Source organism: Eleutherodactylus coqui, chromosome 12, assembly GCF_035609145.1.
Source record: "Eleutherodactylus coqui strain aEleCoq1 chromosome 12, aEleCoq1.hap1, whole genome shotgun sequence".
Lineage (NCBI taxonomy): Eukaryota > Metazoa > Chordata > Amphibia > Anura > Eleutherodactylidae > Eleutherodactylus > Eleutherodactylus coqui.
The window spans coordinates 74,917,998-74,990,086 of record NC_089848.1 but is presented as its reverse complement, the minus strand read 5'-3'; the positions used below and the strand labels follow the sequence as shown (position 1 = coordinate 74,990,086).

At 44.2% G+C, this 72,089-nt stretch overlaps 1 protein-coding gene across 2 annotated transcripts; it reads left to right on the top strand.

Moving 5' to 3' along the window:
* Positions 1 to 15,576: 15,576 nt before the first annotated feature.
* PITRM1 (pitrilysin metallopeptidase 1) lies at positions 15,577 to 71,845 on the top strand. 2 transcript variants are annotated; one of them, XM_066585597.1, is made up of 27 exons: positions 15,577 to 15,746; positions 18,613 to 18,715; positions 23,784 to 23,890; positions 28,848 to 28,999; positions 30,635 to 30,749; positions 30,832 to 30,928; positions 32,095 to 32,255; positions 34,115 to 34,241; positions 35,544 to 35,632; positions 36,681 to 36,809; positions 39,550 to 39,663; positions 43,690 to 43,786; positions 44,733 to 44,867; positions 48,193 to 48,331; positions 49,597 to 49,713; positions 50,715 to 50,844; positions 53,083 to 53,203; positions 56,453 to 56,529; positions 58,130 to 58,295; positions 58,403 to 58,503; positions 59,716 to 59,836; positions 60,232 to 60,294; positions 62,412 to 62,524; positions 66,592 to 66,717; positions 66,790 to 66,935; positions 69,319 to 69,421; positions 71,593 to 71,845. In XM_066585597.1, the coding sequence occupies exons 1-27, from the start codon at positions 15,709 to 15,711 to the stop codon at positions 71,684 to 71,686; spliced, it is 3,081 nt and encodes a 1,026-aa protein (XP_066441694.1). In that variant the 5' UTR covers positions 15,577 to 15,708; the 3' UTR covers positions 71,687 to 71,845. The 2 variants fall into 2 exon arrangements, with proteins under 2 accessions (XP_066441694.1, XP_066441695.1); XM_066585598.1 differs by lacking the exon at positions 15,577 to 15,746 and having other exon boundaries at positions 23,818 to 23,890.
* Positions 71,846 to 72,089: the final 244 nt, after the last annotated feature.

The window sequence follows — 72,089 nt, the reverse complement described above, 5'->3', positions numbered from 1 at the left end:
GGTGTTACTTTGGTTGTTTGCCTGTACTTCCTCAATGTTTCCCCGTCACTGGTTTTGTTCTGCTTCGTATGTGGGTTTTACCCTCGGTCTGCTTGTTACTCATTATTTTCGCAGTCTTGGCGGACGGAGGACGTGTCCGTGGCAGTAAACATTTTGGTGTAAAGCTAAGAGGTGTTTTTGTTTGCTCATTTGTGTTTTCCTTCTTTCAGTTGCTAGAATTAGTGGGCGATAACCTCGCTTTTAGGCAAGGTGGTTCTTGTTTTACTAGTCAGGGTGGGGTTGTCCTTCCTCCTCTTGTTTAGATTATATAATTTACTCCGTTCAGCAGTCTGCCTCCTGTGTGAACTCAGCCTTACGTTTGCCCTAAGCATGGTGCTCAGGGGGAATGTAACAGGATAATCAGCCTTTCATTTCCCTCTGTAGGGTGCAATTTATCATGGATCCCATAGAGCAGGGGTGTCAAACTCATTTTCACCGAGGGCCACATCAGGCTTATGGTGACCTTCAAAGGGCCGATTGCCTGGCCGCCTGCAGGGACCAGCGTGACACTCACCTGCTCCAGCGGCTCCGGCTCTGTGATGTGGCATTTCTGTGCGGGCCTCTGCGAGCCCCACACCGTAATAGAGCATGCCGCACTTTGTTTTTCGCGCGAGATTTTGCATGGACAAACCACGGCCATCTGCATAGGATTGCGTTTTCTAACGCAATCCTATGGCAGCTTCCATGGGCAAAAATTCTGCGGGAAATCCCGCCACGGAATTTCCGCCCGTGGACAGCGGAACTAAGACAGTATAGTAAGGGCCTGTTCACACAAGCGTATTTGCGTACAGAATAAGCAGTGAATAGAAGCCATTGATTTCAGTGAGTTCATTCACATGATGTATATTTTGACACAGCATGATCTATTTTGTTGCGTACTACGCACCCAGATAGGCGATTAAAAGTGAATGGGCCGCGCAAATACGTGGTGAATGCACAGGAAACCTATGTATTTACTGCATATTTGCGCACCATTTCAGTGGGCCCATCTGCATTCCTTTTTTGTGTACGCAAATATACAGGCATAAGCGATTTTCGATTGCGCAAATACGCAGCGTATTTGTGCGACTAAAATACAATTACACCCATGTGAACGAGCCCTAATAGTGACTCTGATAGTGGCCCCAGTAAAAATAACGACCCCACAGTGGGCCAATTAGTAATATTAACCCCCTCAGTAGTAATACCCCCATAGCAACATTAACCCCCCTCAGTAATAATAATAAGCCCCCCTCAGTAATAATAATAAGCCCACCTCAGTAATAATAATTCCCCCTCAGTAATAAGCCCACCCTCAATAATAATAATAAGCCCCCCCCCCTCAGTAATAGTAATAAGCCCCCCCTCAGAAATAATAATAAGCCCTCCTCAGTAGTAATAGCCCCCCCCCCTCAGTAATAAGCCCCCTCCGTCAGTAATAATAACCCCCCCCCCTCAGTAATAATAGTTCCCCCCCCAACCAATATACTTACCTCTTTCTTGCTGTCAACGCCGCTCCCCCTCTACTCACGCTGAGCCCGGATGCACACTGACATCAGTGTGTAGCCCAGCACGCTTCCTCCCCAAGTCCTGTCCTGCGGAACTGAAGAGCAAGGGACTCAGGGAAGGAGGATCCCGGCTGAACACTGACGTCAGTGTACGCCGGGATCAGCAGTAACAGCGCGACTACCAGAGAGGAGCTGCGGCAAGCCAGCTGGTAATCGCTGCAGTGGTGAGCGGCGTCGGCACGCCGCGGGCCACATAACATGAGGCAGCGGGCCGGATTTGGCCCGCGGGCCTTGTGTTTGACACATGTGCCATAGAGGGATTATTTAATTAGTTTAGGGCCCTTTCCTTAGAGGTAGCTGGGATCAGACATCAGTATTCTGGTGGAAGGAGTGCAGTGAAGGAGCCTAAGTTGGATCTACACAATTTCTTTTTTCAGGCAAGATGCAGGAGTTTGTTTCCTTTCGGAAGTTCTGAAGGCTTTATTTTAAATTGCGCCCCACCTCTTCTAGTGGCAAGTCTCAGTGGGTGGGGATTGTAATCTCTAGATTGCAGGGACACACACAGGCTTGGGCTTTCTCCTTGCCACCCACCTCTGAGGCTCTGTTGTCGGTTGATAATTTTTTTCTCAGCTTTGGGACTATTATGTGCTGACCCCAATAGAACCTCTCTGGCCGAAAGTAAAATTAGAATCCTGCAGCAGGGGAAGTCATCTACTCAAGACTTCTGCGCTGAGTTTCGTTGAAGGGCCTTGGAGACTCAATAGAATGAGCCAGCTCTACAAAATTAATTTAATTTTGTTTTGTGCAATGACATTGAGGATTTGATGCATTCACATTCGGTCCATTAGACATTGCACAAAACGATGTCCTTGGCCATCGGTATTGGTTGGTGGGTGAGAGCGTGGACTTTCGAGCATACTATAGTAGCCCCTGTTGAATTCCCTGCTATTGGGTTCGTTATCTAAAAGACATGGTTGCAGAGGTAAGCGGTGGTTGCTGTTTTTCTGTGGCCATGTCTGTCATTTTGTTCAGAGGAAGGAGGGTTCCTCCGGGTTTGCAGGTTGTCGGACTGTCATCTTGAAAGGCTCATTCTTCTCACTGAGATTGTCCTTACCACAGGTTATTTTCCGGTGACAGTGTTCTAAGATAGTGGAGCTGGGATTAATTTGATTCAACTTGATATGGCTAAAGGTTTGGAGCTATGCTTAAGGGCTAATGCCCACGGACGGATTTATACCACGTTCCTCGCGGCCTAAATCCGCAGTGGAATAACGCAGCTATTAGGTTCTATTGAACCTAATAGCTTAGTCCTCACATGCGGTATACTGTCGCGGATTTACACCATGGGAAAAAAATCGTGCCATATTCTATTTTACCGCGGCGAGAGGTCTCCATTAATATAGTATTAATGTAGACCGTGGAAAAACGCGGTAGAAAGAACATTTTTCGCGATCGCTTGCAGGGACTTTTTGTTTATTGTAAAACTGCGAGCGTATTCCACTCCGTCCGTGACCATGAGCCCTAAAGCCTTTGGCCTGTCCCATTCCCATATCCACTATTGATTCCGCTCCACTCTCTCAAAAATGTTTAAATTTTGTGTTCTGGAGGTTTAAAGATTGGGTTAACACTGAAAAGGTTTGTTTATTTGTCATGGAGTCTCTCCCTGGCCAAGGTACACAATCCTGTGATTGATTGGGGTAGAGGGGATATTATTAAGTGGAATTCAGAGTGCTGGCAAAACTCTATGTCGATGAATGTTTCTTCTATGCAGATGAAAGAATTGCTCAAGTTCATTAGCGACTTCTCGAATGTCTTCACTGAAGAAGGGGCTGATAAATTACCTCCCCATAGGGAAGGTGATTGTGCTATTGATCTTGTCCCAGATTGTAAATTACCCAAGAGACGTATGTACAACCTCTCTGGTCCAGAGTGACAGGCCCTCAAAAATTATATTACTGGTAGCTTCAAGAACAGGCACATACGTCCTTCAAAGTCGCCTTTAGCCGCAAGGTTTTTTTTTTGGTAAAGTCTTCGACCTTGTTTGGATTTCAGAGAATTTAATAAGATTGCAAAAAGAAATCTGTACCCATTACTGCTTGTGTCCGACTTATTCAACCAGTTAAGGGGTGCTAGTTGGTTCTCCAAGTTAGATTTGCGCGGAACATATATTTGAATACAAATCAAGGAGGGAAAGGAGTGTAAAACAGTCTTCAATACCCAGGAAGACATTTTGAAAATTTAGTGGTGCCTTTTGGTTTGACCAATGCTCTTATTCAGGCTTTCATTAATAAGGTGCTTCAAAATTTCATTGGACATTTTGTATTGGTGTACCTGGATAATAGCCTTATTTATTCTCCTGATTAGTCTTCTTTTGTTGTGAGTGTGGTTATATTTCTGGGTCAAATCATTACTCCACAGTGTTTTAAAATGAACCCGGACAAGGTATAAGCACTCTTTAGGAGTTTTGTTCCGGTAGTCTCTGACAAACCTCCTGCACCTATTTTGTCTGAAGGGGTTGTTGTGTCTTAAGTTTCTTTGGATCAGGAGAAGCAGATCCATATGGCAGAAAATTTTACCCCTCCGAACCTTCCAGAGGGATAGCTTTTTGTTCTAATAAATCTAAGATTCTAGTTACTGTCTGAAATGCATAGTTCTGTTCTAGCAGGTTATCCGGGTATCAACAATACTAGGAGGTTAATATCCACAATCTTCTGGTGGCCGTCCATTAGATGGGATGTTTTTAGTTTTGCCTTTCCCTGCGGTGTTTGTGCCACATCCAAGGCTCCCTGTAATCTTCCATCTGGAAAGTTATTACCTTTGCATGTACTAGAGAAACCTTGGATTCACTTGTCCATGGATTTCCTTACTGATCTGCCGTTCTCTGAGAGCAACACTATGGTTTGAGTAATGGTGGACCTATTTATCAAGATGTGGCATTTGACTGCTCTGCCTAGTCTTTCTGATGCTAAAACGTTGGCTAAACTGTTCTTGACTCGTGTGGTCAGATTAAACGGGTTGTCATCTGGTATTGTCTCAGATACAAGGTATCCAGTTTAACACAACGAGTGGTAGGATAGCGCCTGGGGACTGGGGGAGGTACAATAGTGACCAGGGGAGGTAAATACCAAAACCCGGTTCAAAGAAACTGACACGAACAGTTACTTGAATTTTAATAGTTGTCACGTCAAACCATGGCGCACTAACATCCCATATGGCCAATTTTACCGCATAAGACGGAACTGCTCTACTGTAGCGTTATATGAGGAACAAGCCAAGATTTTGAAAACAAGATTTATCGAGAAAGAATATCCTACAACCCTGGTCGAGTCTGCCTATCAGAAGGCTCTACACGGTCATCTCCTAATACTAATACAACACGAGCCCACAACTCGGATTTTAAGATTCCTCTGAAAACTAAATATAGCTGCCAGCACCAATCTATTAGGAGTATTTTAACTAAACACTGGGAGATTTTAAAGAATGATCTCTTTTTAAAAAATCATTTACGAGAAACTCCAACATTAATTTTTCAAAAAAATATATCTCTCAAGAATATCCTCGCACCATCATGCCCAGGGAATGGGGAGAACAATATACTCCAGTGATAAAAATTTCCTGCATCCAACAATAGGAGTTTTTAAATGTGGCCATATTCATTGTAAATGTTGTCAGGTGATACAGAATGGGAGAAAGACAGTAGAAACTGACGATGGGACTTTTAAGATAAAATAATTTTTGAATTGCGGTTCGGAATTTTTAATATATTTATTGGAGTGCAGAAGTGGTTTACAATATATAGGGCATACAATAAATAACCATTGGTTCAATACTCAAAAAGAGTACACTAAACATAGTGTGTCTAGACATTTTCTAAAAAAACATTCTTGCCACACCAAACATCTGAACGTTACACAATTAGAACGTATACACTCCAAATCTTTTTCTCATCTCAAAAAACGTGAGATGTTCTGGATTTATAGATTGAACACTTTAATGCCTTGCGGTCTCAATGAAGTATTGGGAAAAATGTAATAACACTAGAATGTTCATTGTCAACTGATGATTTTATGCTCCTTGATTCCCCCCCCCTTTTTTTCTTTTTTCTTCTCTCTTCAATAATAAATAAGTGTTATTATTTTCCTTTAGATAAAAATGAAACCATAGAAATAACTAGGATATAAAAAGGAGGGTGAATAAAATCTTTTAATAAGAGAAACAAAGAACACAACGTCAGATCATCTAGAGGTATTTGATACGCTAATGAATTTTAATATCCTGCATAAGCCCCGCCCCTTTTTTCTCCCCTCTACATTGTCGCCACACGTCTTTTATGATACAGTATTTTTAAATGTACAGAATCATCTTAGAGTTTTTTATTTAACTGTGTTCTATGGATAGATATCTATTCTTCTACTCACGTTTATTTATTCATTCAGTTGTCGCCATATGTGTTTTATGATACAGTATTCTGAAATGTCCATAATTATCTTGTGTTCTATGGATAGGATATTTATTTATAATTTTTTAATCATGTTTATCTAATCATTTATTTAATTAGTTGTGTTCATATATACATGAATGTATTTATTTAAGATGTTGTTGGACAATGAATAGGTCTCTCCTTAAGTATCATCAATGTTTCACCAACTTATGAGTGGAGATCAATAGCTATTGACAAAGGCTATTGTAGCCGAAACGCGTCCAGCGCGGACCTTTGAGCTGTATGCTTTTTATTCAATAAAGAATATAATTTTTTTTAACGGTAGCAGCTCCTTTCCACTGCTATTTTTTTCACATGGAATTTAGCCACCTGCCATCGGCTGCTTGAGGACGGAGCTCCCGTTGAAATTCTGATTTCCCTGCAATATTGGAGGATACTGCTGGCGAGGTGAGCCCATACTTCTTTTTTGGCTTATTTATATTCCTCAAGGGTCATGTGACAGAATCGTCACTAGCGGCAATATATAAAAATTTTATCCTGTCTTCTCCCGATGGCTAAACAGTCCGATTCACCTCCATCACCTGCTTTTTTTCTATTTGGAACGCAATGTGTTCCATTCCCACGTGAATCTTTCTCTGCCCCAGATCAGGTGATCACCCACATCATCGGCTGACGCGGGCATAATTACAGTCACGTGTTTTATGTGGAACGCACCCTGCATCCCACCTATTGTCAATTCCCTGATGCCGGCCCCCGGATTACGTCATGTGGAACGTTCTTTCTTTTCCACACACAGCCGGGCAATCTTTGACACGGGTCTACACACGGCATCCCGCTAGGTCAGGAACGTCATCCCCCAGCGCGGATGCACTCTTCGGACCAAGTAAGTTCTCTCTATATATTTGGTTGTACTATAATCTATATTTTGTATGTGCTTGAAAAGGGCTGCCGCTGTTAGCCGTAATGTGTTGCACTTCTACTGGAGTTTATCTAGTGGGTCATCTGGTTGAGACCCACAATGTAGTTCTTCTATTAACAATAAAACAAAACCTTTCAAATCTACACTCTGGGCGTGGATCCTATGTGATTTAGCATACAAGGTCTTCCTGGACATCCAGAGGGGAGAGAGTTTCTCCGGGAACCACCGATCTCCTTTCCTTCTGCCGTTTGAGTTCATCTTCTTTCTCCTTGACTTCGTGTTGGAGCGCAGTTATTTCATTTACTCAAGGTATCCAGTTTGCGACTAGATTCTGGGGCTTCCTGTGCCATCGATTGAAAGTACAACTGCCTTTTTCTTCTGCTTATTATCCTGCTACTAATGATCAAACTGAAAGATGTAATCAGAGTCTTGAGCGATATTTGCGTTGTTTGTCTCCGACAATCAGGAGGATTAGTCATATTTTTTAACCCAGTTTTGGGGGCAATTTGCGTTGAATAGGTCTTTGGAGTCAACAGGCTCTTTTTTGAAATTATGCATATCATCCGTGTTTTGATTCTTTTTCATGGCACTAAAAGAGAATGAATTTTTATCTCCTCTCATCTTAAGAATGCTTGTGTGGAAGTATGGAGAAACTTTAGAAGATTCGTAACAGACTACAGGAAAGGGGCTGATAGCAGTCAGTCAGAAGAGTTTACTTTTGAGCTGGTGATTCGGTGTGGTTATCTACTGAAAATATTAAGTTGAAAATACCCCCCCTTTAAACTGGGCCCACATTTTATTGGTCCTTATAAGATCAAAGAGATCATTAACCCTGTTTTGTTTAGACTGGAAGTTTTTCACAAATCACTGATTAAAAAGTGCGTTAATCTAGTGAATGGAGAGTTCCCCCCTCCCTCCAGTTCTTGTGGATGCGAATTTTCAATTTGAAGTCAGTCAAGGAACTCCTTGCAATTAAAAATGAGCGAGCGTACTCACTAAGGCAAACTATGCGAGCAGTGCCTTATGCGAGTACCTGCCCGCTCGTCTCTAAAGATTCGGGTGCCGGTGGGGGGGCGGGGAGCGTCGGGGGAGAGCGGGTAGGAACGGGGGGGGGGGGGGCAGATCTCTCTCTCCCCCCCGCTCCTCCCTGCTCACTCCCGCAACTCACCGCTCTCCCCCGCTGGCACCTGAATCTTTAGAGACGAGCGGGCAGGTACTTGCATAAGGCACTACTCGCTCGAATAGTTTGCCTTAGCGAGTACGCTTGCTCATCTCTACTTGCAATCTTTGGTGTACTGGTGGGGGATTGGATCTGAGGAAAGGACGTGGGTCATCTTGTTAAGACTTTTAATCGTTGGAATTGGAATAAACTGGGTCCTGTAGCCCCTCTGTAGAGGAGAGGTGCTATCACAGTTCGTTGGCTGCGACAGGGTTGTGCCAAGGTGGTCTCTACACATAGACAGACTGGCTGCACTGTTCCAGTTTGCTCAACCGAAAGCTTGATGCATATGTTTTTGTGGTTTGTCATTTCTTTAGGTGTTGAAAAAGAACCACACTTTAACACATCCCACAAAAAATAAGCCCTCGTATGGTTACGTTGACTGTTACTGCCCTCAGAATTGGGGGTCATAAAAATGCCATTATTTCCAAAAATACATGTTTTCATTGTGCAAAAGTACTAATCCATAAAAAACACTAAACTTATCTGGTATTGCCATATTTGAACTGACTCCTAGGAACATTGATTTAAGATTCCCCATTGTTGTGCCGCGGGTAGAATCTAAAGGAAGCGTTAATTTAATCTGTTTTCCCTTAGTCCTATTAGGCATCTAGCCAGTTGCCAGTCTAACACCATTGATTCTAAGTATCAAGAGGCTTTAATTTTGTTTGGTAACCTAAACTATTTGATACCACTAACTTAATTCTGGCACAAACGGTCAGCTTTATAGTGTGGCTTCTGATCAAACGGCCAGCTTTATATTGTGGCTTCTGATCAAACGGCCAGCTTTATATTGTGGCTTCTGTTCAAACGGCCAGCTTTATATTGTGGCTCCTGATGAACCTCTCCCAAGGGAGTGGGGGAACGCATTGAGCCTGAACCTCAACGATTTGTGTGACTTATCATCTGTCACTAGTCGTTATTTAAATACGTGAGCCTGAGCCGTGTGACTTTTTGCACATTACTGTGACTAGTCACTAAGTGCATCACTATATTATATGCACTTGATACTGACCTCCGTTATTATATATATGGAGCTTGTACCTCGATTTTTGTGACGTGCCATTTGTCACTAGTCTTTACTTAAATACATGAGCCTGAGCCGTGTGACTCTTTGCACATCACTGTGACGAGTCACTAAGTGCATCACTATATCATATATACCTCATGTATCGCCTGATACTGACCTTTGCTATTATATAAATTGGATGTACTCCGTGCACACCTCAACGGTTACAAGGTGCACTTTTACATCCTTCCTCTTTCTTTTGGTGTGTTTTTCTTTGTTGGTCTGTATTGTTGGTCAGCCCGTGTGTTTTTAAAGAGTTTCTAATAAAATTTATTTTTTTTAGGCTATATCTGTGAAGGGCTTCTTATACACACTATATATAGGCTTTCCCGTCTCTCTGACTACCCTTAGACCTATTAGTGGTAAAACCATGGAGTATTCCTGCCCCTGTGTACTGGTAGGATAGTTCGGGGACAGCAATAAAAATAATGTAAATTGCTTCCTGTGCCACCAGAACATACCCGCTCTATGTAAATGATAAAGTATAGATTACTTTCTAAATTAGCGCTTCCCTTACGTTCTACCAGCAGAACAACCATGAATTAGCTAGAAGACCCCCATTGGGAGGGCCCTCCTGCTCTGTAGCATTTAAAACCGAGCGACTGAATGTTGTTCTCTTTGTTAACCAAAATTGTAGCCTGCTATGACTAATACATGTATTGTGGGAGCTCCATGAGGCTGTCTCACAAATATGTTCTAATGGTATGGACCTTCTCTCTGCCCATGAAGTTTCTACAGCTCTAGTAGAGTGTGTTTTTTTATAAAGCCAGAAGAATCCCTATTTGGGGATAAATATGATTTTCTAATTGCGTCTTTTATCCGCCTGCTCAAGGTGGGCTTGGATACCTTTCATGTTAATTCAGAATAGAATACATACATTTTCTGATTTCCTAATATCTGCTGATCTCTCTAGGTAGATTTCGAGACATGTAGAGATGTCTAATATATTCAATCTAACTTCCTCATCTGATGAAAGCTGAGGATCACAGCTCAGCAGTGAGATCATTGGGTTCACATTTTGAAAGGAAGGAACTTTAAGCATAAAGCTTGGGAGATATATCAGCAAGACTCTATCACAAAGAAAGGTGATATATGACTCAACTGTCGCCAATACCTGAAGCTGCCCTATCCTCTTTGCCAACTGTTGCTGATAGGGAGTGTAAGGCCTCTTAGTACAATGGATAATTCCCAATGAAAAACTGGCTTTAAGGGCTTATATCGGCCGTGTATTCACGCCGACCGGTATACAGCGTCCCTCTCTGCAGGGGGAGGAGGCTGGAAGAGCCAGGAGCAGTGCTCTGAGCTCCGCCCCCTCTCCACCAACTCTCCACCCCCTCTCTGGCCCTCTGCACTATTTGCAATGAGGGGAGGCGGGGTGGTGGCGGGGCTAATGTCTGAAACTTAGCCCCGCCCCATCCCGCCTCCTCTCATTGCAAATAGTGCAGAGGGGCGGAGAGGGGTGGAGAGGAGGCAAAGAGGGGGCGGGAGCTCAGTGCACTGCTTTCGGCTCTTCCAGCCTCCTCCCCCTGTAGATAGGGACGCCGTATATCGGCCGGCGTGAATCCCGGCTGATATACGGTCGTCTGAATAAGCCCTAAGACTGTTGGCCTTAGACAAGAGGCTCCTTTTAGAAAGTTGGAAGTGATATGAAGCTGGGCTCTCAGTATTTCCTGAGAGCTGGTTGTCAGTAACAAATCGTCCCGATATGCCACTATTGTAACCCCTTGTATTCTGAGGGCAGTTGCCACAGCCCAGATGACCTTTGTAAATGAATAGGGAATAAAGGAGATCTTGAATGGGAGAGCTGTTACCTGAAAGTGCTGTTCTTTTCCTTTTACGGATACTGACATTCTTTAAATCTAACGTAATCATAAAATATCCTTGTTTTAGTATGGCACATACCAATTTTATTGATTCTATCCGGAACCTTCTTTTGCTTATGCTTATAATAACCCTTAAATCTCTTGAGGCTTTTTAAATTAGGAATATGGGTGAATACATCCCTTTTCCGACCCTGTTTCCCTGAAAATAAGACAGTGTCTTATATTAGTTTCTGCTCCCAAAGATGCGCTAGGTCTTATTTTCAGGGGATGTCTTATTTTTCCATGAAGAATTCACATTTATTGTTGAACAAAAAAATTGCACATTTATTACATACTGTGCAGCAGTTGTCATCACAAACCAGCAGAACCAGACAAACTGTGATTCCTATCAAGCATCTCTTGTTACTTCCATTATTTCCATGTACACACTGTCTGGAGATTGTAACGATCACCCCTTTAAGAATCAAAGTGACACACTGGTTGCCTGAATCACACACAGGGCCACAAAAAATAAGGGCTGTAAAGTACCTGCTCCCACACACCGTCTGGAGACTGTAACGATCACCCACAGCAGTTCCTGGACCACTTGTACAGCAGTGCAGCTTCTGGCCACCAGGGCGAGCTCATCACAGCAGACTCACAGAGCAGGGACAGAGCTAGGTCTTACTTTTGAGGAGGCCTTATATTAAGCACTTCAGCAAAAACTGTACTAGGTCTTATTTTGAGGGGAAGTCTTATTTAGGGGAAACACTGTATTTCTGTTGACGGTACGAGCTCTAGTTTTTTCCTTTTCTACATACTGTGTAATGGAGCTTTCTGCAATTCCTTGCGTCCCATCTGGATCATAAGTGATCTCCCGCTATCCCCAGGACGTAAGTTTACGCCCTGTTGCGGGAAGGGGTTAATGAGCAATCCCCTCTCTAATTCATTGGATACTGTAAATGTGACCAATCTTCAGTGGGTGTGCTTTGAAATTTCAACAATAGCCATACCCACTTTTGGGGGTAACCCCCATGTATTGAATTGGTCCTCTTTATTAGGGAACATATTACAAAATCTTCTGGCTAGTACATGACCCTTTAGAAGGTATTTCTAGTCAGCCATCATGGTCCTACACAAGGCCTTGTCCGCTTTAAGGCCTCATGTCCACAGGCAAAAGAAGAATTAAAATCCGCAGCGGATTTTAACTCTTCTCCTGCCCGCGGATCTGCATCCCATAGGGATGCATTGACCACCCGCGGGTAGATATATACCCGCGGATGGTCAATAAAAGTGATTTTTTTAAAAATGGAGCATAAAAAAATCTGGACCATGCTCCATTTCGTGCGGGTCTCCCGCGGGGACGGCTCCTGCAGGCTTATATTGAAGCCTATGGAAGCCATCCGGATCCGCGTGAGACCAAAATCGGAATTTACTCACCTGCTCCGGATCTTCCCTTCGCCGTGGCGCCATTTTCTCTCCGTCGCGGCCGGATCTTTTTTCTTCGGGCCGGCGCATGTGAAGAAAATTAATTCTTATTTTTATGCCTCATGTCCGCCGGGCAGGAGGGACCCGCTACGGATTCTACATGGAGAATCAGTAGTGGGCCTGATTTTCCCCGTGGACATGAGGCCTAACCACTTAAGGACTAGGCTGTTTTGTACCTTAAGGACCAGACACATTTTAGGAATTTTACCCATGTGGTGGTTTAACTGCCCTACTTTTTTTCCTTCAGTCACCAAAATTATTTTTGCTGTGATTCTTTTCTGTGACATATAGGACTATTTTTTATATCTTTTTCACTGACTTTTTTTCTGTTTTTCTACTTTTATTGGGCGTAAAAAGCTGAAAAAAAGATTTTTTTTAGCATTTATAGTTTTTTTTAATTAGTGCATTTACGCTAAAATAAAGTATGGGAACGGGTTCTTCATTTTATTTCGGACGTTGTGATTAGAGATGAGCGAGCACCAAAATGCTCGGATCCTCGTTATTTGAGCTTTTCCTAAAATTCGAGAGCTGTACTCGAGTAACGAACCCCATTGACTTCAACAGGAGACTCTTTTTTGTATGGGACCTGCCGGTTGCCGAGTTTTTTTTTTTTTCCTGTGTTCTCTCTCTCTTTCTCCTCCGCCAAGCCAGCCACAAACTACCGTTGACGTGCGCAGCGTCGCAGCGGGGAGGGGTCAAATCTGACACGTCAGCGCCAGGGAGGCGCCAAAACTGGGAAAGAACCAATCCTCCGCCGCGGCAGCAGAGGATCGCAGAGTTTCTTCCATTGAAAACAATAGGTGCTGCAATGCTAGAGCACGCAGGGAGATAAAGCGTGCCGCAATTGGCTTCCCGCATCGCAGTACCATGCAGGAAAACATCGCTCATGTGCATGACCCCGTTCAAAAGAATGAGGTTCACATCTGTGTGATATTTCTGCTTCTTGCAACGCACAAATCACGCACGATTTTGATACCCGCGGTCGTAAGGGTGAACGAGCCTAAAGGCCCCTTTAGACACAATGATTATCGCTCAAAAGCAGTCTTTTGAGCGATAATCGTTGCATCTAAATGCGCGGCCATCGTGCACTGTTCGTTCATCACTCATTTCTAGCCAGCTAGATATGAACGATGAGCCTTATCAGCTCTGCACGCTGATTTTCTCAGCGGGCGGTGCTGATAGTATTCTTTCAGCTGGTATCCCGCTGGCAGTTCTCAGCAGGACACCAGCTGAAAGCACTGAGAACAAAGCAGCTGTTTGCATATACAAAACAGCTGCATTGTTATCCAAGCTATCGCGGTGGTGCCCCGCTCCGCCTGCATAACTCGTAAGTAGCTAATTAGCTACTTAGAGTTATGCAAAGATGACCACTCAACTGTCGTTGAGCAATCACCGCTCCGTGTAAATGGGCCTTTAGGCCTCATGTCCACAGGCAAAACTGAATTGCAGAATTCCTGCGGGTAACCCACGCGGATGAGCCACAGTTCAATATGCCCATAGAGAATCACTGGGCATCCGCGGGTAATAAAATACCTGCGGATGTCTTTTTATCCCAGCATGCGGATCGCACGAGCGGGATAAAAATCGCAGCAAGCTCCGTTTTCTGCAGATTCCTGCATGGACGCCTTCCATGGAAGTCAGTGGAAGCCATCTGATCTGTGGCACCCCCGCAGCTGACATGCCACGGGAAAGCAGATTTGAAAAAAAAAGAACTCCACGCCTGCACACTCCACAGTGCAGAAAAAAAAATATCCGTCCGGGACGAGGAAGACCCGCACCGCATCTGGATAGGTGAGAAAAGGTCCATGGCTGCGGGCACGGGTGGCATCCGCTCGTGCCCGTGGTCATGGGGCCTCATGTGGATTCACACTGAAACTGATAGATGAAAACTCGTCACGTGATTTTGCTCTGTGCTTCGGGGTCAGGGAGAGAATTACCTTACAAGGAAGCTCCAGTTGTGACAAAAGCGCTGTCGCTAATGAAGTGGACATTTGGTGTATCTGCGTCAGACTTCAGGGTGGGCCACAGAAAAGTAGCCCAGCGTAATGGTGCATTCCGGTCTGTGAATACACAGCGTATTTATGGGCCAAAATCTACTGTTCCTTCCTTTTTTTCTGCCTATCAGCAGTCCTTTGACCCGTGTGACTATGTGGCGTATTGACACAAAAATGAGTTAAATCGCATTGGATTCAGGTGCAAATGCACAGTTTTTCAGCGTATTTCCGTACCAAGATGGGACATGCTGCCGTGTATTCACGCCATCGCATTGTGAAAAAATACGCTCATGTGAACAAGGCCAGTGAAATAAATGGATTTTATTCAGTGCGTATCACGTGCGCCATACGCCGCACAGATATGTTTGTGTGAATAAGCCCTAACACACTTATGAAAAGCTAAGAGAAAAATCTCTTTGTTGCCTGTAGCCACCAATCACAGTGCAGCGTTCATTTCTTATACCGCTGAGGTAAAATTAAAGCTGCGCTGTGATTGGTTGCTATTTTCCTATACCGCTGAGGTAACATGAAAGCTGTGCTGTGATTGGTTACTATTTCTTATACGGCTGAGGTAACATGAAAGCTGTGCTGTGATTGGTTGCTATTTCTTACACGGCTGAGGTAACAAGAAAGCTGTGCTGTGATTGGCTGCTATTTCTTATACGGCTGAGGTAACATGAAAGCTGCGCTGGGATTGGTTGCTATTTTTCTATACCGCTGAGGTAACATGAAAGCTGTGCTGTGATTGGCTGCTATTTCTTATACGGCTGAGGTAACATGAAAGCTGCGCTGTGATTGGTTGCTATTTTCCTATACTGCTGTGGTAAAATTAAAACTGTGCTGTGAAAATCTGCCTCTGTTACCCATAGCAACCAATCACAGCTCCGCATTCATTTTACCTCAGTAGTATAAAAAATACCAACGAACATTACCTCAGCAATGTCAGAAAATAGCAACCAATCACAGCGTAGCTTTCATTTCTGATCCTGCTAAGGTAAAATGAAAGCTGCGCTGATTGGTTGCTATGGGCAACAGACACTTTTCTCCCAGCATTCCTAAGTGTTATGTAGCCCACCCTGTGTAATTGCTCCTCACACAGACAACTGCCCACTTCTCCCATTATAGCGCTGCTCTCTTCTACACTCCGCTATGACGGATATCTCCCGCCTCTTCCTGCCGGTCACGTGACTGTCTTTGAGCCGCTTCTTCCGTAGTCCGTGGAGCCGCGCCGGCGGTGTGTGCGGGGAGCCATGATCCGACAGGGGAGAGCCGGGCTGCGGCTGAGCCGGTGTGTACGGGGCGCGGGGTGACAGCACAGCTGTTTGGGCACTTCTGTCAGGAGGTGACAGCATATCCTTCCGCCTGTTGCTGGGACTTGTGGTTCTCTATTAGCATTAGGCTCTGTCTACAGCGGAGTTTTGGTTGTACTTAGGCTGGCTTCACACGAACTACCAACCTGCCAGAGGCCTCCATGCTGCTGATCACACGTACTGTGCGAAATCCGTGTGCAGCAAAGCCACAGCGCTCTATCATGGCGTGTATCACATGCAGTACACCCCAACGTAGGGCATGGCGGCCTGTGGCGCTCTATCATGGCGTGTATCACACGCACATACATCCCAACATAGAGCGTCGCTGACCGCCATGCACTATCATGCTGTGTATCACACGCACGTACACCCCAACGTAGGGCATGGCTGCCTGTGGCGCTCTATCATGGCGTGTATCACACACACATACACCCCAACGTAGTGCATGGCAGTCGGCGGCGCTCTATCATTGTGTGTATCACACGCACGTACACCCCAACGTAGTGCATGGCGGCCCACGGCCCTCTATCATGCTGTGTATCACACGCACATACACCCTAACGTAGTGCATGGCGGCCCCTCGGCGCTCTATCATGGTGTGTATCACACGCACATACACCCCAACATAGTGCATGGCGGCCCATGGCGCTCTATCATGCTGTGTATCACACACACATACACCCCAACATAGTGCATGGCGGCCCATGGCGCTCTATCATGCTGTGTATCACACACACATACACCCCAACATAGTGCATGGCGGCCCATGGCGCTCTATCATGCTGTGTATCACACGCACATACACCCCAACATAGTGCATGGCGGCCCATGGCGCTCTATCATGCTGTGTATCACACACACATACACCCCAACATAGTGCATGGCGGCCCATGGCGCTCTATCATGCTGTGTATCACACACACATACACCCCAACATAGTGCATGGCGGCCCATGGCGCTCTATCATGCTGTGTATCACACACACATACACCCCAACATAGTGCATGGCGGCCCATGGCGCTCTATCATGCTGTGTATCACACGCACATACACCCCAACATAGTGCTTGGCGGCCCATGGCGCTCTATCATGCTGTGTATCACACGCACATACACCCTAACGTAGTGCATGGCGGTCCATGGCGCTCTATCATGCTGTGTATCACACGCACATACACCCCAACATAGTGCATGGCGGTCCATGGCGCTCTATCATGCTGTGTATCACACGCACATACACCCTAACGTAGTGCATGGCGGCCCGCGGCGCTCTATCATGCTGTGTATCACACGCACATACACCCCAACATAGTGCTTGGCGGTCAGTGGCCCAGAGCAAGTAACATAAGGTCATTGCTGTGTGCGACTGTCACCAGCAGGCACTAATTGCGCTCCTGTGCAGCCGCCCTTGGGTCGCTCTCACACGATTCCAATTGTGGAATCCATGATCGTCACCCACACCGACGTAATATAACATTCGCATATCAGCTGTGATGACCGACGGCGATTGCTTTTTCTCCAAGTGGATTTAGAATCGCAGCATGTACTATCCTAGCGATCGAATGGGTCAGTCTCTGGCGGGAACCGAACAGCGCTGGTGGGCCCATTGACTATAATGGGGTCCGTCTCCTTTGTGCCCAGCTGGCCAGCTGCTGGACGGAAGAAGCGCTGCATTTGTGACAGACCCTCCGACTGGTGGTGTCGGCGCAGATGTGAAACCACCCTAAGGGCTCATGTCCACGGCCGGGGTTTGAATTCCAGTATCCACGTAGGGCACCCGCGCGGATGATCTGGAGTTCAAGCTGCCCATAGACAATCATGGGTGCCCGCAGCTTAATTACCACATACGGGTTTGTTTTGCGGACCTGGTCTGGAAAACAAATCGCAGCAGGCTCCATTTTGCCGTGGATCGGCTTCCATTGAAGTCAATGGCAGCCATCCGATCTGCGCACACCCGTAACGGTCACTGCAGAAGGGCCGTGGATCCCCTGGAAAAGCAGGAGATTTAAAAAATAAATTAATTCCACTGCACATGTTTGGGGGGCTTGCCGTGACTAATGTCCTCATACCACGGGTGGGGTGGGATTCCGCGGCGGGGCTCCGACACACAGAACCTGACCCTCCCGGGGACATGAGGCCTAAATGTCACCATGAAAAGAGAGCACATTTTCAACTTCCAGGTCCTCCTAAATAAACCCGTATGCAGCTTTAGTATAAGATGTAAATCCTAAAACATTCTAGAGAAAGTCCAGCAAAACGATTTTCAGAAAACGTTAGAAAAACAATGGGGTCTGTGCTTCAGTATGGGATCCAGTCACGGCTGCCAGAGAATCAGACCACAGAATCAGCCCCAGGCAGGGATGTGACGGATCCTGGTGGCAGCCATATGTAGCAATGTGCATTCCGCTACAGATCGAACAATCATCAGTATTTGCAGGGAGGTCCTGTACCCCGCAGCGGGTGTTACAGCTGAGGCCGGTTTCACATCTGCATCAAAACCTCCAATCAGCGATTCCTTCACGGATCTAGCTCAAAGCGCTGGAAGAAAGTGCTGCATGTAGCGCTTTTTCTTTTGTCCAAAGACCAGGCAGCTGGATGGAAAGCAGACGGACCCTGTTATAGTCAATGGGGTCCACCCGGCGCCGTTTGGTTCTGTCCAGAGATGGAGCCGTTTGGCTGCAGGGATTCCCCTTTCCTGCTCTCCGATCAGTGCAGGAAAGCAGAACCCCGAGCGCAGATGTCAAACCACCCTGACCCAGTGTCTATTCAGATAAGTGGCCAATACATACTTGGTGCGGGTCCGCAGAGGGTTTTTAACTTTTTTTCCCCCATTCTTTTTCTCTAGTGCACTTTTTAAAAACTCATGGAGATGTCAAGCGAGTTCAGCAAGTGAAAAGGCCTTGCAGTATAAACCGGGCGAAACTATCCATGGATTCACTGTGAAAGAGGTATGACGTCGTCAAGTAAGGAATGCTTCATAGAACCTCTATGGGTCTAACAGCCCACAGAACTGTACGAGGAGAATTATGGTATAACCGAGGTCTCCAATGCCGTATTAAGGAGAACCTGTCACCAGGTACACTACCGTTCAAAAGTTTGGGGTCACCCAAACAATTTTGTGTTTTCCATGAAAAGTCACACTTATTCACCACCATGCGTTGTGAAATGAATAGAAAATAGAGTCAAGACATTGACAAGGTTAGAAATAATGATTTGTATTTGAAATAACATTGTTTTTACATCAAACTTTGCTTTCGTCAAAGAATCCTCCTTTTGCAGCAATTACAGCATTGCACACCTTTGACATTCTAGCTGTTAATTTGTTGAGGTAAGCTTGAGAAATTGCACCCCACGCTTCTAGAAGCATCTCCCACAAGTTGGATTGGTTGGATGGGCACTTCTGGCGTACCATACGGTCAAGCTGCTCCCACAACAGCTCAATGGGGTTCAGATCTGGTGACTGCGCTGGCCACTCCATTACCGATAGAATACCAGCTGCCTGCTTCTGCTGTAAATAGTTCTTGCACAATTTGGAGGTGTGTTTAGGGTCATTGTCCTGTTGTAGGATGAAATTGGTTCCAATCAAGCGCTGTCCACTGGGTATGGCATGACGTTGCAAAATGGAGTGATAGCCTTCCTTATTCAGAATCCCTTTTACCCTGTACAAATCTCCCACCTTACCAGCACCAAAGCAACCCCAGACCATCACATTACCTCCACCATGCTTAACAGATGGCGTCAGGCATTCTTCCAGCATCTTTTCATTTGTTCTGCGTCTCACAAACGTTCTTCTTTGTGATCCAAACACCTCAAACTTGGATTCATCCGTCCACAACACTTTTTTCCAGTCTTCCTCTGTCCAATGTCTGTGTTCTTTTGCCCATCTTAATCTTTTTCTTTTATTGGCCAGTCTCAGATATGGCTTTTTCTTTGCCACTCTGCCCTGAAGCCCAAAATCCCGCAGCCGCCTCTTCACTGTAGATGTTGACACTGGTGTTTTGCGGGTACTATTTAATGAAGATGCCAGTTGGGTACCTGTGAGGCGTCTGTTTCTCAAACTAGAGACTCGAATGTGCTTATCTTCTTGCTTAGTTGTGCAACGCGGCCTCCCACTTCTTTTTCTATTCTGGTTAGAGCCTGTTTGTGCTGTCCTCTGAAGGGAGTAGTACACACCGTTGTAGGAAATCTTCAATTTCTTAGCAATTTCTCGCATGGAATAGCCTTCATTTCTAAGAACAAGAATAGACTGTCGAGTTTCAGATGAAAGTTCTCTTTTTCTGGCCATTTTGAGCGTTTAATTGACCCCACAAATGTGATACTCCAGAAACTCAATCTGCTCACAGGAAGGTCAGTTTTGTAGCTTCTGTAACGAGCTAGACTGTTTTCAGATGTGTGAACATGATTGCACAAGGGTTTTCTAATCATCAATTAGCCTTCTGAGCCAATGAGCAAACACATTGTACCATTAGAACACTGGAGTGATAGTTGCTGGAAATGGGCCTCTATACACCTTTGTAGATTTTGCACAAAAAACCAGGCATTTGCAGCTAGAATAGTCATTTACCACATTAGCAATGTATAGAGTGCATTTATTTAAAGTTAGGACTAGTTTAAAGTTATCTTCATTGAAAAGTACAGTGCTTTTCCTTCAAAAATAAGGACATTTTAATGTGACCCCCAAACTTTTGAACGGTAGTGTACGTGCGCCTGAGCCACAGTCAGCATGAACAGGTATGTACATGGCAGCGGTGTATCTATGTACTCTGGTATGCTGGGGCATTTCAGAATAAACCTACTTACAAGATCCGCCCTGAACAGGATCATCTAGTTTGACAGCGTTTTCCCCCTCTGGTGTACATGGGAAAAGCTATGACTCTAGATCACATGTGTCAAACTCAACCGAATATCATTTCTCTTCTTCCACCTGTACATGGCACAACTGCTCCTTGACTCGTGGGCAGAGGTTATTGCTATATTTTAGAGTCTACCGTAGAACATAACAATAACCTCTGTCCATGACTTGCGGTGCAGTAGTACCATGCATTGGTGGGAGGAAAGAAATGATATTCAGCCCACGGGCCATGAGTTTAACATCCCTGCTCTAGATGATGCAGGTTTGGAGAGGGTAATGCGGCCCACTCCCCATGACTCCAAGCTCTGTTCGGAGTGGATCTTCGAAGTCTGTTTATTTTGAAACGCTGCAGTATTTCAGAATAAGACCAGATATGCCCACCATGTACATACCTGTCCCGGGTTCATGCCGCCTGACGTCAGTTACCATGCCTGTGTTCAGCAGACTGTAGTTGCTGCACAATAAAGGTGCTTTTGTTATGACTGGACATTGATGCAGAAGCTCTGGGGCATGAGAATACACTGGCACATACGCATTATGTGATCATTCAGGTGTCCTCTAGAGATTTTGATGCAGTTTTGCACAATTCTGTATGTATCTTATCGCAAGTAATTGGACACCTGAGCAAGAATCAAGTAGTATTTTTATTTGCTTATGTTAATACTTAGTGGGGCTCCTTTGGCCCTAATGACATCAGATACTCTCCGTGACATACTTTCTACTGACGTCTGATACACTTCAGCTGGTATTTCCCTCCATTCATTTGGCAAATGTCTGACAAGTTCTCTCACAGAAGATAGACGCTGTTCATATTTTCTGACCCGTCGTTCTAGTTGGTCGCAAAGATGCTCATTAGGTTTTAGGTCGGGACTCTGTGCAGCCGGTCCAATCGTGGAACATTCATATCCGCAAAACAACATAAAAATGTTAGATTTGTGATGAGGCGCATTCTTGTTGGAAGTATGGCTGACTATTTCCAGGGTATTACTACTTGGTCGGCAGCACGTTACTGTCTAGTATGTCAAGGTACATCTCTACCTTCTTGTCACTACAGCCAATTGACAGGGTTCATGCCACATAAAACCTCTAGACTATATCGGAACCTCCATCGTGCTTAACTGTTGCCACAACACACTCGGGCAGGTGGCGTTCCCCCATCATCCTCCACACCCAAGTACATTCATCTGATCTGCAAATGGGGTAGTGGGATTTATCCCTCCATAGAACGTTCCTCCATTGCTCCACTGTCCAATGACGACACTCTCTGCATCATTGTAGACCAGCCAATGTATCTTCTTTGAGAGAACTTGCCAGGCATTTGCAGGATGAATAGAGAAAAAAAAAGCTGATGTATCACCAGTAGGGCCTCTCTCTACGGCCGCCTGCAGATGGCCGGGTCGGATCCGACTGTGAGAATTCTCGCAGCGGGACCCAACCCGAGCGCCTGCAGAGAGCATCATGGAACTCACCCGCTCCAGCCCTTTCATGTGCCGGCTGCTGGGCAGCCGGCCCATGCGCAAAGCGGAGCCGGCGGCCGGGGAGTGACGTTTCTGTGTGGGGCTCTGCGAGCCCCACACAGAATTAGCACATGCTGCGGTTTATTTTGTGCACGTAATTTCGCGCAGATAAACTGCGTCCGTCTGCATAGGATTGCGTATTGTAATGCAATCCTATGCAGACGTATACGGGCGGAAATTCTGCGGGGAATCCCGCCGCGGAATTTCCGCCCGTCTGCAGGCGGTCTATAGCACATCTATTTGACAGGGTGGAAGACAGCAAAGGGGTGGTGTATTTGGGTTACATGTTTCTGTGATGTCTAAACAAACCCGCAGTAATCGCTACAAGTGAAATAGGTGACGGGGTTGTTGGCACTGACTGCACTGAAGTGATTTGACTGGCAATGAAACATGGAACATCGCTGCTCCGATCTATAAGTGAATATGTAATTTTGTTAATTAAAACAAAAGGAAACCATTTTTATCTGGAAAACCCCTTTAAGGAGTCCTAACATATAACAAGTGCCCTGCAGGGTTTTTTTTTGTTTGTTTGTTTGTTTTTTTTTAGTGCTGCCTTGGGAAGAGGTCATTTATATCCTAGCCCTAAAAAAAAACCTTTCATTTCTACAGGTATGTGGGGCTAATGGAGCACAAAAGGTTAGTTAGGAAATTAGCATTCAAACTTGTAACATGCTGGCAGAGGTTTATAGGGAAAAAAATAAATCTTATTTGTATAACGCCAACTTATTCCGCAGAGCTTTCAAGTAATTTATTTATTACCCCCAGCAAGCTGGGTAAGGATTAAAGCCTTTCGAATACTTCCTTTTAACCTGAAACTAGTAATATTGTCAGTAATGTAAACTTAACCCCTTCCCGCTCCAGGGCGTAAACGTACGTCCTGGGGATAGCGCGGGATCATATATGATCTTGCGCTATCCCGCAGCGGGAGACGGCTGTCAGTCACAGCCGGCGTCCCGCTGCAACAGCGGGGGGGCATCGGAGATGCGCCCCCCCCCCCCCCCACACACACACTGTTAACCCCTTCCCTGCCGCGATCTAAGTAGATCGTGGCAGGAAAGGGTTCACAGAGGGAGCGCGCTCCCTCTGTGTCTGCAGCCGGCTCTCGCGATGTCGTCGCGAGAGCCTGGCCTGTCGCCATGGCAACAGAATGCCAAACACTGGCGTCCTGTATTGCCAATGCCTATCATCGCTGTATAATCGATAAGGCATAGCAGGGCAGGATCCCTGCCATGCCTTATCACAGCGATGAGCAATACTGTGGTCAAGGTCCCCTAGAAAAAATGGATTGTGTAATTTATGCTGCAAGATTAACGCTGTAAAAAAAAAAAAAAAAAAGCTATGGCAGAATCAATGCGTTTTCTCTCCCTGCTATCATAAAAAAAAAAAGTTTTACAATATAGTCAATGTACTCAAAAATGACACCACGCAAAAAACAAGCCCTTATTTGGTCGCGTCGATGGAAAAATAAAAAAATTATGACTTTTGATAAATGGAGAAGAAAATCCGCCAAAAATCATTGCGTCCTTAAGCCCAAAATAGGCCATGTCATTAAGGAGTTAAAGCCGTATATCAGCTGCTAATTTCCTACTATTTGTAATACCGCATAAACGTTATTTAATATATAAAATATACATTATTTCACTACAGGTGACTCCTGTTCCTGATTTGTTTTTAACTGCAGTAAAGCTCGACCATGAAGGCACCGGCGCAAAATATCTGCATGTTGCAAGAGAAGACTCAAATAACTTATTCAGGTATACCACAAAGGAGCAATGATGCCGCCATTCACTACACACATGTATATATGATGTATGTAAACTCCAGTACATCACAATCCACACTGATGCGCTGTTTTCTTTAGTCTGTATTACAGTATTTACAGTAATATAGAATTTCTCACTTCATATCGAGCATTTGTAGTGGTTTCTTATATTTAAATTGCTTTGTTTGCATTTTATATGCCTTTGCTCTGTCGTTCTGTTGAGACAGAGGTTCAACATCAATGCACACAGCGATTAGAATATATATATATATATATATATATATCTCTAATCGCTGTGTGCATTGGATGCAAATGTTCATCAAACCCTATTGCAAAAATGATTGTCAGCCCCACACACGCACACACACACACACACTGTTTGCCCCCAAAGGTTTCTATAGCTTTTGCATTTGAAAGGCTGTCCACTATTAGAGAGCTGTCAATTCTATCCTCACATTTTGCAGCAGTGCCCCCTTCCAACTTATAGATGCTCATATACACTACCGTTCAAAAGTTTGGGGTCACCCAAACAATTTTGTGTTTTCCATGAAAAGTCACACTTATTCACCACCATGCGTTGTGAAATGAATAGAAAATAGAGTCAAGACATTGACAAGGTTAGAAATAATGATTTGTATTTGAAATAACATTGTTTTTACATCAAACTTTGCTTTCGTCAAAGAATCCTCCTTTTGCAGCAATTACAGCATTGCACACCTTTGACATTCTAGCTGTTAATTTGTTGAGGTAAGCTTGAGAAATTGCACCCCACGCTTCTAGAAGCATCTCCCACAAGTTGGATTGGTTGGATGGGCACTTCTGGCGTACCATACGGTCAAGCTGCTCCCACAACAGCTCAATGGGGTTCAGATCTGGTGACTGCACTGGCCACTCCATTACCGATAGAATACCAGCTGCCTGCTTCTGCTGTAAATAGCTCTTGCACAATTTGGAGGTGTGTTTAGGGTCATTGTCCTGTTGTAGGATGAAATTGGTTCCAATCAAGCGCTGTCCACTGGGTATGGCATGGCGTTGCAAAATGGAGTGATAGCCTTCCTTATTCAGAATCCCTTTTACCCTGTACAAATCTCCCACCTTACCAGCACCAAAGCAACCCCAGACCATCACATTACCTCCACCATGCTTAACCGATGGCGTCAGGCATTCTTCCAGCATCTTTTCATTTGTTCTGCGTCTCACAAACGTTCTTCTTTGTGATCCAAACACCTCAAACTTGGATTCATCCGTCCACAACACTTTTTTCCAGTCTTCCTCTGTCCAATGTCTGTGTTCTTTTGCCCATCTTAATCTTTTTCTTTTATTGGCCAGTCTCAGATATGGCTTTTTCTTTGCCACTCTGCCCTGAAGCCCAAAATCCCGCAGCCGCCTCTTCACTGTAGATGTTGACACTGGTGTTTTGCGGGTACTATTTTATGAAGATGCCAGTTGGGTACCTGTGAGGCGTCTGTTTCTCAAACTAGACTCTAATGTGCTTATCTTCTTGCTTAGTTGTGCAACGCGGCCTCCCACTTCTTTTTCTACTCTGGTTAGAGCCTGTTTGTGCTGTCCTCTGAAGGGAGTAGTACACACCGTTGTAGGAAATCTTCAATTTCTTAGCAATTTCTCGCATGGAATAGCCTTCATTTCTAAGAACAAGAATAGACTGTCGAGTTTCAGATGAAAGTTCTCTTTTTCTGGCCATTTTGAGCGTTTAATTGACCCCACAAATGTGATACTCCAGAAACTCAATCTGCTCACAGGAAGGTCAGTTTTGTAGCTTCTGTAACGAGCTAGACTGTTTTCAGATGTGTGAACATGATTGCACAAGGGTTTTCTAATCATCAATTAGCCTTCTGAGCCAATGAGCAAACACATTGTACCATTAGAACACTGGAGTGATAGTTGCTGGAAATGGGCCTCTATACACCTTTGTAGATATTGCACAAAAAACCAGACATTTGCAGCTAGAATAGTCATTTACCACATTAGCAATGTATAGAGTGCATTTATTTAAAGTTAGGACTAGTTTAAAGTTATCTTCATTGAAAAGTACAGTGCTTTTCCTTCAAAAATAAGGACATTTCAATGTGACCCCAAACTTTTGAACGGTAGTGTGTATATATATATATATATATATATATATATATATATATATATATATATATATATATATTGGAAGGGAGCACTGCTGCAAAATGTGATGATAGAATTGACAGCTCTCTAATAGTGGACAGCCTTTCAAATGTAAAAGCTATAGAAACCTTTGGGGGCAAACGTGTGCGTGTGTGCGTGCCTGTCTGTCTGTCAATCATTTTTGCAATAGGGTTTGATGAACATTTGCATCCTTTGTCTTCTACAGCTTCTACATATCACTGTATATAGAAACAATATGAAATCCCTCCGTGGGGCTGCACTGCTGGCTTAGCTTCCAGTCCTTGGCCTACACTTATTGGCTCATTTGTGTCCACAACAAAGATTGGTCATAAATTAGCTGATAACATGCAGGAGGGAAACCAAGCACCAGTCCAGTCGCACTGTCCGATCTCCTGTTGAGGCCAAGAGTACTTTTACATGGGCTAAACGTTGCCTGAGAGATCGCTCAAATGAGCAATTACGAGTTACAATTGCCCCATGTAAATATTTAATCCAACAGGGCAAGCGAGTAAGAATTGTTTACTTGTCCGAGTCACTTGGTTTTCATCTAACCTAAAAACCGAGCAACTGTCAGCCTGTGTAAACAGGCAGTTGTTCATCTATGAATGAAGGCAGATGGGCGGAAGAGATCCCAGGCACACTCCACCTCTATTTAATGAGCGATTATCACTCCTATACTAAACCACAGTAGTGATAAATGTTGGGATGACTGTGTGGGCTCTTTGATGCACGGCACTGCTGTGAAAAGTACCTGTAGACTGCAGGTTCTGTTTACATTGATATGTAGAAGCCAAGCTGTGCCAATGATGAGCCTACAATCCATGCATTTAAGTGGAAAACAAATTGTCCCCCCAAAGGTGTCCATAACCTTTTAAATGTGTTTTCCTACTAGACACATTTATCCCTTATCCACAGGATAGGGAATAAATGTCTGATCACTGGGGAGTCCAAATGTATGCTAACAGTAGACCATCCAAATGCTTCATGTGAAAGGAGCAGCGGTGTGCATGCATGACCTCCACTCCATTCACTTCCATGGGATATATGGAGATCTATGTGCTTGGCAATCTTCCTGTATCCCATAGAAGTGACTTGATTGTTGGTCGAGCATGTATACCACAACTCCATTCACCTGGGGCATTCAGGTGTGCTAGGATTGCTAAGGTTTCCAGTGTTTGGACCCCCTTGTACATGTACAGCGTACATCAGGTGTCGGTGTCTATAGGGGTCTTGGGAACGGAGTCTGCTCTATACACAGCGGATGATGGGTATACTTAACAACCAACAGTCGCTCAAAACCTCCATCTCGCATGCATGATGGTTTCTCAAAAAGCTGGATAGTGTGCATTATTTTCTCCCTACTCCTATCAATCGGTGTGTGTGTGTAATGTATAATACATAGAAGGAGGAAGTAATGATAGTCTTACCAATATGAACATCTATAGAAAAGTGGTATGATCATTAGTGTTCAGTCTGGAGGGGGCTGCTTGTCATTCTTCTCTGCTGATTACGTAATAGAGACGACCTCATCCTTGTAGGAAGACGGGAAGTTCTAATGTCTGTGTTCTGTAGACCGTTTCAGAAAGTCAAACCCACCCCCACTACAGACGTCACCGTTCCCAGTACTGGCTGGAAGCCAAGTACTCTAAAGAGAACGGGACGTCACCGGGACAGCGCACAGAGCAGCTTTGAATGTCATATAACTGGGGTGTTTTCTGTAGGAAAGAAGGATTTTGGAAGTAGATTTCACATGGACAATCGATCCCATTAATATTCTTGTAAGTGCAAAAGTAACTGGACAACCCCTTGAACTTGGTCATTTATTTTCCTGGTTCAGTTGTCTTCTTACTGCAATCCATCAAACCGTTATATAGGGTGGACTACGGAAAAGTAGACCAGCACCACACTCGTGTGATAGCTGTTTAAAAAAAAAAATCTGTCTCTAGCAACCAACCACAGCGCAGCTTTCATTTTACCTCCACACTCTAAGAAATAAAAACTGCGCTGAGATTGGTTGCTTTGGTCAACAAATATAGATTTTATTATTTTTTTTTTATCAGGCAGATTTCAAAGGAGCGTAGTGCCAGCCTACTTTTCACGTGGTCCACCCTGTAGTTAAGGCCCATTTACACGTAACTATTGTCAAACGAACGAAAGTGCACGACAAGTGTTATGTCTAAACGCAAGCTCTTGTTTGTCGCTCAGTTTCAGCCAGCATAAAAATTATCGTTGGCTTGCTCACATCTCGTTACTTCTAAACGCTCCCTGCTCAGTGCTTCATATAGAATGAAGCACTGAGCGACAAATGAACAATTCTCAGTGATCTGCCTGTCTAAACATTCGCCATGCATGCAAACAACTAGCGGTGACGTCACTCGTGTGTGCGCTCTGTTGAAACGAGAATCGTCCCTTGTAAAGGGTGCATAGATCTGTAGTGTTAAACTACTGCTTGTTGCCTGGTGGCACTGTGATAGAGCGCCTCCCACAAGCTCCTCCAGCAAGGCAGATGACCCCTATTTTATGTTGAAGAGGTTGTAGGAGATTAGAAAGAAAGGTGCCATATTTAATTCAAGCTGTCTGGTTTTGCAGCTCCGCTCTATGAACTTCAATGGAGAAGAGCTGCAATACCTGATACAACCTGTGGACATGTGTGGTGCTGTTAATGAAGAAAGAAACCATGTTATACGCCTGTAACCATCTAAGCAGCAATGCTTCACGACTAAGTTTAAACCAGTTAGAAAACTATCCACCCTCCTCTCTCAAAGGTACTAAATACACATCTTCCTGTTTTTCAGTGTACAGTTTCGGACGACCCCCCTGGACAGCACCGGAGTCCCGCACATTCTGGAACATACAGTTTTATGCGGTTCCCAGAAGTATCCATGTAGAGACCCTTTCTTCAAGATGTTAAATCGATCCCTATCCACATTTATGAATGCGTTCACAGGTAGGAGCACTTTACGTTCCCGCCACTTCAGAGTATTCTATGATGAAAACTACTGGAACCTTGTTTAGCGATTTACTTAAAGTTACGTATGTTTAACCCTTCAGTGCCACAGTATATGTACGTTCCTCTGTGCATAGGGTTTGTAAATAAGCTCTTGCGCAGCTTATTGAAGGGAAAATAAGTGTTATGGTGGTCAGAAAACTTTTTTGAAAGATTTTTTTTTTTAAATACAGCAAAAAAATTCTAAATCTGGTATTGTCGCAATTGTACTGACCCACAGAATAAAGTTATCATGCCATTGTTGCCCCAGAATGTACACTATAAAAACAAGACCCACCCCTTTGCCCTCTAAAAGTGGCAAAATTGCAGGTTTTTTTTACAATTTCACTCAGCTTAAAATTTCTTACATTTTTCAGCACATTAAATGGTATATTAATTTGCACCATTGAAAATACAACTTGGTCTGCAAATAAACAAGCCCTCAGATAGCTACATCAATGGAAAAATAAGAATTTAGACTTTTTGAAAGTCTATCCAGCAGATCAGACTAACTTTATGGTCAGCGGATGTCCAATTGCTGGGACAGATGCCAAGAGCAAGGGTTGCAACAGTCCCCACACGAATGACGTGCATATGCATGACATTCATTTCAATGACAGCGTGACAGCTTGCAGACTACCAGCGCCTCACTAAGGCTGCCTGTCCACTAGCGTTTTTGCATTGTGTTCCCCGCGGCGATAATCCATCCGTGGGTAACGTAGTGAACGCTTTCCATAGCGTTGCTATGGAAAGCACAGCCCCCCCTGTCCGCGAGCGGAGAATCCTAGCGATTCTCTGCTCACGGCAGGCAAATCACAGCATGCTGCGAATTGCTGCGATTCTTCGCAGTGAACTTACCTTTCAGGCTCACCGCAGAGGTTCGTCTGCTGGCTCCTGCTTCCCGGCGGTGGCCCGTGGACAGGAAGCCTGACTCTTTTATAAATTACTAACTAATATACCCGGCTTCGCCCGAGTTAATTTGGTACTGGTGTTTATCTGGTGTTCACACGGAAAATCTTATGAAGTCGTGGTTACTTTAGAGATACTGAGGAAAAACATATGTTCACCATTTGGCATAGTTCTCTGCGTTACCCAGGAAACACCACGTGGAGGTAACCATGCGACGTTTCCTTTATATAAAATGACATCAGGAAGTGAGAGAATTAGATTACGTACATAAAATTTGGACACTAATTCTTTTGCGCTTAGAATTGAATAATCGAGTTGGGACCCATTAGCTTTTCCTATTTATGACATAATCAATGCTCGTGCCAAATTTCCCGTTTCTATGACACCGGAAAGTGAAAAAATTACATTCCGCACGTAAAATTTCGACGCCAATTCTTTTGCGCTAGAATTGAATAATCGAGTTGGGACCCAATTACTTTTCCTATTTTGGAGATAATCTATGCTTGTGCCAAATTTCACGTTTCTACGACATCAGGAAGTTGGAGAACTTTTGACGAGTCAGTGAGTGAGTCAGTGAGTGAGGGCTTTCAGCTTTATATATATATAGATTTTATACTCCTAGAATCACAGCATAGCATAACTGGACCTGAGTACATGTAACAATCTCTTCTAATGTTATTTCTGCAGCCAGCGATTACACAATGTACCCGTTCTCAACTCAAAATGCCAAGGACTTCCAGAACCTCCTGTCTGTCTATTTAGATGCTGTATTTTTCCCGTGTCTGAGAGAACTGGACTTCTGGTAACATTGATTTAATAGGAACACTATTTTCTGACGCCACATAATACTTTCTGTATACTGAATTCTTTCTCAATTTTTACAGGCAAGAAGGATGGAGACTAGAGCATGAAAATCCCACTGATTCCACTTCACCCCTGATATTTAAGGGCATTGTGTTCAATGAGATGAAGGGTGCATTTGTGAGTTTCTTTTTTTTTTTTTTGTAAATGGGTATTTTCGATTTTAGACTTTTATGCCATGTCTGCAGGATACACCATATGTGGTGACCAAGGTTGGTTGGGTTTTACATGAAACGGCATAGCATACCCACTTGGCTGTTATCATGCTTCTGGCCCCAGAGTACAGAACACTAGAGATGAGCGAGCATACTTGCTAAGGGCAATTGCTCGAGCGAGCATTGCCCTTAGCGAGTACCTGCCCGCTCAAGAGAAAAAGTTCGGGTGCTGGTGCGGGTTAGGGGTGAGTTGCGGCAGTGAGCAGGGGGAGCGGGGGCAGAGAGAGGGAGAGAGAGATCTCCCCGCTCTCCGCTGCTCCCTGCCCACCGCCGGCAGCCGAACCTTTTCTCTCGAGCGGGCAGGTACTCGCTAAGGGCAATTGCTCGAGCAAGCATTGCCCTTAGCGAGTATGCTCGCTCATCACTACAGAACACTATTCTGATCTCGGACAAATGAGATTTCATGTGCAAAAGACTGGAAACTTTTGCACGTGAAAAGTGAATGCATGTTGACAAACAGGAGACCTTGCATAAGACTTGATCTGATTGAGGATTCATGTGGATGAAAAACTTTTCTTTCGGTTTGGCTTTTATAGCATTGAGGCCCCTCCCACATGCCACAGTTATGTGCTTGAAAATCTAAACATTTGCATATTTTAAAGATACCTTGTAATTCTTCAATATGCCTACATGAGCGGAAATAGATTGCGATTTTCCGCTCGTATAGGAGAAATTTTAGCATGCTGCAATTCTGGACGTATTCCAAACGGATGATTTCCATTCAAGTCAATAGAAGTTAACCCACCCGCAGACATCATTGCGGAAGGGTCGCGGGATCCGCGTCAATGCCTAGCGACAGCGCGGCATAATCTGTACTGCGCATGTGCGCCAGCTGGCACATCCGCAGCACAGATTATAAAGATTGCGGACAGGTACGTAGGGGTCACTGGCCGAGCGCAGGGTCTGATTCCGCTGCGGGATCCCACATGCGGAATCCGACCTGGCCGTCTGCAGGTGGCCTATGGCTTGACTTTCTTGGCGTTGCAGTTTCAATATTGAATGTATTTAGATGAATGGTAAATGTTGCTTGTTTAATAACTTACAGTAAGATACGTATTTTGTTTCCCTTAGACGGATAATGAGAGAGTATTTTCACAGCAGCTGCAGAACAAGCTTCTTTCAGACCACACATATTCTGTGGTATCTGGAGGAGAACCGTTAGACATCCCAGATCTCACCTGGAATCAGCTGAAGCAATTCCATGCCACTCACTACCACCCAAGCAATGCCAGGTACAACGTAGGAACGTTGATATCACACGCTGTGCACCATTCCAGTTTAGCAACTTCAAAGCTATATCAACATGGATCTTAAATTGTGCTCACAGTACAGACTTCATATCTCTTCCAGTTATATGGAGAGGTTTTTTTTCTGTCTTTACTTTTTTCTTTCTCTTTAGGATTATATTAGACTGTTATGCTTCCAGAGGTTGATTTAAATCTCCAGTTTTAAAGTTATAGCCTCATTAAAATGGACCCCGTCTGTATGCCTTATTAGGCCACATGGACATTGTAGATGAGCTTTCTGCTTGCAACATTCCCCCCCCTCCCATGAGCCAGAATGGAGAACCGCTCTGGGGAACACAAGTCATCCTTGTATTACAAGGATGGCTGTTCAACTTCATGGCCACCATGTAATACAACATTACCTGCTGGCCATGACTTTCCATAGCTAAACAGGTGTGTGCTGTAAGTAGAACATGAGATGAGATTGGTTCAGTTACTGCATTTTGAATGGGGTTGTCTTGGATGACACAACTCTTTAATACAGAGTAATTAGGAACAAATATTGGGGGGGGGGGTGCAGTTACTAAGACTTGCATCTCATACACCAACCTTAAAAGCATTTTTCAGGCAAATGTTGTTGATGACCTGTCCTCAGGATAAAACGTCAGTAACTAATCAGTTGGGGTCTTCTGCTTGGATTCCTGACCCATGAGCTGTTCGGGTACTCACTGTCATCGGCAGAAACACACAGCGTACAGAGAGGAGGCAGATGACCCTGACCCCTGTGTAATGGCCAGCACTGGTAATTTTGCAGGCGCGCTGTGCAGCTGCCATTACAGTCAATGACAATTGTGCCTACAATAATTGCACATGCACTGCATGGGTTGGAGCAATCTGTTTCCACTCGGTGCTCTGTGTGTTATGGTGCTGATGGCAAGCACCCAAACAGTTGATCTGTCAGGGGGGCGAGCAGCAGACCCTTGCCAACCAGCTATTGCTGACCTATCCTGAGAATAGGTTATTAGTAACTGCCTGGAAAATCCCATTAATCTTAAATTCACTTGGGGTAACATGTTCAGGATTAGGCCAATCTCACACATGCGGTTTTTCCAGCATTTAACCCTGCGTTTTCAGTGCAGCGCTAAACGCTACCATTGGTTTCATTAAGGTTTCTTAGACATGCGCTGAAACGCAGCGTTTTTCAAGCGCTGTCTGTTCTATTTTCATGCGTTTCAGGGTTTAAAATGCGATGCTTTGCCTATTGAAATTAATGGGGTGCGTTTTCAGCACGTTTTTGACAATGTTTTTTCAGTTCTGGCATTATCAACTTGCTTGGCTGCGTTTATAACTGTGCTTAAAACGCAGCTGAAAAGCAGTCCAATGCTGTGAAAAATGCATGTCAACACAGCTGAAGACGCAGTAAACGCAGCGTTTTTATAAGCGCATGTGTGAGAGTGGCCTTACATAGAGGTGCACGCTATTGTTACCTGTTTGCAGGCCCGGTGTTCAAATTTCTGCTTGCTATGAGCATGCATAGATTTGTGATATAATGTGAGTTTCTGGTGTAAATCTGTCCACAGGAGGCTACACTCCCCAAATAAATCCCACCTAGTATTTAAAAAGTAACTGAAAACGTCAGAACATATAAAAGCTGTAAATATGGCGTGTGACAAATTTTGCTACTTTTTTACTGCTTAAACATGGCACAAGTGATACATTTCTTTCCGCTATTGTGTTTCAGATTTGGTTGTAGACAGGATTTGCTTTTATAAAAGGGAAATGTAATGGATTAAATATCTTTACTAGCTGAGTATCGCTGCCATCTGGTAACATGGAAGTTGTTTGCATTTGCTTTTCTTCTGTAGGTTCTTCACCTATGGCAATCTTCCATTGGAGCAGCACTTAAAACAAATTCATGAAGATGCCTTGACCAAGTTTCAATCCATTGATCCGCACACTGAGGTTCCTGTACAGCAGAGATGGAGCAGTATGGTAGGCTCATTTTTTTTTCCTTTGTCGTCTTAGAAAATCCTTATTCTGTTTCAACTGTAAGGCAGTATACCTTCACAGCACTTGCATCATCTCAGGGTCTTACTGCATTGGGTGTACAGTATTATATATGACCACCTTATGCACTGATACCTTGACAGTACATGAGGTCCAGTGGAGAGCGAGCGCTGTGAAGGGGAGAAGCCGTCTGCAGCACCGAATGGCCCCTCCATACACAGTGTGCCACTGGGCTACAGATGAGCAGAGGCAGAAGAGAAATAGAAGAAAATATTATGTTTGTAAAACTGAACAAAATATATAAAACAGGCTTCAAGTTTTCTAATGAAAACAGCTGTCTGCAGCTGCACCAGAGAACAGTGCAGACACAGCTGGAGCGCCCTCTTCTGCTATGCTGTTAGGTGAATACACATTTTTCTTGCAACTTTCTAGCAATGTTTTCACCTAGTTGCATAGCAAAAGAGGGGGTTTTGAAGGAAAAATATACAGATTAGGTTAGTTAAGCATATATCGAAAAAATACTTAGAATCGCCTAATCTGTACACTCTTAAAAAAAATAAAATAAAATTGCAGTATCACTTTAAATGGTTGGGAATGCTGTAAAATGACAACTGAATAGATACGTACCTCTGCTTCCAGGTAAGGGTACAAGAAGAGCGTATTCGGTGAATCTCTGTCTGTCAGCGCTGGTCGGAAGTCAGATGATTGCTGCAGGTAATCAGAGCCCACAGTGTCCCCTCCCATTCTCATGGCATCACCACTCACATCCTGGGAACCCTAATACCAGGGCTTTGGGATAGAATGTTGCAGTTTCTCATTGGCTGCAGTGATCACCATCCAGCGTTGACAGTGGCCGAGTCACTGGAGCCAGTCCACTGCTTGCGGTGGGGAAGAAGAGAGATACGTATCTTTCTTATGATGTTCTTGGCATTCTTTTTGAGTTCTGACCTCTATATAATTCTGTTGTTCGAATAATTTCTTTTATGGGTAAGAGCAATCCAAAATTGGAGCCAGGAAACCAATGAGAACAATTTCAGTAAGAAAATGCCATCCCTTAAAGGGTATTCCACATACAAACATTTATCAACTACCCAGGAGATTGGCTGGGGGCAAAACTCTGAGACAACCATCAGTTGTTAAAATAGTGGACCTTTGCAAGGAGTGGTTTGAATACAGCGATGATCGAGCATGCTGCTGTATTCAGACTCAGAGTGCCGTAAACAGGCGAGCTGTATGGTCACCACTTTATTTTTTAAATGTATAAAATTAAAATGATGTAATTTGCAGAGAGAATATCACATCACTTGTGGAGTGGATACATTTGCCTCTGACCCAGCGAAACAGACCATGGTTAGCATGAGCTTCCTGTTATCAGAGTGAGTAGTGTTTTTCTGCACACTTTTCCTCTTATTTCAGAGTGATGAAAAGGAGACCACAGAGAGATTGACCGATTTTCTTGCCAGATTTCTGTTTTATATTTATTGTGTCTTTTAGATATACATACGGTGATTTTGTTCGTTTTAGTATTATATACATTGAGTAGCCATTTTATAAGAGTCCCTTATCTAGTAACGCGATTGAGCACCTTTAGCCTTCAGAACTGCAGTAGTTCATCTGTGGCGTCCATCCACAGTTATAGTAGTACCCAGGGTGCGCCAAAAATACATTCCCCATGCCATTACTCCACCTCCACCAGCCTGAAAGGAAGGGGGTCATTGATTCATGCTACTTGCCCCAAATTGTGACCTCCCATCAGCACGAGGCAACAGATACCTGGAATCATCTGACCAGGTGATGTTCCTCCACTGCTCAGTGATACAATCTTTGTGCTCTTTTTTGCCCACTGGAGTCTTGTCTTTCTGTTTCTCTTAGACACAATGGTGCTGTAGCTGACTGTCTGCTGCTGTTGCCCATCTGTGCTACAAAATAGCGAATTATGCGATCAGACCTACTGGTTAGAGCACCAGCATTGTATTCTGCTGCTCCTGACTGTTGGTCAGAATGATTTCTGACATCCTCCTCTGACCCCTTTCAGCAGTGAATAGCTTCCATCCACAGGAACCCCTTTCACTGCATGTTTATAATCAATCGCATCTTTCTGGTTATAGTCTGCACACTGTTACATGAGAAAACCCCCACAAGGTTGGTAGTGACATCCCGGCTAGTCTAGCACTGATGACCGGACCTCGTTGGAAGTCGCTCAGATCACTTGATTTTCCCATCTAATGTGGATTCACACTGAAACTAATCCACAGAAAACTTGTCACCTGATTTTAATGCTGCACTCTGGGGTCTAATTTCCACACAGGGAAACTCCAATCATGAGAGGGCTGAGGCATTAATAAAGGGGCCATTCAGTGTATGTGTTATCTCTGTGTAGCAAAGAAATTATATATCCTACTTATGATTTGTCCTGTTTACTAGTATTACAGATTCATTTGAGGCATTTACATTGAGCCTTTTGTCGTCTTTGTTGGTTGATGGACCAAATTCTCCTTTCTACAAAGCCTTACTAGAAGCCAACCTTGGGACAGATTTCTCTCCTGATACTGGGTAAGGTAGCTTTTTCACATTTGTGCTTTACTTTCCTACTTATTTAGTCAGATTGAATTTCAGTCCCTGACCAGAGCAGGTCTGTCATTAAAATCTGCTATCCTAGTCATCAGAGATGTTGTACCCTTTTTGTAATAGTTTACTAGAACTAATACAGTACATTAAACAGTAAATCATGCATCTCGCTGTCTTCACCTGTTTAATAATGACTAATTTTCCCTACTGTACAGGCTTAAGGCCCATTTACACGGAGCAATGATCGCTCAAAAATCGCTAAAAAGCGATCACTTGAGCCATCATTGTTGCGTCTAAACGCGTGGCCATCGTGCTTCGTGCTAGCAGATCGTTAAATTCAGACCAACCTAAAAATCGTCTTTCAGCCTCATCAGTAGTTCTCCACGGGGAGTGCTGATAGCATTGTTTCCTGTCAGAGAACAAAGGAACTTAAAGCTGATACGTGCCCTCTAGCTATTAACTGTATTCAGCTAAAGGCTTTATTTGCACACTTAATTGCTCTTAAGTAGCTGAGTAGCTACTTAATAGTTTATGCAAAATGATTGCTCACAGCTCTCACTCAAACTGTCATTTGAGCGATCTTTGATCAATCATCGCTCCGTGTAAATGGGCCTTTATGTGGATATCGAGACTCCATACCGCAGACTCCTAAAATGGAAATTGCTATACTGTGTTTTTGAGCCATTTGGTATAATAGCTTGGTGGCCCTGTACTTATAATATCCCGCCTTTTGCTAAGTCAGTTTACACTATCCTACCAAAAGTAATTGGACACCTGAGCAAGAATCGAAAGTAGTAGTTATTTACAAAGGTTAATACTTAGCTGGGCTGCTTGGTCCCTAATGACATCAGAAACTCTCTGTGGCATACTTTCTATTAGTGTCTGATACACTTCAGCTGGAATTGTCCTCTATTCATCCTGCAAATGTTTTTCAAGTTCTCTCACCGAAGACGGATGCAGTTCATATTTCCTGACCTGACGTTCCAATTTGTCCCAAAGCTGTTTAGTAGGGTTCAGGTCGGGATTCTGTGCAGACCAGTCCAATTGTGGAACATCCATAATTTCAAATAAACATAAAACCATGTTGGATTTGTGACAAGGTTCGTTGCCTTGTTGGAAGTATTGCTGACCGTTCCCAGAGTATTACCACATTATTGTCTAGAAGGACAACTCCGTGTTCATGGCTTTTGCCACTACAACAAACGGACCAAGACCATGGCCCGTAAAACATCCCCAGTCCATAACGGAACTTCCGCCGTACTTAACTGTTGGCACAACACACTCAGGCAGGTGACATTCTCCATCATCCTCCACACGCAGGTACGTCCATCTAACGTGAAGATGGAGTAGTGGGATCTGTCACTCCATAAAACATTCTTCACATTGCTCAACAGTCCAGTGATGACGCTCCTTGCACCATGGTAGACAAGCTAATGCATCGTCTTTGAAAGAACTCACCAGATGTTCGCAGGATGAATAGAGGGAAGTACCAGCTAAAGTGTATCAGACGTTAGTAGAAAGTATGCCACAGAGTATATGACCCAAAGTACTAGCGTGTGGAAATAAATACTTTAGATTTCTGTTCAGTTGTCCAATGACTTTTGGTAGGATAGTTTATCATTATAATGATTCACTAATGCAGTGTTAGATGCACTTAAGGGTGACTTCGCACCTAATGTTTACAGCCAGAACACTGCGTTGAGGCTTGTTTCTTGTAGTGTTGAGCTACTTGTTTTTTTGTGTAAAATGTTATAGCCATGTGTTAGCTGTAGAGCAATGCAGAGTTATGAAACGCACTAAAGTGTTTCGTATTCAAGACTAAGGCCAAATGCCCACGGCCATATTTGCACTGCGGGATCTGAGGAGAGCAAATACTCCCATAGGACATGCTATACAAAAGGCTTTTTCCTGCCCATGAGCGAAAATCAACTGCGATGTTTCCGCTCACGGGGAAAAAATCTCAGCATGTCCTATTCTGGTGCAGTCAATGGAAGCTGTCCGTCCCTCGGTGGATTGTTGTATTGTCTGTGTTTCTACCATGCTTGAAAGTGCTGCGGAATACATTGGCGCTATACAAAGAAAGATTATTTTTATTATTTGTAGCTGCAACCCCATTGACTTCAATGAGGGCCTTCCATTTTTTTTCCCCCCTATAATCGCCCCCATTTTTGCATATGGGCTCCTCTTCGATATGGCTCCTGGTGATGTGAATGTGTCAAGTGGGTGGTTCCTCCTGGTCACTGTCAATCATTTCTGATTTCACCCATTGAGGGTGAGTTGATTGGGACCGCCCGCTTGACATTCACAGTGCTGGGACCTGAATCTAAGAACAGCCCATACAGAGAAACAGTGGAGAAACAATCAGGAGGCTGGAATCGGCAATGGACCGCACAGAGCCCATGGTGCACCATGGGAAAGGACCCGCGGTGCATCGTCGGTGAAGATCCCGGCGGCCATCTTGGTGAAGGAAGAAGTAGGAAGAAGGAAGACGTCGCAGAGCGGGGATTCGGGTAAGTAATATGTTTTTTGTTTTTTTTTTAACACATCCATTGGGGTTGTCCTGCGCCGAACGGGGGGGCCTATGGAAAAAAAAAAAACCTGTTTCGGTGCAAGACAACCCCTTTAAGCTTTGCAGGCGACTCTGCTGACATGAGGACAATATAAATAAAATTTGTAAACTGTGTGAGTTAGACATCAATTTGTTTCTTTTTGCTGTTCATACTAGGTTTAACAATTACACCAAAGATACTTACTTCAGCGTTGGATTACAGGGAATAAGCAAAGATGATGTCCAGTCCGTGAAAGAAATTATAAGTAAAACGATTCACGAGGTCGTTGAGTAAGTATGAAACTACAATAGCATTGTTCTTTCTTTTTTTTTTTTGGCCCATAACTTGGACATGAGCTCAGTCTGTGATTGATTGATGTAGTTCCAGATACACCTGGAAACTTAAAGGGGGATTGACAATCAGATGACGTGGTCCCTAACTAGTGGTCTGGGAGCTAATATCCATCCATCCATCCATCCATCCATCCATGCTCAGCACAACTTGCAGCTTGCTGTTCTTCACTTTCGCTAGCTTTGTTTCCTTCTCTCTGCTTGCGCAGATCTGTGCCCTTTTTTGTTATAATATATTTGAGGACATACTGTGATTTCACAGAGCTTGAAACCAAAAGCATGACAAATTATCATACAACTGATAACATTTGACAAGGTAAATGCCTGAAGCGGAAATCCTTAACTAGAGGTAAATAGAAGGAATTTAGATGTAGTGTTAGTAGGCCTCAGATTCCAGCCCAGGAATGTGATTGTTGATGGTAATGACTCTGAAATCTTGAAATGGAGGATGAGCGTAATCGTGGAGAGCAGGACGTGAGTGGAGAATCACACCACAGATCCCACACAACGTATGCTACCGTGTTTACCCGAAGTTAAGACCTACCACGAAAGTAAGTGCCACTCCTGTTTTCAGGGAAGACTTGAAATATAAGCCCTCCCCCCAAAATAAGCCCTCGCTAAAATAAAAAAAAAAGCCAATCAATACCCACCTGGCCCACATGGCAGGCTGACGTGTCCTCTGCGCTTAGAAATCCTCTTCTTTCTGGTGAGGGGGCTTTGAATACCCCACCTCCAACAAAGCGAGCGCTGTGATTGGATCGAGCGCCAGCCAATCACCGCCGGCGCTCGATCATTCACAGCCATTCAATGAATGACATCACTGCTTGTGATTGGCTCATCGAGCACTGGCTGCAATTGGCTGGCACTTGTTCCAATCACAGCGCTCGCTTTGCTGGAGGCGGGGGAATTCAAAGCCCTGTCACCGGAAAGAAGGTACCTCAGAGCAGAGGACACAGCAGACTGCCTCATCTCCGCCAGAGACCAGCAGCACAAGGCACCGGGACGCTGCGGACCAGGTAAGTATAGACCCCCCCTGAAAATAAGACTCTGTGCCTCTTTTGGGGCAAAAGTAATATGACAGTGTCTTATTTTCAGGGTAACTCAGTATGTGTTTACAGACCTGCCAGAAAAACAAGCTTGTGTGTCTATTGGAGGAAACGGTGTGTAGTCTTCAGGAGAGAATAGCTACATTGAAACTCATTAAGGAAGATGAAGATTTCCTTAAGGGAGAGTCCTGAAGGAAAATAAATGTTCAGTGTATTTGCAAAAGCCGAGGAATGGAAGCATGTGAACCAAAGGAGCAGGGGGATCAGAAGTCAGTCAGCACCCATACTACTCAGGAACCCGGTTTCAGGTTCAAGCAGAAGAACATCAGAGGTACATCAAGAAATTACTTTGTCCATAAAGAACAGCCTAGTAAACACTCAGTCCTCTTGGATGGAGACAAAAGAAGTGTTGTGAAGAAAAGGAGTGGTTGTAGGGGATTCCCTATTGAGAGGAACAGAGGCTGCTGTCTGCAGACCTGACCCCTCACAAAAGGTTTGGGTAAGAATACAAGGAGATAACACGGGAGCCGTGGGTTGCGGGAGTGAGCAGGAGAAAGCGAGAGGGGCCCCCGCCAGCACCCGAACCTTTTCTGACGAGCAGGCAGGTACTCGAAAAGGACGATACTCGCTCGACTATTGTCCCTTAACGAGTATGCTCGCTCATCTCTAATAGTGATTATGGGAGATTTTAACTATCCAGACATTTGTTGGGAATCTCTCTCAGGTAAAAGTAATGGGTCCAACAAATTCTTATCCGCTCTTGCTGACAACTTTATCTTTTCAAAAGGTAGAAGAAAAAACAAGGGGATCTACTATCATGGATCTAATTCTTACCAACAGAGATGGAATGGTTGAGGAAGTAAGGGTGGCTGGGACCTTAGGAGGCAGTGATCATGCTGTCTTTGAATTTTGGATATAAAAGGGAGGAAGACATGCGAAAAATCAGACCTCAAGGTTGGATTCCAGAAAGGCAGATTTTAATGAATTCAGAAAGAGGATAGGAAGAATCCAATGGCTGGATGTTCTTAAGGACAGAAATGTCTAAGAAGGTTGGGAAAATCGTTAACAATGAAAGAAGAATGGGTCATATTTAAACACACCAGGATAAATAAACACAGAACTTTAACACATGCTAAAAATGAAGAAAAATGTGTTTATCAAATGAAAGAGGGGGCATATCTAAAGAATATAATAAGGGAAGCTCATCAAATCTGTCTGACACAAAGCTAGGAATAGCTAACACTAGAGAAGAGAGCATTCAGAAATCTCTAGACAAGTTTGAACAGCGGGCAGCAACTAACAGAATAGTATTTAACAGGAAGAAATACAAAAGTCCTACATCTGGGCAAAAAAATGAAAAAGTGCATAAAGAATGGAAGGAATTGCGCTAAGCAGCAGCAGATGTGAAAAAGATTTGGGTAGATCAGAGTGAGCATGAGTCAACAATGTGATGCAACAGCAAAAGAGACAAACACAATTCTGAGATGTATTAAGAGAAGCATAGAATCTAGATCACATGAGGTTATTTTCACAATCTATTCTTCCTTAGTCAGACCTCATCTGGAATACTGTGTCCAGTTCTGGGCACACTACTTTAAAAAAGACAAACTGGAGCAAGTTCATAGAAGCGTTACCAGATGGTGAGCGGTCTGCAAATCATGTCCTATGAGGAACGGTTAAAGGATCTGGGAATGTTTATCTTGCAAAAGAGAAGGCTGAGAGGAGACTTAATAGCTGTCTACAACTATCTGAAGGGCTGCTACAGTGCAGAGGGATCAGCCCTATTCTCATTTGTACAAGGAAAGACTAGAAGCAATGGGATGAAACTGAAAGGGGAGACACAAATTAGATATTAGACAGTGAGGGTGATGAATGAGTGGAACATGTTGCCACGGAAGGTGATGAGTTGTTCTTCAGTGGAAGTCTTCTAATAGATGCTGCACAGTCATCTGTCTGAGATGATTTAGTGATCCTCCATTGAGTTGGAAGGGACCTGGAGGTCCCTTTCAACTCTGATTCTAGATGAAGTGACAAATGAAGTGTGTTGTAGATGCTATGGTGCATATTCTATATTGTACAGCTGATTAAAGGGAATGTTTCATCAGAAAATGACCTGTTTGTGACGGTTTAGCATATATTAAATTTTTTTTTTAGTTCTTCATGTCACTATGCATTCCTTTAAAAAAAAGTTGTGCAGTTTTCACAATGACCGCTTAGGTTGCATTTACAGCTGCGTCGGAGGTTCTGTTTGTAGAACCTGTTGCTGACGTCTGTGAAAATCCCAGATGCAATAGCGCTCCTTACAACACCGAACGGAACCCATAGTCAGTAGGTTCCATTCAGCTCTGGAATGTGCTGGACCTTCCATATCCACTCTTGCAATTGTATGAAGTAGAACAGAGCTAAACAGTGCAGGTTGTTCACACAAGTGTGAACAAACCCTGAGCCTAATAATAGTCTGACATTTCCTGTTCTCTCTTATGGGTCATTCACGCAATAGACCCATTGACTTCTATGGGAGGGTTTTATGGACTGCTCTGTGCAGGGAGTTGAAGGAGTTGAGTTGTGACAACACCTATAATGAATGGTGGATCCTGTGTTATCTATAGATGGGTGTCACCTCTGTAATCCTATATGTGATGATAGTGACTGCTGAGAAGTTTTCTCTAAAGTGTCACAATATTATTAGGCTTAGTGGTCAGTGTAAAAATGGCAGGATTTGGAAATTTTAATATATATATATATATATATATATATATATATATATATATATATATATATATAATTTTTAGAGAGCCATGCTGCTCTGGTTGTTCTCACTAGGCTTACTGCTGACGGATCGTACTCTGATTATCTGGATTGAGTCGGTGGGTGCTGACTAATCAGACGCCCGGCATTATGTTTTATTCTTTATTTGCAGGAAGGGATTTGAGCCAGAAAGAATTGAAGCGCTTCTCCACAAGCTCGAGATCCAGATGAAGCATCAGTCTACAAGCTTTGGCCTCTCGTTAGCATCAGTATGTTTGACTATACTGTATTACTTTTTTCCTTAACAGTCCTATTCATGCTGGAGCTATATAGAGACTTTGTGGTATGACTTTGTAATTCTAACTATTGAGTGAAAGCTGCAGCTAACAGGAGAGCATTTGGTTACATGCAACACAGAGTCTTCCTGCTTGATAGTTAAAATTGGAAAGTCACACTACAGGAATTCTCTATTCACAGATGTAACAAAATTTAACTTGACTCTTGATGTGCTAACAAGAAGTTCTGTGCCATAGTTTGTTTATCCTTTCATTAGCTTTTCAATGGCTCAAAGGGGTTTACCAGGATCACAAGTTATCCCCTGCCAACTGGATAGGGAATAACTTTCTGATTGATAGAGGTCTCCTCCTCCATGGGGATTCCTTGTCGTCCTAGGTTTTTCACTGCAGGATCGTTTCAACCCCCACAGTGATGACAGAATGAAAGGAGCGTTGGCCAAGCATGTGCGGCCCCTACTTCATTCATTTCAATGGGGCTGATGGAAATAGCCAAGCAGCAAGTGCTCGGGTATGTCCAGCAGTTGCGTTGAAAGTGAATGGAGCGACCGTGCACTTGCATTACCTGCGCTCCATTCAGTTTCCTCTTCATTGTGGGTATACGGTAAGCCTGCTGCAGTGAGGAGGATGGGGAAACGGAACCTTTGTTCTTGGAATCACTGGGGGTCTAAGTGCTGAAACCCAACTAATCAGCAAATTATCCCCTATCCACAGGATAGGGGATAACTTGTGATCCTGGTACAACTCCTTTAAGATAATTTGTCTCAGAAATGTCAGCTAAGTTAAACATTGCTACAAAAGTAGCCTCAGTCTAATGTACATCAGAAAGGATGTTGTATGTAAATTGCTATACCACAATTCTCATTGCCCATTAGTGATAACACAGAACAAAGTCTTATATGTTGTTTTTCCCTTCTACAAGTACATTGCAACCTGCTGGAATCACGACGGAGATCCTGTAGATTTGCTAAAAATTGGAGAGAAGATAAATAAATTCAGAAAGTGCCTTAAAGAAAACCCCACCTTCTTACAAGAAAAGGTCAAGCAGTATTTCCAGGTATTTATGGACATGCTCAATAGGGTGAAATTAAAAGGTTTTCCCAGGACTAGGGTATTGATAACCTATCTTCAAGATAGGTCAGTATGATTGGATTTATTTAAAGAGGCCCATGGTGCTCAGGCCCATGGGGTCTACCACTCGCGACCCCTGCTGATCATTTATTTGAAGAGGCCCATGGTGCTCAGTTGGCCCATGGTGCTCAGGCCCATGGGGTCTACCACTCGGAACCCCTGCTGATCATTTATTTAAATAGACCCATGGTGCTCAGTTGAGCGCTGTGGCCTCTTTACTAGGCATAGTGCTGTACATTTCATACCGACTGTGTCTGGTATAGAAGCTCAGTCCAATTCGGTTGAATGAGACTGAGCTGCTGAAAGGCCATTTAACAGATAAACGTAATGTTCCTGGCCCAAGAAACAAATCGTCACGGGTTCTGGGCAGTGGACCCCTACTGATCGGATATGGATGACCTGTTCTGAGAGAGAACTTAAAGGGGTTGTCTCGCGAAAGCAAGTGGGGTTAAGCACTTCTATATGGCCATATTAATGCACTTTGTAATATACATCGTGCATTAAATATGAGCCATACAGAAGTTATTCACTTACCTTCCCTGCGCTGGCGTCTCCGTCTCCATGGCTCCGTCTAATTTCAGCGTCTAATCGCCCGATTAGACGCGCTTGCGCAGATGGGTCTTTTCCCTTCGGCTCGGTCCGGCAGCAGCGACGTTCTGGCTCCGCCCCTTCTACGCGTCATTGCGTAGCTCCACCCCGTCACATGTACCGATTCCAGCCAATCAGGAGGCTGGAATCGGCACACGCGAGGGAGCGGAGCTACGCGTAGAAGGGGGCGGAGCCGAAAGCAGAAGACCCTTCTGCGCAAGCGCATCTAATCGGGTGATTAGCCGCTGAAGTTAGACGGAGCCATGGAGACGGGGACGCCAGCGCAGGGAAGGTAAGTGAATAACTTCTGTATGGCTCATATTTAATGCACGATGTATATTACAAAGTGCATTAATATGGCCATACAGAAGTGTATAACCCCACTTGCTTTCGCGAGACAACCCCTTTAAGGAAAACCTCCTAAAACTTTTAGCAAATGTATTTTTTTTCTATGTGTGATTATGTCATATGTTCTGTTCACATCTATGTCAGAGGTTCCATTGATGTCCTGCGGCGCAGATCTGTCTTGTAAACCTGGATGAATTAGAGGTATATTGGAAACCAGGCTGACCATCTTATAGTCCATCCAGCACCGTTCGGTCCTGTGATAGTTTGGATTTATTTAAGCAGAGATTCCCTCTTCATGCTCCCATAACATAGCAGGAGAACAGAAACCTAAACTGAGCTTGAAGGTCTGCTGCTAATTCATGTAAACCCCGAATGCATCTATTGTATTCATTATTATTATTATGAATTTAGTATCAAGACAGAGCTCTAGCAAATAAAGATAAGACACTTTCTTGACTTGGCATCATTTCTTGGCAGGAATCCACTGGAATAACGTCCATAATCCAAACACGTGACAGCATGAATAGAGCGACTATTATACTGTATATCTGTTTGTTTCCATTTTTTAAAAATTGCAACATTTCTTGTTTTTACAGATCTTTGTCAAACATTCTGATTTTTGTAATGGAGGAATGAACGTGTATATACTTAAACAATCAATGCATTAGGAATGGCTGGCATATGGCAATATGTGATCAGTAACCTGGTACCACATGATGCCCGTGTACGTGGTGTTGTAGTAATAATAATATAAATGTGTTTCTTAAATCAGTCTATGTAAACATATATCCACCTTCATAGAAAATAGCTAGCAGTGAAATGGTTAACTGGTTCAATACTGTACACAGTATGTGTGTTGCATTCTTGTGCTGGTATCTGCAATACACTCCTACACACCATTCCCAGGACTTAACAAGGTCCTGAGATGTGTTTCTTATGAGAAAGACCTACAATGCCCACTGCTCATAAAAAGGGGGCTGCTCCTTATCTCCTCCCTTGGATTCCTTGGCCCAGATTGGAATATTAATAAAGCCGTTGCTACTTGGGTATATAGGAATTACGTATTTACATAGCAACATAGACCTGGGGCGTAAACATATGTTAATCATCAGCGTCATTACATACTAGGCCAATCATGAATTGTTATGATTTTGGGAGGGGTATGCATATAATTGGTGCGTCATATTCAGTATAACTGTATTGTACTTCCCATCAATAAAGTAGAAGGGTATGGGGGCTCATGGGGAGTATCCGTGAGTTCAGAAACACATATTCATGCATGAAGCGTCTCATTATAACCAATCTGAAGCAAACCAGTGAAATCTTCTGTAATATTATTCATTCCCATAACAGTTTTGACTGTAGGCAGGTTGTTGGTGCCCAGAGGGGTGTGTGGTGCCAGTATTTCTGAAACAGTTGCACTTGTTGGCGGTTCCTGAACCACAGTATCAAAAGTGTACCAAGGCTTGTTGAACTATGAGCAGAAGTTCAGAGCAACAGACCTTGTGTGTTAGATCCTAGAGGCAAGCGTCGGGTGGCACATCTGGTATCTCAGCAGCAATGTGTCACAGTGAACCAACTGACCCAGCAGTACAACAGTAGGGGAGTTAGACTAACTTCCACAATGACCATTCAGCGTTACTTCGTCAACTGGGGTTCAGTAGCTGAAGATCGACAAGGGTACAACTGATGACTCGTGTCATCACCAAGAACGCCTTGCATGGGCCCAGGAACCTTGGATTCATGGCAGAAGGTCGTCTGGTGTGACTAGTCCTATTTCCTAAACCACATGGATGACCGGTCCAAAGATGGCAAAAGCAGCATGAAGCCGTATGCAATAGTTGAATCGTTGGGGTTCAACAGCCCGGTGGTGGTGGTGGTGGTGGTGGTGGCATGGTCTGGGGAGTGTTTTCCTGGCATGGCCTAGGTAGGACTGTCGGTCATAATACCACAATCCTAGAATGGTGAACTCTACAGGGACCTGTCAGCAGGCGATTTATAGCCTACAGTATCTTAAGGAATTCTTCCCCGACCCCAGTGCTCACCCAAAAAGGTGGGCCAACCCGTTATTGAGTAGCTGTTCTTAATACTGCGATTGCTCAGTGTGTATTTGGTCCTCTATTTATGTTATCGTGTGTTTGGATTATGAACATTATTCCAGTGGATTCCTGCCAAGAAAGTGTGTTCTCTTTAATCCCTAGGTCTCTATCCTGATATCATTACATGCTTCTGTTGCTTTATGACTGAACAGATAATGTACATGGTTGTGGACGGCAGGTAGACTGCTTTCATCTCGTTCTTATACTGTATTACAGGATAATCTGCACACCATGACTTTATCTATGAGTCCTGATGAAAGTTACTATGAGAAGAAAGCTCAACTGGAAAACGAAAAACTGAACCAGAAGGTTAAAGCCTTGGCTGAAGAGGAGCGAAAACAAGTATATGAAAAAGGTAAAATGTAATATATATTGTGGCCTCTTGTCCATCTCATTGAGGGACACACACCTTGGGTATAGTTGCTGTCATAAGAGGCAGATACGAAGTCCAAAAAGTGTTTGCTCCTCCTTCAGGCTATATATATCGCTCCTACAGACACCATACAAAACCAATTTTAGCTTAATGTCCATAGGAGACAGATTTGAATACCACTCAAAGAACAGGGAGCCCCCATTCTGGGTGATGACCCACTCTATGCAGATGGTAGCAGCCTTATGGGCAGTTCATAACAAAGCAGAAATTCTGTTTGATTGCTTTCCATTACTTTTTTTTTTTTTTTGGAGACTGGTTGAGCAAAAAAAGCTATTCTGACGTGTTCTTTTCTTTATTTTTCTGACACCATTCACCATGCGAGGTAAATAATGCGTTACTCTGATACATCAGACTTTTATGGACGCATCTATACCAAATATGTTGTGGAGTCTTCTTTTTTTTTTTTTTTTTTTTTTTAGATCTTTGTAATTATAAATATGGGAAGAAAAGATGTTTGTGTTTTTTTTTTTATATATATATAAAAATAATATAATTTTTTAAAACGGATTTTTTTTTTTTACATTTTTAGGGATCATGGCCATGCGATGGTTTGATTGCTCCTGCAGTATGATACAATACCATAGTATTACATTATACTGCAATGTGACAGGCAATCTATCAAGCCACGCTACAGACACGGCTTGATAGGCGATCTGCAATGGCAACCCTGGGGTCTCTCAGAACGTACCCGGCTACTGTGGTAACCGAACGGCAGCCCATGATCAGAATTGACAGCGACATTTAATAAGACTTAACAGCTGCGATCAGCGGTAGTGCTGATCGCAACTGTTGCAGGCGGGTGTTAGCTGTAAGAACAATTGGCACCCGCATTGCATAGAGCAGGATTGAACCCAGATTGCCCTCCATACGTCATGGATATTCAGGCTTTGTTACTGTATGTTATGGAGCATTAAACAATTAAAGGGAACCTGTCACATCCCCACAGCACCAGAAACTAAGTTATGGTGCGGTGGGAAATGGGACAGGTTCCCCTAAAAGGGCTTGTTTGGGTTCGCGATCCCTGTCAATGGGCTGATATTGGGCCAGCTGTCATTACAGATGTAGTCCAAAGCAGATGGCTCTGTCTGTAGTGCAGCGGCCCAGTTTAATATTGAATCCAGGCTGTTGTACTACTATATTTGCATAGTTAAGCTTAACTGTTCTTGTATATCTTTGTTCATCCACAGGCTTAGAGCTATTAGAGTTACAAAGTAAACCCCAGGATGCTTCTTGTCTCCCAGCACTCAAAGTATCTGATATTGAGCCAACAATCCCACATACAGACCTGGAATTGGCTTATGCAGGTGATATGTATATTCTATGTGACCTGGTGCAATGCAGGTTTAAAGGATTGCTAAATGGACTGTATGCACATACAATAAATGGCCCCTTTATTAGAGGTACCCGACCTTTTCACAATTGTGCTTCCTTGTATGAAAATTATTCCCGTGACCCCGGAATGCAGCATAAAATCACGTAACCAGTTTTCCGTGGATCAGTTTCAGTGTGAATCCATGTTAGATGAGAAAATCCAGCGATCTGAGTGACTTCCAATGAGACCGGGTCATCGGTGCTAGACTAGCCGGGGCCAGGATGCCACTGCCAACCGCGTGGGGTTTTCTTGTGTAACGCTGTGTAGCAGGTATACTGAGAATGACGTGCCTTAGGTAAACGTCAAGTAAAATGGGGACCCTGTGGATGGAAACAATTCATCGCTGAAAGGGGTCAGAGGATGAAGTGATTAACAGGAGCTGCATAGTCTGGAACAGCTGAGTACGACACCGATCCGCCGACCGACTTATCCCAATGTACAGCTCACCATTCCTTAGCACAGATGGGCTATAACAGAAGACGACCAGTTCCAGCGCCATTATGTCTAAGAAGCAGAGAGGTGAGACTCCAGCAAACAAAAGAGCACAAAAATTGTATCACTGAGTAGTGGGAGGAATATCGCCTGGTCAGATGACTCCAGATTTCTGTTGCCCCATGCTGATGGGAGGTCAGAATTTGTTGCATGAATCGATGACCTCTTCCTGTCAGCTGGTCAGAACATGTCAGCGCCTCCATCTAGTCTACAACAACTACAAGATGCTTTCTGTCCGCAGGGGCCGATTAATCCAGCAGAACAATTTCCTCACCTTGTAGAATCTACACTACGACGAATTGCTGCAGATCAGAAGGCCAAAGAAGATGCAATGTGCAACTATATGGGGGTCTCTAATAAAGTGGCCATTCAGTGTATGCTTGCTGTCGGTCTTTTCTCTATATGTTGTGTACTCACTAACACACACGTGTTGAATTACAGGGGAGGTTCCTGTCCAGTATTCTGCCCAGCCGACGAATGGTATGGTTTATTTCCGAGCGATCTCCAGCCTAAATAGCCTTCCTGAAGAGCTTAAGCCTTATGTGCCTCTGTTCTGCTCCGTTATATCAAAGTAAGTGGTGTGTTGTATACCGCCCTGATGGTTGTAATGTTGCTGTATTATATATACTATGGCGCCAAATCCTGCAACGACACCCAAACGTCACATAGATTTTTGCTTGTTCATTCTAAAACCATGGACGTTAAAGCGACCCTCTGGTTTTGGGACAAATTTCTGTTCCAAGACTACATGGGGCCCAGGGGTATGTTGTCTGCACTCGTTCTTCTCTGCCAGCTGTCCAATCTGCTGCTTACAGATCAGCTGTTCAAGATAACACGCAGATTACCTCTTTCCCACAGTGTATTGAAATGTTAGAAATCAGCTATAGTGCACTGGTAGCCTTACTGGCCACAGCTACTCACATGATCAGTGCTGGCCAATTAGAGAGCAGTATACAGTCTGTATTAGATAGTTAGAAAATTGCAGCAGCCATCTTGAACTGCCCAAAAAAGGGTCCCGAAGCCGGCAGATTGTAGGAACAACACAGAACTACTGCAGGTAATATACTTCTATATATAGATAGATAGATAGATAGTAACTATAATCACCTATTCAGTGGTGTTGCTCCTATTCCCACCAGTTCAGATGTCATGTACATTAATCACAAGACCGTTGCAGCTAATTACTGTTCTTGCAAACGTTACTACTGAGTCTAGTGATTGGCTGTCATTACTGCAGTATCGACAGATACAGGATCAGGGATACTGTTGACGAATATTGTTTATCTCTTCATTGTATAAAGTATCCTGCGAATGCCCAATTTTATTTAAAACCACAGACAACCTCTTTATTAAGAGATTGTCTAGCCTTATAATATCTTCACTGTATTGTGAAGCTTTCCAGTAGGTTTTGAAAATTGCTCCCATTCATTCACGAGACAATCAGTAGAGCTCCAGAACTAATATTGGGCTGTAAGGTCTGGAAAGGTGCGGATTCTCCTCAGTGGCTGGCTGAATTCTTGTCTCAATGTAACAAACGGGGTTGTATCAGGATAACAAGTTATCCCAGATTCACAGAATAGGGGATTACTTGCTGATCGGTGGAGGTCTCCCCACTGACACCTCAACTGATCCAGAAAACGGGGTCCGGTTTCCCCCATTGTCCTCAATATGTACTGCATCCCGCACAGTGAGGAGGAAATGGAATGGAGCGCCCGACTGCGCATACTCAGCCGACTCTCCATTCATTCTGACGTCACTGTGGGGGGAGAAGACCCAGACAGAGGGGATCCATGGGACCCTCTGTTGATATCGTGGGGGCCTCAGTTGTGAGATCTACTGATCAGCAAGTTATCCCTGTATTGTGTTCATACAGGGAGCTATACAGCCAATCAGTGAGCAGTTTTATTTTCCGTTAAAACTGGCATTTGCTCATTCATCAGCTGATTCCTTTTACACAGTCTGATTGTTGGGCAAGTAAATGGTCATAGTACCGTTTGTGCTTTACGATCAGCCCCTGCTAAACTGCTTTTGCACAGAAATTCCATTAATGTGAATGGATACTGTAATACATCAGCTCTCCTGTGGAGGCACTGCAGGGAAATGGAACCCTTACTGCCAGATTTCCCCACAAATCACAGCTGTTTGTTGAGGGTCCTAACAGGGAGGACACTGTCAAGGGACCATTCGTAAAAGTAGGGATTATCTAAAGTACAGAATCCCTTTAACTCTGAGCTCTTTTGAACCCGTTTAAAGGGTTGTGCCAGGATCACAAGTTATCCTCTACACAAGATAGGTGATAATTTGCTGATCAGTGGGTATCTCCCTGCTAAGATGCAGGGATGCTTCTCTCACCGGCAGTGACGTAACAATGAATGAAGCGCTGTCTGAGCATGCACAGTCTGCTCTCCATTCATTTTACTGAGGCTGACTGAAATACCTGAGTGCTTACAGCTCGGCTGTCTCTAGTCCCATTGCAAATGAAGACTGGCAGCGCGTTAGCGTGACACTGGGACAGTAAGCCTACAGTAATAAAGACTGAGACCACGGAATTCCTGTTCTTGGTATCGGTGGCAGTCTCAGCGGTGAGATCCCTACTGATCAGCAAGTTGTCTTCTATCCATAGGATAGGGAATAACTTGTGATCCTGGTACAACCACATTTGAATAACAAGATCAGCTCTGCTACATATGTTATACATAAATAATTTTTATTTTCTAGTGAAGACATACAGCTCTTAGTTATGACTTATTTTTTATAATGTTGGTATTGATATGTTTTATGTGATGATTGATATGGTTGTTCTCTGCAGAATGGGCTGCGGTGTATATAACTACCGAGAACAAGCACAGCAGATGGAGCTGACGACAGGAGGGATGGCCGTCTCTCCACACGTCGCATCAGATGATTCCAACATGGACACTTACGAACAGGTGAGTTGACTGCGCAGAGATACCAGCAACTTTACCCTACTCTCACTTTCTCAAAAAAAACGTTCTCTCATCCGTTGCTCTGTGACTATTTGTTCTGAACTCTTCAAGGCTAAAATAAATATTTCTTGACTGTGCCATTGGGGGACACAGCAAAGACCTTGGATATAGCTCCTAGGAGGCGGGCACTAAGTAAAGGAAAAGTTGACCACCTACTACACTACTGAAGAGGGATAACAGGGTTGCCCTACCTCCCCGAAGCCAAGGTTTAACAGAGAAGCCCTAACCTTTCTGTGACTCACCAGTGAAATATTCTTTCGCTTGAATTTCCTGGGCTCCCTCACCAAAAGCAGGCGAGAAACCACAAAGGATCAGGCAGTATATTGATACCATGGCATGTGGCACTTCCCTTCAGGAAGGAAAGTATGATGGCCCATAGCTTGCCTTATCCCAGCCTCCTGTCCTTCTCCCATCTCGTTTCCCCTTCCTTGGCTTCCTGGCCCATGTGTGGCTGGTTCCCTTGCGAACCGACGTGCTGTTAACTTTCGGGTTTTGGCTCCATTGGGGGGTGGCCTTCCCTGGGCTGTGCCACGTTCATGGGGTGTTCCAACTGAACATGGCACTGATTTTGAATGTCCCAAGGTCTTCACTGTGTTTTTTTTTCGACCGATGGTCAGTTTGGTTGCTACTGTTTTGTGCGACCATGTGACAAACTTCGGTGGCGCGGTGCCCACAGTACTACGGTCATTTCCCCTTATTACATAAACGTTTCCTCAAGCATGGATGTAATGCATCTGTTCCCTGAGGAATCAATTAAAAAGTGGGCTTCCCCACCATCGATGGATGCTCCTTTTTCTGCGTCATCTTTTAAGAACCAGCATGATATCCTTTGCCAAGTCAACTTTCCAGACGACTTGGTAGGCCCTCTGCCTTCTCTTGGCTTCATCCTGGGTCAGTAGGGCCACATCCGAATAGGTCTTTTCATTAGAGCTGTGACTGCTTCTATGGATCAAGGTGAATGTCTATCATCGATGGGCATCAAGGATGCCTTTCTTTACATCCCGTTTTGCCAGTCCTACCAGTGCTTTTTTCGGATTGCAGTCCATTCGAATCATTTTCAAATCGTCACCTTGCTGTTCAGCCTACCAACAGCTCCCTGAGTATTCACAAAGGCCTTATCTGTTGTGATGCTTTATTCCTGGGGGATCGTGGGGATCCCTTATCTGGATGACGTACTGATCAAGGTCTTTTCCCCACCTTTGCTGGAAAGTGAATTCCACGGATTCTAATCTTAGGCCGGAGGAGGATCCTCAACAGCTTGACAGTGCAGGGATAGTGGACCGACTCAGCATTGTCCCTCCAAATCAATGTACTGGAACTCTAAGCCACCTGCCTGTCTTTTAAGCTCTTGGTCATCTGCTCTGTGTACATGAGGAAGGCTTCATGGGCATATACACCACATGGGGCGTGCTGGACATGGATCTGATGGCATGCAGACTCAACAGTCATCTTCTGATCTTTGTGTCACAGACTCGCGATCCTCAAGTATTTGTAGTGGACATCTTAGTGATGCCATGGAAGCAGTTCTCCTTACTGTACGCCTTTCCACCAATGTAATTCCACGGCTCCTGAAGAAAGCCAAGATGGAGGGCATCCTTGGCATGTTAATCGTGTGTCTTCTGATTGACAGACCTTGGTCTCTTCTACTCAGACAGGATCTACTGTGGCAGGGCCCAGTTCTTCATCCGCATTTACATGCACTTCATTTGACAGCATGGCTATTGAATCTGTAATCTTGAAAGCGCAGGGGTTTTATGACCCCATTATCTGGACTATGTTTAGGCCCAGAAAACCACCTTCCTCTCACATCTGCCATAGAATATGGAAGTCCTTCTTCAGATATGATGAGCAGCAACATCTCCGACTCATGCATTTTTCTATTCATAGAATCCTTTCCTTCCTCCAGTCAGGCGTGGGTATGGCATTGAGCCTCGGCTTCTTAAAAGGTCAAGTCTCTACACTATCAATCTCTTTCCAATGCCTCCTGGCTTCCAAATCCGCAAGTCATACATTTCATCAGGAAGGGGAAAATGCTGCCCCTCCTTACCATTTCCCATCACTACCTTGGGATCTCAATTTGTTCCTAGATGCATTACAATTGTCCCCTTTTGAGCTAATATGTGACATTTCCCTCCGTCTGCTATCTTGTAAGCTTTCCCTCCTGGTAGCCATTACTTCGATCTGCTGCGTTATCATGCAACACCCTCTTTTTAATGCTTCATCAGGACAAGGCAGTCCTCCGCCCTTTCTTTCAAAGGCAGTTTCGCCTTTCCACCTCAACAAGGACAACGTTCTGCCCTCCTTCTGTCTGGAACCTTCACTCGCCTCAGATCATCTGCACAAGCTTGACGTAGTCTGTGCGTCTTTCTCTCTCGCACGGAATCCTTCTGCCATTCGGATTCTTCAATCCTCGTCCCTGACGGCTCTTCGTAGAGGTCTGGTGACCTCCAAGTCCACCATAACCCACTGGATCAGGTCAGTGATCACAGAGGCCTATCGTGCCAAGGGCAGGAATTTTCCTCCTCGGGTCATGGCTCCACATGTGCGGTAGGTGCATCCTGGATGGTGTCCCCCTAACGCTTCTGCTCTCCAGGTTTGGAAGACTGCGATCTGGTCTTCACTTCATAGGTTCACAAAGTTTTATAGTGTAGCTTACTTTTGCATCTTCTGTCACTGCTGTTGTTCACAGGATTCTGTAGGCTGCAGTACCCTGATCGCCTCATGGGTATTGCCGGCCCACTCCTAGGGACTGCTTTTGAATGTCCCAAGGTCTTCACTGTGTCCTCCAATGACACAGCTGGAAAAACTGCATTTTTTGTTACCGTAAAATTCTTTTCTCGGATGTTCATGGGGGGACACGGCACTCGCCCATTGTTTGGGAGAAACCGGCTGCTTCTCTGTTCCGAGATTACCCCTTCACTACTTAGCTTAGTTGTATGTAGGGTTTGAGTTATATATTCGGTTAGTCTATGGACTTTTCCTCTCCTACTACTTGTGTACAAACTGATGTAGTGGAGTGACAGCAGGAGGAGTATAGCTGGTAGGAGGAGTCAACTATTCCTTTGCTTAGTGGTCGCCTCCTAGTGGCAGGAGCTATACCCAATGTCTTCACTCTGTTCCCTAATGAACATCTGAGAAAAAGATTTTACTGCTTGAACCTTTCATGTGAATTATCTGTTTTTGTACCACTAGGGGGTGCTGTTTTCATCTATCTGCTTGGACAGAAATATGCCTGACATGATGCACCTATGGAGTGAAATATTTAACAGGTATTTTAATTTACTTGGTGGGATTCTCTACATTTTAAGATGTTCCTCTGGGAAATCATAAATTGCCCTTCTTAGGTTTCTGTCTCAATGTCAAAAGTGACATTAAGATGTAAACAAAGACAGTTCCATACCCAGCATATACCGTGGACGGCTTTATACACCCTAATGTGGTGGTCTTTTTTTTTTTTTCCCTACCTAACCAAATTGCTAAGGGGGACAGAAGGGGCTACAATGTGTGTTATGTATACCTATATACTAGGAGTACATATAGTTATGTAGTGTCGCATGAGATTATATTTTTTGCAGCTCAGATCTGTCTCCTTTGACAGCTCAGATTGGAGTGAAGGGGAATGAAGGAGACTTGGGGTCCTTTTATACAGAACGTTTGTCAGATGCTCGCCTCCGGACCTGCTGTGCAGCTCCCACATGACACTGCCGACGTGCATGTGCAGTACAGCGCATTACATGCCGGCGACGTCTCGTGACACGCCGCCAGCATCATATGACGCGGCCAGTGGTGGGTGGGGCGCGTATTCACGCTATGCTTCCGCTGTGCTATAGCGGACGTATAGCGTGACGGGCGAGAGCTGGTAATTCTTGGTACAAGGCTGATATAGAGCATTGGTAGCGGTGGAGTCAGGCAGCCTGCTTTACACTGCAAGTGGGCGGGCAGGACACGGAGGCACGCGCTTCAGGATCGGCTACAGACGACCCCCTTAGTCGCCAGAAGTAGCCTAATTTAGTGCGGATGTTGCCTGGGTGAAGCCAACAGCCTATGGGAATGTACACTGTGTACTTTGTCATATATGACCGCACAGTACTGCCATTTTACAGAAACAAAATATAATTTTGTGTTAAGAGAATCGAGAGGCATCTAAGGCCTCCTGCACACAGGTGGAAATTCAGCGTCAGGATTTCCTGCAGAATTTCTGCCCGTGGAAGCTACCATAGGATTGCGTTATAAAACGCAATCCTATGCAGACGGCGGTGATTTGTCCATGCGAAAAACAAATCGCGGCAGAGCCCCGCACAGAAATGTCACTCCCCGGGCCGCTGGCTCTGGTTCTCATGCGCCGGCTGGGTGACAGCCGGCACATCACAGAGCTGGAGCCGCGGGAGCAGGTGAGTGCCTCGCTGGTCCCTGCGAGAATTCTCGCAGCAGAATCCAACCCGGCCGTCTGGAGGCGGCCTAAACGGCAATTAATCGCTCAGCCCTAGTTTGTGCGAAACTGAAAGATCGTTTTATGTAATCAAACGATGAACTGAACTATAGTCATTTTGTGTAAAAGGACTTAGAACTGCCATGATGAGTTTAAGCAAACATTTCTCTGATTACCATGATTGGACGATGAGGGTGATCAGCAGCTTGTCATCTCTTCAGAAACCAAGCTGATTGGCTGGGTTATTGCTGGGCAGGATAAGAGGAGGCAGAGGTCAGCGGGGAACTGAAGATGAGGACAGCATGGCAGACCGCTGCTGATAAACGGCTATGGCAGCCGACATGTATATATGCTAACTGCAGGGGACATCAGCGGTTAGTATGTATATAGCCTTATGGCTGTCGGGAAAGGGTTAATGGCAAGTTTTATTATCCTTTCAGACCCCGTTTTGATGATGAGGAACGGCTTCGAGTTTTGGTGAGGATGAGCGCCCAAGAGATGTCTAACAGCATTCCAGATTCTGGCCACAGTTACGCTGCTATACGAGCCAGTCGAACTTTGACTCCTGCCGGAGAACTTCAGGAACTCTTCAACGGAATGGATCAGGTGATGAAACTTCAGTACTGCATTGTCATTGGTCTTAACATTTGGTTGTTTAGCTGCTGACGGCTTTCTTCACATGACTTGGTTTTATTAAATTACCTTACCAATAGGTCCGAATGATGAAAAGAATTGCAGAAATGTCAGATCTGACTCCATTATTACGGAAGATGTCACGTATTAGGAAATACTTACTACTGAGTGACAGCATAAGGTAAAGTGCTGCGCTACATAGTAGATCTACAAAATGAGGCTTTACTGTGTATATAGGACTTCAGAGTCTACCATAGAATCAGTCTGACCCAACTGTAGCCTTTCAATGTCTGGTCATATTTGTAATCTGCAACCAGGGATATAAAAGCGACACTCCTGTCCGTGGGATTGGAATGGGGGAGAAATTTTACATATTGTGTTTTTTTTTCTCTCTCTTATCTTGTACCATAGACCTGCCATTTTCCAGACCACAGTTTCCAATATGGCCGCCACAGTTTTCTGACTAACTGATGCACACTGTATTGATAGTTGCACAAAAAGTCCATTCCCTTGTTAAAAACTACTGTGTGTCGGTGGCGTCTTAGACAGTTGATGCAGAACACTTGCTGTCTGCTCAAGTGAGCTACGATGGTCAATTCATAAGTGATGTGATGTGCCTCAGGCTAGCAGATTAGGAGGGGCAAAGTTTCTCATGAGGGAGAGCATATAGTAGGTGGGAGGAGACTTATAAGACCATGCATGTTCCTCTGGGAAATTTTATGCAAATGTGAAGATGGAATAATGCCTCTACAGCGCCACCCATTAGAAGGCAGCATTCCTGCAGGTCAATGTCTGACCTTTTTAACCCTGGCTTTGGCTTATATTCCCAGTCACTGTTACAAGGCCTCTTAAAAGATCAGACATTGACTTGCAGGAATGCTGCCTTCGAATAGGTGGCGCTGTAGAGGCATTGTTCTTTCAGACTATCAGTGCACAGTTTGCACTGGGTAGTGAGAGGAGAGCTGTTGCCATATTGGAAGACCGAAGAAGGGCTGGGAAATGGCAGATCTGAGGAAGAACACTGCAGAAGGTAATATTACACAGCCACCACTCCATTTATTGTCCACTGGGATGCAGAGGCCATTTCACCAGGTGTAATGAGGGTTGGGGGTACCCATTCTGGAGAGGTGCAGGACCCACCTATCAGTCATTTATGGTATATCCTGTAGATATGCCATATGACTAAATCAGTAAAACTACAGCCCCGTGTCACTGTTGTCAGTCCTGTTGTACATAATGTCACCTGTAGTAACATCACAGTTCTGGCCGCAGAATGGTCATCGTAGGCAAGTGATGTCCTTTTAGTATTTTAACCTCCTACAGCTGAATTTACGAAAACCCATATTCTGCATTACAGTAAGATTGCCTAAATTCTGTCTCCTATCCCAATTAGGTGCTCGGTGAATGCTACACCCCAGCAGATGTCTGCCGCAGCAAAGGAAGTGGAACACTTTTTGGCTGGAATCCACAGGAATAAAAAAGAGCGCAAACCGGTTCGACCTCATATTGTTGAGGTACGGCACAATGTCAAATGCTAAGGTAGAAAATGAAGGAGACAGTTTGTGATATTGGGCCCAAAAATCACTCCTAAATGTCAGTTGTACAGCTTATCGTATATGGGACTCCACCACAGGCTGATACAACACCTCTGTCATTTCAAAGGGCTTGTCCAGTTATAAAGTTATCGATGGCCCATCCTCAGGCTAGCTCATCAATAGTTGATCCATCGAGGGCCCGTCGCTCTGTCCAACACCAATCAGCTGTCAGGCTGGTGGTGTTGTGCCCTGAGCTGATTTCGTAAGGAAGCCGACATTAGAGCCAAGTATAGGATTGTGACAATTGATATTATTGGTGATAACTACACAATTATTACTATTATTTATAGAGTCACATTTGTTTTCATTTCTAGAAATCTTTACATCCCGATTATTTGGCTGATGGGTCACACAAAGGTTGCAGAAAGTTAATTCACGTAAGTTGCTTATTTAACCCCTTTATGTAAGATGGCATATCTGTACACTCTCTGTAATGAGCTGTCCTAGGAGCAGCAACCGTGATCGGAGCCAACTCTGTTAGCAGCTGATAATCATTTAAATGCCTCTGTCAATTCTGTTATGTGTTTAAATGGCCCAACAGAAGAAAGGGGCTCCTTCTGTCTCCCAAACAACCCTCCTGCAATTAGATTGTAGGGTGCTGTTCAGATATCCTGGTAGTCTGAGGCCTTGTGAAGGCTGCCACAGATAACGTGTATTTCTGTCTATTAAGATGTGCTTGTGGTCTGTGGCGGGGCTTAATAGATTGCCTGCAGAAATACAACATACTGCAATGCTGAAGTGTAAGCAATTGGTAATCACATGTTCAAGTCCTATGTGGGGACTAAGTAAAATAAGTTGAATAAAGTTAAAGTGACATTCTCAGCTTTGCGACAAAATCTTATCCTGGAACCGAAGGAGGCAGCTATGCTACTTGCAGTTCTTGTTGTGTTCCAGTGCCCCTCCGATCCGCTGGTTCTCTATCCTGTTTTAAGCCATTTAAGATGATTGATGCAATCTTCAGGCTACCTAATCCTCATAGTGCATTGGTATTGTTAGACCACCACTTATCTATGTATGGCAGCTGCATGTGGATCTTCCCCATTGTTCGAGGCCAAGTCCGTGTGCTCATCCACATGCAAAATTCAAAGTCTTTGCCTTGGTTTTCTGCTGCAGGTTTAATTGCCAGATTCACAAGGAAATATCTGACACAGGTCTGACAATGTTTACCTTCGTCAACATGGCCTTAAAGAGGTTATCCAGAAATCTTGCTGGCATATCCGTTTCTTGCCCGATTCTTAAGTTTTGTAGTATGGAGTCTTCCTTCCCCTTATCACAATTGATGTCATCACACTGGGCTGCCTTTTCGCTCCACTTTAACAACTAAGCCAGTCCACTGTGTTCTGTCTTTAAATCAGCCATGGTAGAGAAGGGCCTGGCTTAGTTATTGAACTGAGCCTGTTAACCCAGCACCCCTGTGATGACATCACCAACAAGGAGAGGAAGACTTCATGCCATGTGACCAGTGGAGGTGCCGAATCAGGTAAGTATATATGCCTCCCTGGATAACCTCTTTATTTGGTGTCCATTGTGTTACTGTTGTGCTTGGACAAAAAGTGACATGAATCTGTGATCATTTCTTCGTTATTGCAGCTCCATTAGTGGTCATGGTTTTATATAAGGAAAAACCTCACAAAGGATTATGGGATAATAACCAATGTTGCTTATGGGAAAACCAGCCAAGTGCCGTTGGCAGTTGAGTTTTTTTGGTTTTTTTTGTATCACCTCTGCCCTGTGCCGGTCACTGCACTGGCTGCCCGTTAAATACAGAGTTCAATTTAAACTTGCTACCTTCATCCACAAAGCCCTCCACAAAGTGCAGCGCCCCCTACATTTCCTCCCTCATCTCAATCCATCACCCAGCCCGGGCTCTCCGCTCTGCTAACGAAACTAGACTGCGCGCCCCTCTAATTAGAACTTCTCATTACGAGCTCCAAGACTTCGCCAGAGCAGCACCGGTCCTCTGGAATGCACTACCAAAGGATACCCGGGCAATCTAGGACTCGAAAAATGTCAGGTGTGCTCTAAAAATGCACCTCTTCAGGGAGGCATACCGCATTCCCTAAACAGACCCTCTGTACTCCGCCTGATAACATGCTCCCTGACCTACTGACTGCAATTTTTGCCAGCCACCATCAACTGCCCCCTGCAGTCATACCGATTCTGCCGTCACACGGCCAAATGTCTGACCATTGTCTGTTTAGCACCCCTCACTCTCCACCCCGCCATACCGTGCACATCTCCAGCCCCTTTACCTTCTGTATCACCCCATTACTTGTAGTATGTAAGCTCGTTGGAGCTGGACCCTCACCCCTATTGTTTCCATCAACTGATTACTATGTAACCGTGGTTCTGTAATGTTTGTACTTTTGTCTTTCTGTATTCCCCCTGTCTTTGTAAGCGCTGCAGAATATGTTGGCGCTATACAAATAAAGATTATTATTATTGTATTGGACTATACTGCATATCATAACATTAGTCTTGTTTTTACACTTAGGACCCAACTTTTAAGTCCTGTCAGATGAAGACGTACTTCTGCCTGCCGTTCCCGGTGAATTATATTGGTGAATGTGTGAGGACGGTCCCTTATGTGCATGCTGACTATGCCAGGTAAAGTTATTATAAGGGTTATATCTAGGGATGGTCTTAGCACAAGACCCCGGCGAAGGTAATTTATATCAAAGCAATAGTGCGCACATTGTCTTATTTATTTGCAGGAACGCTCACTGTGCAAAAACCGCCTCCTGGGCTCCAGAATTCTGTTGCCGGTCATTTCTTTTATTTTTCACAAAACCTTAAAATATAAAATGCAGAAGCATTTGCAGTATAATAATCCTCCAGGGCAGCAGACGTGGACCCCCATCCTCGTGTCGCCCCACCGTTTGTATAGTCTTAAAGTTTTTGCCCATAAAGCTGTGATCACACTTTGGATTTCACAGCGGAATCCATGTAGTATCCACAGCAAGTCTGCAGAAATCTGCAGCAAAAATGTCCCGTTGCTTTTAACCTCTAAAGACCCAGGCACTTTTTTAGTGATTTTTATACACGTGGAGGTTTTATTTCTCTAATTTTTTTTCCATTGGGTTATCAAAATTATTTTTGATGCTTTTTTTATGACAAATGTAGCTATTTTTGAATACCTTTTTCAATGAATTTATTTCTTTTGTTCTCTTTCCTGGTTGGGGGTAACGTGCAAAAGTAAGTGTTTAATTCATAACTTTGTTTTTACAATTAGTATAGTTACATCAAAGTACGGGAATGAGCCCCCCAGTTTGTTTTGATTTGTGTACTCTTAGATTACAGGGTGGACATGGTGACCATTTAAATTAGTGTAGTGGGTGGGGCTTTTTTTTCTTTTTAATATATTTGTATTCAGATTTTTGTTTACTTTTTATTTTTGTAACTATTTTTCTTTAACGTCTCTGTCCCTCATGACATCATATAAAACCTCTGCGGGACATTCATACTGTCATTATTTTTCTAATTTCACAGTTTTCCACAGTAACAGGGGCATCCATAGGAGCCCCAGTTATAGGGGAAAACATCCCCATGTAGTGACAGTAGTCACTGGCAGAGCTAATCAGGGGTTTGATAAAGGTCGCCAGCGATCAAGTGATTGCCGTATCCAATAGAGGAAGTGGCACTCCTCTAGGTCCTCGCTGTCTCTGACAGTTGAGCACTGACCTGCTCGTTACTAGATTGCAAGAGCTTTAATCCTGTGCCATATTTTTTAATATTGTCCGACATTAAAGCTGTATGTTTATGATCTTAATGAGATAATGGGAATTCATGCTATAAGAGTTAAAGTGACTTTCTAGTTTTAGGACAAAATTCTGTCCGGGAATCGGCTATATTACCTGCTGTTGTTTTTCTCTGCTGTCCCTCCTATTTACTGATTCCAGGTCCCATTTTTAGACAACCAAGATGTCCGACGCAATCTTCAGACTAGCTAATCCTTGCAGTGTATTGGCAGTGTTGGACTGCTAATGCACTATACCTACTCTGATTGGCCAGTGCTGATGGTGTGGGCAGTTCTGGCCAATCGGAGAACAGCGCACAGTGTGCATCAGGTAGTTAGAAAATTGCTGCAGCCATCTTGGACAGCTGAAAACATGGCCTGGAACAGACGGATCGGTGGGGTCAGCAGAAAAAAACAAGTGCAGGTAATATACTCTCTTCCCCCTACTGTCCTGGGACAGAATTTTGTCCCAAAACTGGAGGGTCACCTTTTTACTACACTTTATGATGCGCATTTGATGCAGAATCTGAGGCAAAATCTGCTTTGTGAACAGTCTTAGCTTACGTTTACACATAATGATCTTCCACTGAAGGTTTTGGTGCAGATCTGCATCAAAGTTTGTCTCTGAATCTGCATGTGGCTTGCAGATTTTGACACTGATTGATTAATGCCTCAGATTTTTAGTACAGAGTTCACCTTTTCAAATTGAAATCTGCAGCATAAATCCGTGTGAAAGTCTGTGTTACATGAGAATTTTGATGTGAATCTTAAGAAGTGACTTGTCACCAATATGTAATGGAAAAGTGTATTCCAGTCACAAAAATAGCCAATTCGAGAGTAAGACGGTTGGTTAACACCCACTTATTCCAAAAACCACCAAGAAATTCATACTCTGCAGAAATGTCAATAATGAAAACGTAACCTTTATTGCTCAATAATGAAATATATGGTAGAACATGTATTAAAGGGGTTGTCCCGCGGCAGCAAGTGGGTCTATACACTTCTGTATGGCCATAATAATGCACTTTGTAATATACATTGTGCATTAATTATGAGCCATACAGAAGTTATAAAAAGTTTTTTACTTACCTCCTCCGTTGCTGGCGTCCTCGTCTCCATGGTGCCGACTAATTTTCGCCCTCCGATGGCCAAATTAGCCGCGCTTGCGCAGTCCTGGTCTTCTGCTCTCTTCAATGGAGCCGCTCGTGCAGAATGCAGGCTCCGTGTAGCTCCGCCCCGTCACGTGCCGATTCCAGCCAATCAGGAGGCTGGAATCGGCAATGGACCGCACAGAAGAGCTGCGGTCCACGGAGGAAGAGGATTCCGGCGGCCATCTTCACAGGTAAGTATAGAAGTCACCGGAGCGCGGGGATTAAGGTAAGCGCTCCGGTAAGCTTTCTGTACGTCCCTGCATCGGGGTTGTCTCGCGCCGAACGGGGGGGGGGTTGAAAAAAAAAAAACCCGTTTCGGCGCGGGACAACCCCTTTAAAGAGATTTTCACCATGTTTTTGCAGCCCTCACTGAGCGCACCGTAAGGTACAGTGGTACCTGTCACTCTGATTACAGTGATTACAGTCTGATGTAGGGATCTGTGCAGGAGTTTTGGAGAAACTTGCATTTTATTCGTAGCAGCCACACAGAACTAGTTCTGCATATTGATGAGCTGCAGCCTAGCCACACCCACCCCGCTCTCCAGCCAATGATTGGCAGCTCTATGCACAGTTATAGGCGGACAGCAGTCAATCATTGGCTGGATGGCGAGGTGGGTGTGGCTAGCCTGCAGCTCATGAATATACGGGACTGTTTTAAGCTATCCTCTATGCATGTGCTGCACTGCTATAAAGAAAATGTCTCGAACTACTGCACAGATCCACACAGCAGCCATATCACTGCGGCTGTCACTACATTATGCTGCTCTCAGAGAGGGGTGCAAAAAGATGGTCATCACCTCTGTACAATCAACACAATATGGCCAATTTCATCAATGCATACAACCAGTGTCTATCACCAGTGCGTGCAACCAAAACCAATGCTAATTAAGCAATGTAATGGGTAATTGCATAGCCATTATAAAGAGAAAAAAAAATTGTCTAACCCCTCCTATTGTATCAGCTCGCCCAAGCCTTCACCGTTCCAGAAAGTTCCAAGTGTAGATCTCTAATGAGGGAATGAGATCATCAAATCTGCTCCTAATGATCTCTGGTAGCTATTATGCCCTATTAAATATACAGTACATAAGGGGTGGGGGGTGATCGCCCTGAAAAGGACCACTCCGCACTAGCTCTGTTGTGGTGACCCTGTTATTTACCTACTGGTGCCACATGTACTATGCAAGTTCCTCCCTCCTGTGAGGCATGTTGGATCTTGCATTGTGACAACACAGTTCCTAATGGCATGACTTGGAAACCATATTTACTTTATTTTCATTAATACTGTTTCTTTTTATTTATGTATAAATTATATTGGGGAGCAACACCTCCACACAGCTTGAGCTTACTTGTAGGCAATATGGTTATCTATAATATGGCATTTTATGGGTTAATTTGGATATCTTATCAGTCCTAGCTGTTTTTAAATAGTGACATATGCCCTCATACGTCCATGCTGTGCGTAAGAACCATACAGTTCGAAACACGTAGGATGCTACAGCATCGGACTTTGGGTCTGTCTTATGTTTGTTAGTAAATTAGACATAATACAATTTAGGATTTTATCCTGTGGCTGCAATACTATTCTTCTATTGTGTATTCTTCCACTCGAACCAGCATCTCCCGTCCCCGACTAACTACCCAGATGGTGTAAAAGGTGAGAAAGTGACTACTTTCTCGTGTCGCCAATATGCCTCTTCTTTTATATCTAAGGATATTGCATATTTTTGCTTAGATTAAATGTCTCCAGATTTTCAGTTCCATCATAACAAAGAATTGTCTTGATTTAGCCTTCGTTTACTTGCACGAGTGATGACTGCAAAATTCCTCCACGGGGAGATCCGAGAAAAAGGAGGAGCCTATGGAGGAGGCGCCAAGTTGAGTTTTGATGGAATCTTCACATTCTACTCATATCGGTAAGCATAAGAACATCCTTCATCATGTAAAGATGACGTATTACAGGAGTCTCACAATCCCTTTTTTTACAGAGACCCCAGTTCATTGTCTACCTTGTCCACATTTGAAAAGGCGATAGACTGGGCCAGGTCTGGAAAGTTTACATCACAAGACCTGGACGAAGCCAAACTGTCAGTATTTTCAGCTGTGGACTCTCCAGTTGCTCCTTCTGATAAAGGTACGTGCATTAGGCCACCATTTATGCTGTGGAGATCTGTTGGTTGCTGTGTGGCACTTGGGCAGAACAATGACAAGTCTACGTGCCACTCAGCAATCGGTGGATCTCTGCTTACATTCCAGCCTGAGATCCACAAAATCTAGGGGCGAACCTTAAAGGGGTTGTCTCGCGAAAGCTAGTGGGGTTAAGCACTTCTGTATGGCCATATTAATGCACTTTGTAATATACATCGTGCATTAAATATGAGCCATACAGAAGTTATTCACTTACCTGCTCCGTTGCTGGCGTCCCCGTTGCCATGGCTCCGTCTAACTTCGGTGTCTTCTTGCTTTTTTAGACGCGCTTGCGCAGATCTATCTTCTCCATTCGGCTCGTCTCGGCATCACCGGCATTTTGGCTCCATCCCCTTGTACGCATCATCGCGAAGCTCCGCCCCCGTCACATGTGCCGATTCCAGCCAATCAGAGGCTGGAATCGGCACATGTGACGGGGGCGGAGCTTCGCGATGATGCGTACAAGGGGGCGGAGCCAAAATGCCGGTGATGCCGAGACGAGCCGAATGGAGAAGATAGATCTGCGCAAGCGCGTCTAAAAAAGCAAGAAGACACCGAAGTTAGACGGAGCCATGGCAACGGGGACGCCAGCAACGGAGCAGGTAAGTGAATAACTTCTGTGTGGCTCATATTTAATGCACGATGTATATTACAAAGTGCATTAATATGGCCATACAGAAGTGCTTAACCCCACTTGCTTTCGCGAGACAACCCCTTTAAGGGTAATTAAGGCCCCTTTTACATACACATATAATTGCTCAAAATTTGTCAGAAACTGATAGTTTTGATCGATAATTTTGCATTAGGTACTTATGGGCTAATCGGCCCATTAGAAGCTAACTAGCTTCATTTACATGTATTTAGAGAACAGCGGGTGGTCTGTTCTCTAAATACATCCCCATTGGTCTCCAGCGGGACAGCAGCTGAAAGAATGTTATGAGCGCTGCCTGCGGAGAACTGTGTGCAGTCCTTCTTATCAGGGACGATGGCTTCTAAGCTGAGCTGAACTTGGCGATGGACGAATAGTGCACGATGGGCACATATTTACACACAACTATTAATTTGAGTGATAATCGTGTTAAAAGGGCCATCAATTTTTAAAAATCAGCTTTCGATACGTTATAATGACACGTCAGAAGTTTTTATTAGGAGAGATCCAGTTGCTGAGATGATATAAACGTCATATATAGTGCCAACATATTGTGCAGCACTTTACACATCCCTACCGCTCGCTGAAATGAAGGGGCAGAAGTACCCAGCTGAGCACTGTGTCTATTCAGCTACTATTGTCGAGCATTCTCCTGACTGAATGTATTAAAAGAAGTTGGTAGTTTTTGCTCAGCTCCTGCTTACACAAAAAGTTTAGTATTTACGGCATTTTCCTCTGCCCTCAAAGCTTTTATAAAATGCCCATCGAATTCCTGAAATTTTTACCACTAATTGCTGTGAGTTATAGTAGAAATTTACACTATGTGGCGTAGATTTCAGGAAGAGGCGCACAAATGGCCGAGGATGCCACAAATGTATTAATGTGCAAACCTAAAATCATTAACAGGCTAGTTCTGCACCGTGACTCTGGTTTGGAAATAGCTGTGTATAATGAAGTAAGATGCAACTAGGTTATTTAGAGGCGCAATAAAATGTAAAAATCAGTTTATTTAGAGGCGCAATAAAATGTAAAAATCAGTTTAAAAAGTTGTTTTCATTATTTAAATAAAAATTTTAAAAAGTCATTTAAAAAAAAAACCCTACTGCCATATTTATAATTAAAGAATCTAAGTAAATCTGCGTCCACAAAAGTCTGATCTATCAGATTAACATATTACAAATGTTACAAAAAGTGATCAAAAAGCCATATGCACTCCAAAATAGCACCGATGGAAACTACAGGACATCCTGTGCTGTAAAAAATGAGCCCCACACAACCGATGTCAACAAAAAATAAAGTTACGGCGGTCAGAAGATAGCAGCAGAAAATAATTTCTTCTAAAGATTAGTTTTTTTTCTGTACTACTTTACCAAATATATATTTAATATTTTTTAATGTCACAATCGCACTGATCTATAGAAAAAGGTTATGTCATTTTTGCTGCAGTGTGTGCAACATAGAAACTAAGGCACTCCTATGCAGTAGCCATCGCATTCTGTAAAGTCTTGCTTTGCGGTAGTCGGATCAGGCTGCAAAAACCTAATTCTCCCTGAGCAGAGTGCGCAGCGTATACTTGTACCATATTACATATCTTCCTCTGTTCTATAATCGGGTTAGAGCTTTTATCTTGGATTGATGGTGACTTGGAATCTCCTGTAACGCAGTAATGTTTGCATTGTAGGCATGAATGTTTTCCTGCATGGTGTAACCGATGACATGCGCCAGAAGCATAGAGAGCAACTGTTTGCTGTCAGTCATTCTGATCTGATTAATGTTGCCAGCAGGTAAGGTGGTAAGAGTATGCCCACTAAATGGTTTCATATGATATAAACAACCCTCTGGTCCTGAGACAGAACTTGTCCAGTGATCGGAGGGGGACGTTATATTATCTGGTGTTGTCCTTTTTCTAGCCAAGCCCCTTCTTCCTGGGAACCCTCTTCATCCTTCTAACACGGCTGTGACAATTCTTAGACTATTGATGCATCACTGGGACTCACTGTGCATCAGGTAGTCTAAGACAGAGGTCCCCAACTCCAGTCCTCAGGGACCACCAACAGGTCATGTTTTTAGGACATCCTATGGTAAGAACACCTGTGGCAATGTCTGAGGCGCCGACAATAATTACATCACCTGTGCAACACTGAGGAAATCCTGAAAACATGACCTGTTGGCGGTCCCTGAGGACTGGAGTTGGGGAACACTGGTCTAAGACATTACACACACCTTTGATTGGCCAGTGATGCTCCAATGAGCAGCTCTGAATCAAAACTCAGCATACAGTGTCTTGACTACCTAACTGCAGTGTACATAAAGTAGTTACAGGAGCGCCATGTTGTAAGAATGAAGAGGGGCCTCAGAAAGCAGTCGATCACGGATAATAGGCAGCATTCGGTTTATATAGCTTCTCCCCTGGACAAAATGTTATCCCATTACTGGAGTCATTTTAAAATGCACCAACATTTTGGCACTAAATACCGACCTGGAGTAAGCCAGCCAAGAGGTTTTGTTAGAAAAAGTGGTAATATGTCCAGCAAGATGTGCCAGATCCATCCTGGTATTTTACAAATCTTCTGCCTGCATGGTCCAGTTTTAAGCAACTCTGGACTTGGCAGGAGAAGGGGGCAGGGTGCCGGTGCCACACTCTTCTTTCCTGTTAGGCCAAAGGCAAATAGCCTTATTTGTGAACCGTTTGTCCTTGTATTTGTGAACCGTTTGTCCTTGTATTCTACAGACAGCACACGGCCCCCATTATAGCCTATGAGGCTATTCACATGTACATTTTTTTTGCATGAACTGAGGAGCTGCATGAAAAAACCTCAGGGCATGTCCTATTATCCATTTCCATGAACGAGTAGGACATGCAATGTTTAGGGTACAAGTAGATCGGACAGAACAGGAATGGTGTCCCTATGCTGTCTGATGCTAGTTCAGGCACAATTCACATTACAGCCGTGTACCTTACGCTGGATAGTAAGCCTGACAGAAATTAACAGTCTGGCATTAGGCCCCACCCCCTTGTATCTAGAGATACATTCACAGTTTTCTAGTTACATTCTAAGACCGATTGCACAGATGGCGACCATATTTTCTCCATTCCTGTACAACCTCTTTAAAACAACCCCCCGATTTCAGGACAAAATTCTGTCCCTGCACTGAATGGGGAGGGCATGTGACCTGCTGCCATTCTTCTGTGCAGCTCTCCTCCAATCCTGTTTTTAGCTGTCCATGAGGTCACTGCAATTTTCTAGCTACATAATGCACACTACGCTCTGATTGGCAAGTTCTGATCATGTAAACAGTGCTATCCAATCAGAGCAGCTCCAGTGCATTGGTAATCTAACACTAGCAATGCACTGTGGGGATTTGGTAGTCTGAAGATTGCTTCGGCCATCTTGGATGGCTGAAAATGTAACACGAAAGCAGATCTGAGGGCATCGGAAGGTAATTTACTGTTCTCATGGCAAAATGTTGTCCTGAAAGCGAAGGTTTGCTTTAGGCCGCCTGCAGACGAGCGGAAATCCCGCCGCGGGATTTCCCGCGGGATTTCCGCCGCTGAAAGTCTGCATAGGAGTGCATTACAATACGCACTCCTATGCAGACGGCCGCGGTTTGGCCGCGCGAAATCTCGCGCGGCAAACAAACCGCGGCATGTTCTAATTTTGTGCGGAGCACGCACTCACCTGGCCGCCGGCTCCGGTCTGCGCATGCGCCGGCTGCGCGGCAGCCGGCACATCAAAGAGCCGGGGCCGCCAGGCGCGGGTGAGTACGCGCTCGCCCCTGCAGGCTCTGGGGTCGGATCGCGCGGCGAGATTTCTCGCTGCCGGATCCGACCCGCTCGTCTGCAGGCGGCCTTAAGGAGAGCTAATAGGTGGGATGTTAAACTGCAGAAACATGGCTTCCTCTAAAAACCGCAACACAAAAAAATGAAATCCTTCCCGTCTCTCTTCCCCCACAGATACTTGGCCGTCGGTCAGTGCACACACGGATCGGCTATTCTGGGCCCTGAAAATGTAACTATAGCAAAAGATCCAACCTGGATTGTGCGATGAGATTATTCTTCACATAGAAGAGGAGCTCCGGCGACCGTATAGTTTACTTGTCCTTGTTAAAGGATTTCTCCCGGCTTCCATCGGGTCGTCCTGCAGTTGTTTTATATACGGTATCCTTTGTTGTAATGCCAAATGATAGTATTAAAAAAAATTCAAATACTTTGTGTTAATAATATCTTGTATGTGAATGAATATCCAAACGCCCAACTACAGCCCAGTGTTTACACCAGAAGATGTAATGCATCGGAGCACCACTGGGTGGCTACATACAGAATATATGTTTTTGCATAAGTCACATTTAGAAAATAAGTTTTGTCTGTGAAGCAAGTTTTTTCAAATTAAACCAAAAGGGCTCCAGGCGAGACAGCTCCACCTTTTAAAGGGCCATTGTGCGTGTGTGTGC

What these genes read in the sequence shown, in the direction of transcription:
- PITRM1 (XM_066585597.1), top strand. Translation starts at nt 15,709, where the DNA reads ATGATCCGACAGGGGAGAGCCGGGCTGCGGCTGAGCCG. An exon ending in AGGTCAAGCAGTATTTCCAG is followed by an intron (nt 44,868 to 48,192) that starts GTATTTATGGAC and finishes ACTGTATTACAG; the next exon opens with GATAATCTGCACACCATGAC. An exon ending in TGGAGTGAAATATTTAACAG is followed by an intron (nt 56,530 to 58,129) that starts GTATTTTAATTT and finishes TTATCCTTTCAG; the next exon opens with ACCCCGTTTTGATGATGAGG.